Genomic DNA, 72,089 nt, shown 5'->3' with positions numbered 1-72,089 from the left:
TTCTCATCTGATCTGCACAGCTCAAATGCTAATTGGCTTATGACTGTTCAGTTTTGTTGGTCAATTTGCTTCTTCCTTTGTTGGCTCACCTGCTCATAGGCCATGAACTTGATGGCGGTCTCAGGGGCGATCTTGAGGACGTTGACCCCGTTGCCCCTCCACAGTGATGTCACGCCCCCCTCCTTAATCATCTGCTTGAAGCCTCCTGCCAGGCTGATCTTGTTGGTCTTAGAGGAGTGCACCTGAACAACAACAACAGTGGTGTGTGATGCCAGGGCTCTAGTAGCAGGCTGTTTTACCTCCCGATAAGGAGCTATTCAGACAGAAAGCATTTTCTGTCCTGCACCCTCTTTTCAGAGACAACAAATCATATAAGATGGCGCCGCAGTGAGGTAACCATAGGAACAGCTAAGATAATCAAACAATCAATCAATGAAACAAACGATTAAATTAAGAAAGGCAACATTCAGAAGTCATGCACTAGTGAACAAGAACAACCCAACAAATCTACAGCTAAAACAAAGACAAACAAATAAAAAATATACAGTATGAAATATAAAAAATATATATAAATCTGTCATCAGCCTATTTGTAATTTTACCATTGTGAATGCATAAACTATGTTCAAATATGTGGCAAAAGAGAGCATATGGCATCCTGTTAACTTCTTTGACATGCATTTCACAGGTCTAACCACAAAAATGTCCTCAATTTTGTTACTCAACTAAAGTTTTGTTACATAACTTTGTGTGTGTGTGTGTGTGTGTGTGTGTGTGTGTGTGTGTGTGTGTTGTAGGGCTTACCTGCATGAACACTTTCATTCTGTCCAGTGGTGCCGTGCCGGTACGAGAGACGGCCCCTGCCACCGCCCCGGCGGCCAGCTGTCTCCACCACACGCCCGTCGTCTTTTCCTCCTCTGTGAACTCATCTGGGATGGTGAGGCTGTCTCCTATGTCCAGAACCTTACACACCGCACACACACACGCACACACACACACACACGCACACGCGCACACACACACACACACACACACACACACACACACACGCCACACGCACGCACACACACACACACACACACACACGCACACACGCATACACACGCATACACACGCGCACACACGCGCACGTACGCACACACACACACACACACACACGCGCACACACGCGCACACACGCGCACACACACGCACACACGCGCACACACACCATTTAGCATGTGATAAAATAGAATCCATCCAAACTTCATACATCTGCAGCAGAGGTGCAACATGGATGTCAGTCACCATCATTCCCATATTCCCATAGTTCCCGTTGTTTTATATCACTAATAAAGGACACTGTTTACCTCATCAGTTATAATTTCCAGTCACATATTATGTCTTCTTACTATACTATTCACATTTACCAACAATGGTCATTGATGACCAAATAAGCAACTAAAGGCAATCACAAAGTGAACAAACCTCATCTCTGTTACAAAGTTTGAGTTCATCAGTGTGGTGTGTTCAACATAGTCTCTAAGCAGTCATTAGGGCTGCTCTTTTGCCATGGCTACTTACTTACACAACTAGATGTACCGCAGATTGGTAAAAAATATGACCGCTGCCCAGTCCTATACATTATCTCTGCAAAATATGACCGCCGCCCAGTCCTATACATTATCTCTGCAAAAAAAAATCACTCTTTTTAATTTGTCTCCATCTCCTATTCAATCCTCTACTCTTGCATGTGTGTGCATGTGTGTTTGCTTTTGTGTACATGTGTGCATGCCTCTGTGTGTGTGTGTGTGTGCATGCCTGTCACTAAATGTACACATAAATTTATTCATAGTATGGCCCCTAATGAACTGAATTCCACGAAATGCATTCTGTCACAGGCTGTCATAGTGATCTTACCCGTCCAATTTTGTGCAGTTCTGAACACGTCAGCCAAAGATACCTGCGATTACAACGCCTCATTTTTGCTTTTTCATTTTTAACTAGGTAGTGCTATACCGCAAATGAGTGGTTATGGGATGTGTTAAGATGGCCCCTTGAGACCAATATACAAAAACAATTGGTCCTCCTAGGCCCTACGGTTCTCGAGATATTCACAGAGAACTGTGTCCGGCCTACCCTCCTTTTGGGGAGCCCAATTTGACGGATTAAAATGAAAATCAATGGTTTTGTGCCACTTCACTTGCACGGCGGTCATAACTAACAGAGACCATCGGATTGTTACATGCTAAAAGAGCACTCTGCTCTAAACCTACTAAAGTAGCATATTTAATAGCATACAGTAACATACAGGACAGATGCTCCCATACATTTTGTAAAAATGAAGACAAAGATTCATTGAAATGCATGCTATCTTGAGGCTTATATTTATAATACATAATATATTGATTCACAAAAAACTAGTAGGTCATGTGGGGTCAAACAGTCTTTCACATGAGAGCACACCAATCTCAGTCTTTCACATGAGAGCACCATACTGACCCTGAACTGCTCATCCCTACAGTATATCCATACGAACTCTGACCTCACACCAACCTTGAACTTAATCCCGACCATCTATTCTTTTACGTAAGGGGTACCTTACATAAGGCAGCATGGTCACAGAGCCCTAATGATACATTACTCAACACATTCACACGGGCCAGCTGGAAGCATCGTGAGGAGTCTAATTTCCTTCAGATCATGACCACAGATAGCACCTGCTAAAGAACATTCATGATGTCCCATATCAACTCCATCGTCACCTGAAAGTCATGAATGTCAATAAAGTTTGACCCTTTTGCTGGTGCAGTAATTACTCCTGAGCTCTGGCTTCAATGGACTCCTTAAGGGCGTACTCACACTGGGCACGGTTCACTTGTACCGTGCCGGAGTACGGTTCTCTCCTGTTCTTGTACCGTGCCGGAGTACGGTTCTCTCCTGTTCTTGGTCCGCACTCGCACTGCATACTATCAAACTGTACCCAGGCGCGGTTGAGCTTCTGTGCTCTAGAATCTTTGCATAGGCGCGATCATAAGCCCAACTGTGCCGTGCCCGAGTCCACCTCCTCAAATGGACCTGGGCACGGATAAGCATACCTTGCCAAGGTACGGTACGGAGCGATCACACTGGTCAAACAAACCAGACTTTGGGGGTCAAACGTACTCAGATACGGTACGGATGGCATAGTGTGGGTACGCCCAAAGTAAATCAGATTCTTTCAAATATAACAAAAAAAGTTCTAGAGGATATAATGATGAAAGTGCTGTCTAACAATGGTAAGTTGTATAATCACCCATGTGCTCATAAGAAAACCTGTTTGATAGCAAAAGTACTCTTCAAATATCCCTCCAACCAGACAATAAACATTCTGCATGGGAGTGAAGCCATCAGCACCTACCACTTCCACCTCCACCTCATAAATGGCTCCATCTTCCTCAAAGTCGATGAAGAACCACTCTCCCTTTGGCTGCTGCTGCAGCAGTACCATGGTGCGCCAGTCCTACCACCGATGCCAGAGCAAATGGCCTCCCGTGCCAGCTCAAATACCACCAGGATTTTTTTTTTTAGATATGACTTTAAACCGCTCCAAAAGCAAGTTTCTTCGGTTCAAGGGTTCGTTTCAAGGGTTAACTCAAGATGCTTCTTGACTTTATGATGAAGGTTTTAAAGGTTATTTGTCTCCCCTGTTTGAGTGGCTTCCTCCTACTCCTGATTCTGTTTTGGATGCAGACCCTGAAGAAATGTGATGGAATCCCTGCAAAGTTCTGCACCACTGACAAGTGTTCTAAGCCAGACCGCAAGCATTCCAGTATGACAGTATGAACACAGCCTCCTGCACCAAGACTACCTGCAATCTGGTCCCGCCCAACTCAGCGGTCATTGGACCTCACTTCGTAAGCGACCCTCCTTTATCCAATAATTGCTCTAATCTGTCCACTGATGCACAGTCCTTCAATTAGCTGTTCTGCCCAGAGTACAAAACAGGCTTGAATAAGCTTCAACAAAGAGAGAGAGAGAGGGGGGGAGAGAGAGAGAGGCATGGAAGGTTTCCCAGTTACAGTTTAGGCTGGTTGGGCCAACAGTACTTTATAAAGGTATCAAGAGGTTTCTAGTGATATCTTATTTTTGGGTCTCATCTAAAGTGTGCCTGAGTGTCTATCTGGAAACAGATATTTCTGTAAAAAAGCCCATATACAATGCCTCAAGGTTATTTTTTATATGGTTGGTATTAGCATAGGGCTCGTGGTGTTGTAAGATAAGCTCAATATCACTAACAGTACTTTGTTTCAGAGAATCATACATGTAAAGCTTTTAAAGAGAGACTTATGTGAGAATGTTGAAAATTATTTGAGATAGACAAACCATTGACTGGACAAGCACAAGTCCATTCACTGTGAGAGGGATAAATATCGCAGCCAAGCTGATTACTGTGTACTTGTGTGTATATTAGCGAGTGTGTGCATGTGTCTGTGTCTGAGCTCTTTGACGTAGTGACGTAGCCTTGTGCAGTTACAGTGTGATTACAGATCACAGGGAGAGTGCCAAACTCAGCAGGATGGCAGTTCATTCATTAGTCTCTATGTGTATGTGTATGTGTGTGTGTGTGTGTGTGTGTGTGTGTGTGTGTGTGTGTGTGCAAAAGGGTATAGGCTAGAATATAACATATAGATGCATTAGAGTGGAGCTGTAGGTGTACGCAAAACACCAATTCTATGCGCACACACACACACACACACACACACACACACACACACACACACATACAGTACACTCACTCACTCACCGTGGAGTGCTTCCAGTAGCGTAGGATCTCTTGTAAGTTTGAAGCAGCACTAAATAGGAAATGTTCTCTCCATTCACTCCAGTCCACTGTCATGGTGCCATCAACATCAATACTGTACCAGTGCGAGAGAGAGAGACAGAGAGAGAGAGAGAGAGAGAGAGAGAGAGAGAGGGAGAGACAGAGAGAGACATGTTTAGTATTTTTTAGCAACACATCTCAGCTCAATATGTTTATATATGCATGGGTGTGTGTATTCTGTTGGGAGGCGGCTGGGCAAACAGTGAAAGTTGGACAGCTCCTTTGCCTGCATGAGTCCTTGGGTCAAATCCCAACCTAGTTTACATCACGGATACAGATAAAGCACACCATGGGAGCACTTCCAGTCCCGCTAGGCCCAGAGAGGAGTCAACACCTTAATTGGATTACTGCACATTATGTGTCCATCCCTCACACACATACTGTATATCTGCCCCTGTCATTCACTAACTGTGTCCAGTGAGATGTAGAATGACACTTCATCACCCGTCTACACATCTTTTTTGTTGTATTATAAGCCTTCAATAATATCTACTCACATCATGCACTTAATAAAAACAAACAAATGTTAGCTTTTGTGATAGCATTAGTTAGCATTGGTCTCCAAGAACACCATGAGTTCCCAAGAACTGAAGTCTGAGTTACCATGCTGCTAACCTTGAGTTAACTAAACTTTTGATTCATCTCAATAAATGATTAAAATTTGTTTGTTCACAGTTCAATTTGAACTTAAACCAACTTTGGTGCATATATTCAGAAATCTACATTAATGTAGGCATTGGTGCAGGCCCAGAGTAGCCTACTAAACTTGAAGTAATTACCTGCATAGCCTCCATACTTGTCTAGTGAGTTTTCCGGTTTTACTGGCAAAACCACTATCACCACTACTATCACCAACCATTTATAAATGAACTACATAACAGGCCATGTCTATGTCTATAGTAAAACGACGGGTACATTTTTTCTTAGCGTCGTTTTCACACCTTTAACAACACTGATGAAAAACTTGCGTCCGCACAAAGAGGTAAAAACGAGCGAAAACGCTGTAGCGCATATGCCAGGCACTGTAGATGTCGCAGTAGCAGTGCAGATGTTTCACGCAAATTTCATATTTTATAGAATACGCCTATATAAATTAACTATATTATAGTCTACTCCGAAGCAGTGGAGTGAGTTAAGCATTCCTGAGCACAATTTTTTTTTAATTCAACTGTAAAACTAATAAAGTTCATTTTAAGATTTGTAAAAGGTGCAGTTTAGTCCTTTATTTGGAGAATGGAGGTGCACATAATCTCCTTTAGTTTCTTTGGTTATAGTCCGCGCAGGGGTCATTTTTTCAAAACCATGACAGAAAACCATGCTGCTGAATAATTTTCTTTTTCATTTTATAAGCTGGTTAGCTATAGTTTCCTTAATAAAAATATGTGAATAAATGATCACAGAGAAATTGAATTAGGCCTAAATTTGTGAGAGATATGCCTAGACATATTACAATTAGAATCTTTTGCAGTAATCACAGCTTTCCCTCATATTTTCCCAGATGAGACCTATATTTACTGAATTATTTTCAGATTGAGTGAATAATATTATTATATATCTAGCAGATTCGTAATATCTGCTTGTGGAGTATTTGTTACAGCACTTCAAAGATTAGCTACAGTATTAGCTACTTGTATCAAATCTATAACAAACTGACTACACAACTTTCATGAGTATTCCCACCATGTCTGATAGCCTTGGTGTTATTAAGGTTCATCATGTAATCGTCCATCACAGGTTTGCTGTCCATTCTCTTCTCTTCAAGTAAATACTGTCCAGCTACTCAGAAGCTCAGCATCAAGGTCTTGCAGGCAATTTTGCCTTCACCTTACTGAAAGTGTTATCTATGTCTGTCTGTCTTTTACATACACACATACACAGAGAGAGGCCCTGGGCGTTATCAGTCATTAAACAGCACTCTCCACCCAGAGCACATGATCCACTTTTTTCTTCCCAACCATGCTCTCAGCTAGTTTAAAACTGGCCCTGGCTGATAAATGTATATTTACAACCTGTCAGCACCAATTTATTTAATCAAATACAGGACAGGATGTCTGTTAAAAACCTCAAATGCGGTATTCTTTGCCAATCTCTTCAGAAACTGCAGTAAACTACAACACTGGAAACCTGAGCCTTTCAATGATTTCAATGATGTAATGAAATGTACATTTATTTTACTTAGTGCTATTCAGCATGCTAGCCTTTAGTGTGCCATTTTATTGCGTATTACACTTAGACACAGTGCAATGACATGGTCCTAATATGAGGAGGGCCACTGTTGTAATCCATTATATTTAGATAAAGAAACTGGAAATATACTTAAATACTACTTTAAACTATGCAATTTATCAGAAACTCATGTAGCTCAACACATTTGTCCACAGAGTCTATTAGAAATGTAAACAGATATAATAAAGATACATGACACATGTTAATAGGCAACCTGTTTGGCTAGTCTCTCATGTTGGTGTTCAAAATATATTGGCAATAATATGATCTATAACATATAGACTATAACAAACATCAGTTAATCAAGCCAGGATGCTATCTCCACATTTTGTGAAGTGAGGTTTACAATCTCTATGCTTCATTACAATAGTCCCACAACAATGACTTATCATTAATCTGCCCTCTGGTGGAAAACAATGGTAATTGCATGATACAGAAAAAGGAAAAGGGTTGGTAATATGATTCCTCAGTTACTATAATGCTACTTGTTGGGTGTGTTGTTGCAGAATACCCAAAGCTCATTCTCGCTGTGTGACAGACTGATTCCTGCAACATTGTTGAGGTAGACAGTGAACTGTCTTTCAGAATGAGAATGAAGATTTGACAGAGAACAAGATTGACAAGATTTGAAAAAACTCATGTAGCTCAACACATTTGTCCACAGAGTCTATTAGAAATGTAAACAGATATAATAAAGATACATGACACATGTTAATAGCCAACCTGTTTGGCTAGTCTCTCATGTTGGTGTTCAAAATATATTGGCAATAATATGATCTATAACATATAGACTATAACAAACATCAGTTAATCAAGCCAGGATGCCATCTCCACATTTTGTGAAGTGAGGTTTACAATCTCTATGCTTCATTACAATAGTCCCACAACAATGACTTATCATTAATCTGCCCTCTGGTGGAAAACAATGGTAATTGCATGATACAGAAAAAGGAAAAGGGTTGGTAATATGATTCCTCAGTTACTATAATGCTACTTGTTGGGTGTGTTGTTGCAGAATACCCAAAGCTCATTCTCGCTGTGTGACAGACTGATTCCTGCAACATTGTTGAGGTAGACAGTGAACTGTCTTTCAGAATGAGAATGAAGATTTGACAGAGAGATAGTGTAAATCAGCTTGTCTAACGTTACCTCTCTAGAATCTTCTGGGCCTGCTCCTCTGTCACATCCACGCCCATGTCTGTCAGAGACTGCCTGATCTCCTTGTAATCAATGCAGCCTGTGATGAGAAAAGTGTCAGTGAAGACACATCATGTGCTGCCATTTTCTTATAAGGTAATTGAGACAATCAGCAGTCATGTTGTAGTTCTAGCAGGTGGAGAACACTGTCTAGATGTTTAGATAGATGCCAGACCAATGCCAACTGGCCCGCTGTTTATAGCTACAGTATACTAGCTCTACACGAGTCTCTCACTGTAAAAACTGTTGTACTGAAACTATTCCCATCACTGACAGCATATCACAGCCCACTGCTATTTGAGCAACAAATGAGCACTGTGTCCTATGGGGCATTATATTCAAGCAACTCAGTCATACAAAGAAACTCAGTTGTGGCAGGTTTAGTGTATGCGCTGTGTTGTTAGATGGATTTATGGAGGATAAACTTGGTTAAAAAAAAATAAGCTACAGTAGCTCTCACCATCATTGTTTTTATCCAAACTCTTAAAGGTCAGCTTGAGTTTTTTTTCGTGTTCCCTCAGGTACTTGGAAAACTCGTTTAGGTCCAGCCCAGCATTTCCATCAGAGTCTCCAGATGTCATTATTTTCTGTTCAGAATGAAGGAAATGATAAAACATCCATAAAACTATCAAGAGTTAGAGTGAAATTGTATTTAGTAGTAAAATTGTATTTAATTGTATTGTATTTATCTTTTTTATGCATTTTTGCATTTTGAAAGGTACACATGATGCATTATTCAGTTGGAACACTATCCTTGTTTTTGGACCCCTTATCAGATTTGTGTACATATGTCTTACATGTATGATATATGTTGACAGTTATAGGCTTTGACTCCAGTTACTATGTGTCCAGTAGATTCCAGGGTCTAAGTGCATTGCCACAAATGTGTGTGTGTGTGTGTGTGAGAGAGAGAGAGAGAGAGAGTGAGTGTGAGAGAAAGAATGTGGGTGTGTGAGTAGAACAGGAGTTAATGTCAAGGAGTTACCTGCCGTAAAACCCCACCTGTAGGCTAATGTCCTAACATGAACACTTTTTATTTACAGATATCAAAGGTTTAACCAATAGGGTAATTATAACACTGGTGACTTCACTTGTGCCAGCTCAGTCCCACATGCACAGTTACATAGAACAATCGCTGCAAATATTTTGTTGAAGTAGGTCTATGTATGCAGGTAAGTGGAAGGAAGTTGACCAGATTGATAGCATTTGAGGTTACTCCTCTGGCACTAGAGATTCAGTTAACCTGTTCTTCACAATATATTGTACTGAGCAACCAACCATTTAACAGCACAACATGGATCTAGCATTCATATAGGCCTATAACTCACACTAAAGTCATATGTTCAGTTTGAGTCTATTGTAAAAAAATAATTGATTTCGGCAAAGAATTTTTTTAAAAATGTGCACAGATGCAGATCTCTATGGGACAAGCATAGACTGTAGGGGGCCAAGACTAACCGCAGCTGATGCAGCGACCACTTGAGCAGAGAGGAAGAGGGTAGTTTTCCAACGTGCCTAAATTAATATCGGCGATGTGGGCCCCATAAAATGTGCAAGTGTGCTTTGTCATTCTAGCTGCCATAAAACATAATCTGATGCCGATTACTACATGCCTAAGATTAGCAGGGAGTGAACACGGCTGCCAATTGGCATGGGGAGAAGTTTTTTCTTACCTGTACTGTGCCTTTTCCGATAGCTATGCCCATAGAGGAAAGGCCTGCCTTCATCTCCGACACATCTACTATACCATCTTTGTTGGTATCCAGCTTCGCGAAGAGTTCTTCAAACGACTTTGCCGTCGAGTCGCTTAGGCAGAGAGCATCCGAGAAAAAAACTTTCCGTACAGCTTGATACATGTTGCCAGTGGAAAACGAACCCTTGGACAAATACAAAATCAAAGGATCCGCAGGAAAGAAAATATTTTCAGAATCAGGAAATGTACGAGGAGGAGGCGGCGCACCGTAAACTGCTCTAAAATGCCAATAACTCTAGCGCGTCACTGCCCACTGCTCTTCCGAAAAAGGCTACCTAGAAACGCCATAAAACGCTGTAACGGTTGCCCACTATATAAATCCAAGTAGCCTACGCTTAAAGTCTACTGTAAACTGACAAGAACGTGTTGGTGGAGAGAGATGAAGGTGGGATCATTGGAATGATTTCTCCCTAGGCCACTGCCTCTTCTACTGTCATGAGGGCACACCCTTCTGCGTAAACAAGCTCATGTCAGAACTGCCTTTACTCGACTACAGTTTGTTGAAATCATCTCGCTCACGCGCTGACATAGGCTCTTTGGCCTATTTGTGTGGTGGACTCCTTTTCAGTAGCTAAACTATGCCAACACAATGCTAGTTTGGCTGCTGCTTAGGCTACTTGTTTTTCTGCATGAGACATGTTGCAGTTTTTCTCTCGGCACTGACTTATTCTGCACTGATAAACTGCTTTTGTCCTTTCTCAACAGACACACGCTCACACAAACGTTCATATTAACGCCACACCATACGGTGCATGCACACCATATAAAGTAACAGCTGACAGATACTAAACAAAAGCACTCTGCCTACTCTTCAACAAATGCAGGGTTATTTATAACTCAACCCCCAAAGGGACAGATTGGACAAGTAATCTTATGCCATTTTTCTGTTATTAGACTACTGCGCTCATTGGGTCACACGATGGCGCCATAGACATTTACATCACGAGCTCAGGAAGTTAATGAGCTGCAGCTTTGCTTTGCTATGCATCTCATTTCAAAAAATGTTTCATTTATATATTTTCTTAACGTTGCTTGCACTCCCCACATCCCTTCACTAGCTCACACACAGTCAGTCAGTCAGTCAGTCAATTACCAGGATCAAGGATGTCAGCAAACTCCACCATGGTTAATTGGGATGGGAGTTGGAAAAGTTGGGATGCTTTGTCAAATGTGAATAAAAAGACAATGTTATGATTTACAAATCATGTCAACCCTATATTTAATTGAGAATAGTTCAAAGAAAACATCTTCTGAAAGAAAACAAAGAAAACATCATCTGCCGTATAGAAATTGTGTTGTTTCATTGTGAATTTAATACCAGCAACACATCTCAAAAAAGTTGGGGCAGGGGCAGTTTTACCACTGTGTTGCTTCACCTCTTCATTTAACAACATTGTGTAAATCAGTGGTCCCCAAACTTTTTCTTCCGAGGGCCAGCTCACTATGCCTGGTTTATAAGAGAGGGCCAGAGACTCGGAGTATATCAGTAACCATACATAGCTTAGCGCTGTGAACAAAGGCAGTCTACCTTAGTTAAATATTCCATTACATTTAATGTGAAATGACCACCATTCTAACTTTCACTCACCTGATGAGAACTTTGTGAACTCTGTATGAATATTTGAACGAGTGAATAAAAAATATAAATAATTATACCAGAAAGTTCCAGAATTATGACTTGAATAGAAGTTAGTTAGTTATTAACAATTAATTGATAAACTTTTAGAATACTTTGAGCACTGATGCAGTCAGCAGAGGCCTCTTACATTGCTTGCAGGTACAGTAGGCCTACTATACATTTCATTCCGTTTACGATGGCAAACGCGAAACAGAGCCAAAACAACCACCAGTGGACAAAAAGAGTATTACATAGAGAGAGACCCGCCATAGAGAATGAATGGGGGAAATTACGGAGGTTATAGTTTGACGATGTCGTACTCCCGTGCGGGCCGGATCCTATATAGGCCCACCACGGACATGTTTTGGGGGGCCACCTAAAATGAGGTGGCGGGCCGTAGTTTGGGGATCACTGGTGTAAATGTTTAGGAACTAAGGATACCATAGAGTTTTGAGAATAAAATATATAAATTCCTGCCCGATAGAGGATTTCAGCTGCTCAACAGTCTAGGGCAGGGGTGTCAAACATAAGGCCCGGGGGCCAGATCAGGCCCGCCAGCAGGTTTCATACGGCCCTCCAGATGTTTAAGTTAGGAAGGGAAAATTAGAAACAAAGATATTCACCTCCAGTTGTCTTCAACAATGAGCAACATCTCTATGATATGATACGTTGATTAAACCTAGCACTACAAACCACCCCTTTAGGAAGGAAGAAGCTGAGAAACTAACACACTCTGATACTCATGCAGAAAAATGATAATGACCATGGCAATGACGGGCCCCCACAAGGTCTCATTCCAACAAATCCGGCCCACTACCTAATATGAGTTTGACACCCCTGGTCTAGGGTCTTCTTAATCATGTTTTTCATTCCATGATGCACCCATTTTGACAGGTCTGGACTGCAGACAGGCCATTTTAGCACCTTGATATGGAGAAATACTGTTTAAATATGTGCAGATTGCAGAATTAATTTTAGCAGTATTTATGGTACATGTATTTGAAATAGTATTTCAAATACAACATAATTCATTTATATTTGAATTTTATTGGGTTGAAGAAAATGGCTTCGTATTTTGTATCAAAATACTTTATTGTGTATTTTTTTTTTAGTTGGAACCATGTATGTGGTTGCCCTGCAACATTGCTCAAAAAGTTGCCCCATGTATCACCTTAAGCAACACAATGAAAAATTCATATTTATGCCCTTTGGCGTTAATATAACACAATTTCACTAGTAATTTGCATAAAGACATAAAAGCATAATAAGAGCATGTTTGGCGAAGTCTCTGGCCAGGGTCCTGAAGTGCTTCACGGAATCGGGCCGGAGTCGACTGTGCAGGCAGGAGTCGGGCAGAATTCCTGGTTATGGAGTTGGTAGCAGATTATGTTTTTTTTTTTTACTTTCTGTGCTGGATCTTTTGATACATGTTGTGTTATGTTTTCTATGACACCCCACTTGTGAAATTCTATGGTGGAAAATGGCCTTTTTGCCCTTTGAAAATATAGTATGTATTTTGTGAAATTGCAGAATTTCAGCACTAGAACAGCCACACTCATCTCGGGAAGGATTTTGCAAGGGATCTTTCACCACATTCTGAAACTACACTATCTCCTCTTTCCAATGACACCCCACTTGTGAAATTCTATCGTGGAAAATGGCATATTTAGCCCCTCTGAAAATATAGTATGTATTTGTGAAATTGCAGAATTTCAGCACTAGAACAGCCACACTCATCTCAGAAAGAATTTTGCAAGGGATCTTTCACCACATTCTGAAACTACACTCTCTCCTCTTTCCAATGACACCCCACTTGTGAAATTCTATGGTGGAAAATGGCATATTTTGAATTTATACTATGTATTTGGGAAATTGCAAAAATTCAGCACTTGAACAGCGACAGACATCCCATAATGACACCTCACTTGTGAAATTCTATCGTGGAAATGTGACATTTCCACCTCTTAGAACATATAATATGTATTTGTGAAATTGCAGAATTTCAGCACTTGAACAGCTACACACATTCCAATGACAACCCCAATGTGAAACCCCCATCGCATAAAATGGCTTTTTTTTTTTTTTTTCGATTATGGCCTATTTCTCTCATTGCAGTTTTTATACACTAAAGTTGGTCCCTATTGGTCAAGACTGATTTGTTGCAAACAATTCCACCCTATATGAATAGTTGAGTGTGTCCTCTTCCAATGACATCCCCCATGAGCAATTCCATCCAAGAAAATAGGCTTTTTTAATTTCAAAATCCACAAGCTATTATTCTGATTGGGGGCCAAGCAGTGAAGCTGCGAAGCATCATTACTGTTTCTACCTTTTTTTATTTTGGCCAGTAGCAAAGCCCAATTGTATATTTACGCTTTCCTATTATTCGGGACCAAGCAGTGTAGGCACCCATTGTGTTTGTACATTTTCCTATTATTGGGGGCCAAGCATCAAAGCTGCAAGGCACCCACTGTGTTTATATGTTTTCCCACACTAAGAACACACAATAAATGTGGAGTCTTTTTACCTCTGTGGGGGCGCTATAATCACAGGATGTAGGCTCATATATCAGCAATGCTTTTGCGTACCGAAACCAAACTTGGTATATGGACTTAGGACCCCATCCCGAGGACACACAATATATTTGGTGACCACTAGGAGGTACTAAAGTTACAGGAAAGGAGCTCATATCTTGGCAATGCTTTCTCGTGCCGAAACCAGACTTGGTTCATGGATTCGCCACACAATAATGTTGGTGATGTTTGGCCACTAGGGATAGATTAGATTAGACTCAACTTTTTTGTCATTGTGCAGAGTACAAAGTCAACTAAATGCAGACACTGCTCTTGCTTGCTTGCCTGCCGGTTCACACCTCACCCCTCACTCAGTGCAACGTGCACCTCCACCATCAAAGGCTGATGCACCCCTCCCCCACAATGTGATCATGAACAATGCGACTACACTAACGCTGTTCACCAGCCACCAGTCTACAGCCACCAAATACCCCTCATCCCCCCTCCTCTGGACAAGGGGAAGAGTGCTGTGAGTATTATGTTCCTTGTCTTCTCCAGTGCTTTTAACACCATCCAACCCCTCAGACTGGGTGAAAAACTCCTGCAGATGATTGTGGATGCTCACCTGGTATCCTGGATTGCAGACTACCTGATAGAGCGGCCACAATTCGTCAGACTGAACAACTGCCTCTCCGACACTGTGATCAACAGCACTGGAGCTCCACAGGGAGCAGTGCTCTCTCCAGTCCTGTTCAACCTGTACATGTCTGACTTCTGCTACAACACAGAGTCATGCCACATGCAGAAATTTTCAGACGATACTGCAATTGTGGGGTGTATCAGGGATGGGCAGGAGGAGGAATACAGGAGCCTGGTGGAGGACTTTGTGCAATGTCTGGAGGTTTAAGCCCGCTCTGCTCCCAGTTACCATTGAGGGTGTCAATGTGGAGGTGGTAAGCACTTACAAGTATCTGGGGATACAGTACATCTGGACAATACACTGGACTAGTCAGTCAACACTGAAACACTCTACAAGAAAAGGCAGAGCAGGCTGTACTTCCTGAGGAGGCTGTGGTCCTTCAACGTCTGCAGCAAGCTCCTCTGGATGTTTTACCAGTCTATTGTTGCCAGTGTCCTCTTCTCTGCTGTGGTATGCTGGGGAGGAAGCACTATGAAGAGGGATGCTGGGCGACTAGACAGGCTGGTAAGGGAAGCTGGCTCTGTTGTGGGAGCTGAACTGGAGTGCATCACTTCAATATCAGACAACAGGACCCTGAACAAACTAATGAACATTTTGGACAATGACTGTCATCCACTCCACAGTACTATCATACAGCAGAAGAGCTTGACCAGTTGGAGACTACACTCACTGCCATGCACAACTGACAGACTGAGAAAGTCATTTGTCCCCAGGGCCATACAACTCTTCAATGCTTCACTTAAAGGAAGAGGAAAGTTAGACTTCTCTGCAGTCTATCTGCATCCACACCTCCCTCTACACTTACACTTCTGTGACCTCTGACTGTACTGACTGTCCACTAGCCCACTGTGTTACTGATTACTGTTTATATTAGCCCATATGTACAACCCCTCCCTCCATCTCCCAGTCTGGACTGTGGTCTAACATCACATACTTCACCAATGGCTGATACCCTATTACTGCAAAGCTATCCTTGCACTGCTGCTATAATTCTTATGTTACTATTTTTACATTTTTTCCTCCATTTTGTCCATATAATTATACTATAACTGTTATATTACTATGTTTACTTTTTTCTATTATATTGTCCATATTTAATACTGGTCTCTTATTTTGTCCATATTTATTGCTGGTCGCTAGACTTTAACCCTGCACTGTTGCACTCTTGCACTTATTTGCACTACCACCATGACACACACCTTACTGAGCACCTTACCATGACTTGTGTCTTTGAACTGTATTCAGAGTATCCTTTGTTATCCTGGGATTAGTAGAATTTAATGTGAGAAGCAGACCTCCCATTGTCACATCTGCTGCCATATTGGAGTTGGGGTGCTAAAACAGTATAGGGCAAGGGCTCTGAAAAATATCCCATGCAAGGGGGAGAAGCTTAGGTATAATAAAGACTGACCAGACCTCATGGCACCACAACAAGTGTCACTGTCAGGATCTGGCCCGGACTGTTGGAGTTTGTGCCACCCTGGAGGCCATTTTGTGTATTGTCCTATGTTTGTTTTTGCCTGTTCCCCTTGTGCTTTGTGTTACCTGCCTGTCACCTGTCTTTGTCTCCACCCATCTCCTTATTTGGTCTGTGCTTCCTGTCTTGTTTGTTTTCCCTCCATTTCTGCCTCTTCACCTGTTCCCTGTTATTGTCTCGTTGGTTTCGCCCAGTCCTCTGTCTTTCTGTTAATTGGTATGTGTATTTCTACCCTCCTGTTTCTCTGTTCCTTGTCGGATCGCCTCTCTGTTTGTCTAGTCAAAGTCCCATATGTAAGTAAGAAAGTCTTTAAATGTAAAGTTTGTGTTAAAAATAAATTCTGTTTTGTCTGTAATTCTGCCTGGTTGAGTCTTGCACTTGGGTCCTCCTGCACAACCCTGACAGTCACGGTCGGCATTAGAGAGAGATGGACCAAGGCGCAGGGCAAGTCGAGGCAAGGCGAGTTTGAGGAAAACTGGAATCTTTTAATACGACATGAAATCACAGCAAACTGAGGGTTTAAATACACAGGGGTTAACAGGGCACGGGTAAACAAGGAACAAGACTCAGGTGGAAACCATAATTAAACTAACAAGGATCAGGTGAGGGGTGGAGACACAGGCACATGGAACAGAGACACGTGGCAAACAAACAAAGGAGCACATGGCACAAGACACAGGAGGTAAACAAAGCAAACAGGAAGACACAAGAGGAGCAGACATAACGGGAAAACAAAACAAGACAGGATCCTTACAAGAGCCTCCCCCCTCTTGCCTGCAGCAAATAGGTAAGGGATGTGGCCCTGTTTTTTTAATGCTGGTGAAACCCTTGCTAGGATGACACAAACATGTGTCTCTCCTTTGATGTTCTTGTGCATCATTGAAAGAATAAAATCTGAAACATTTCCTGACATCATACTCCAAATATCATATTATATTGCTTTCTTATGTAGAGTATTAACGGAATATATTATAAAAACATTTCAATAAATATGGAGAGTCAGAATGAACCATATAGACAGATATTGTGACAACCTTGCCTGGCTCTTCCTCCTGTCTGTGTTGCGTCTCTCTCTCCTAAAGGTGAGCTGGGTGCAGATGTTTGGAGGCACGCTAATTATTTCCTAGTCTGGGCTTTTAAAAGCGCTTCAATGGAGACCGGGTTGTCAACCACTTCCGCTCCGTTTCTACAGCACCGTTTTGGATTTTTTTTTTAGCTTATTGTGTCACCTAGTCTTGATCCTTACAAGCTGGCTAACGATAGGCCTATATCTAATCTCCCTTTCATGTGAAAATACTTGAAAAAATAGAGTCCAAACTAATCTGTGCCTTCTTACATATGAACAAAATCCAGGAACTATACCAGTCTGCCTTTCGAGCTCACCATAGTACTGAATCAGCCTTAATTAAAGTTTTTAATGACCTCCTCATTGCTGCTGATAATGGATATGTATCAATACTGATCCTCCTGGACCTCAGCGCTGCCTTTGACACCATAGACCATCACATACTACTTCATAGGCTCGAACATTCCATAGGCATCAAAGACTCAGCACTTGCTTGGTTTATACCATACCTTTTTAACCATTAATAATTTGTACAGGTCCATAATGAACCATATACCCAGACTATGGTGAAATATTGAGTGCCTCAAGGCTCATTGGATCCCAGTTATTTTCCCATTATATGCTTCTCCTAGGTTCTGAAATTTGGAAACATGGCATTAATTTCCATTGTTATGCAGATGATACACAATTATACCTTTCCATAAAGCCTGATTAATTAACCCTGTTTAACCCTAAACTTGTATGTATGTTACATGTTACATGTATAAGAGATATAAAAACATGGAGAGAATATATATATATATATATATATATCCTGCTTTTGAACTCAGATGGTTTTAGGTCCTAAAAAGATGAGGCATATCCTATCCTCATCACAGGCTACATATAGTGATCTTCCACTGACCTCATCCACAAGTGCTAAAAATCTAGCAGTTATAATTGACCAGGACCTATCAATAAATAATCACCAAAACGTCATTTTACCACTTAAGGAACATTTCAAAGATAAGGAAGTCCTTATCCTTACCAGACACTGAAAAATGAATCCACAGTTTTGTCACTTCAAGGATAGACTATTGCAATGCTCTATACAGTGGCTGCAATAATACCGGTCTAAGGAACGTACAGCCTTTACAAAATGCAGCTGCTCGCACACTCACTAGGACCAAAAAATATGAACACATTTCCCCCATCCTAGCATCTTTACACTGGCTACCTGTTAAAAGTCTCATTGACTTAAAAATATTACTTGTAACATACAAAGCCATAAATGGCTGGGCACCTATATTAAAGATCTTTTAGTACCATATTACCCACCTAGACTGCTACGATCACAGAATACTGGACTTCTTGTAATCCCAACAGTAGAGGCAGAGCTTTCTGCTACAGCGCACCCCTCCTCTGGAATTAACTGGATTAGCAGACACCCTCCCTATTTTCAAGTCTAGACTTAACACGTACAAGTCAAGTCAGTTTTATTTTTAAAGATGGATTACTTCATACATCTTTAGTGCCTCCCATAGTTACAGTAGGTATGGTGTAGTGTGCCCACCTCAGGGTTTTTATTGGAATGGACCACCTCTGCTGTGTCCTCATGTGACTGGCGCCCTAGTCATGCGTGTCATGGTGGCAACTGACCATACCTGCGCTGGTGCTGACTACCCTTCACCATGCCTTAGGTATGCTGCCATAGCATAGCGCTGTCATGGACTTTTCATGCGTCACGCCGTACAACTCTCTCTCAACTCCCCCTCTTACCTTAGTAATACCTGCTATTTATATATCTTTCTTCCCTTTTACCTCACTTGTGAGACTATTACCAGTCATCAGCCATCCTTGTGTTTGGCCCTCATCGCACCTGAAGTCCCATCCCTATGACTGCCCTATGTGATGACCCTGTGCCCCTTCAGGCCTTCTCCTGTCAGTGCATGGGAAGGGCTGGGCCTGGTTGGGCTAATACCCTCATTGATTACACCTATGATTAGGGTGGGGCTATAAGGGGTTCCCTATCTTTCTGATTAGGCATTTTTCTTACTTCTTGCAGGCACTCACTTTGATTCTCTCACACTTGCACTTTGCTCTCTCCCCTCATTTCTAACTCTACCTCTCTGTTTCTTTGTCTTTAGGCCCACTTCACTAGCTTCTTTGCATCCATACACTCATACACGCACGCCACCACTCCATTCATTTCCCCCTGGACATTTCGCTATTGGTAACCTTGTGCTTTACTTCAATAAATTAATATATTTGGTTTGAACCTTGTTGTCCGTGTCCCTCTTTATGTTTCGGTCTGGGAACGAGCTGGCCATAACACCTACCATTGCCTATTGCAGTCCCCTTGTGTGGATTCCTGGCCCGTGCAGCCTAGATACCCAGTACTGGACATATGACAGTTCCTAATCCCTATGGACAATACATGCCCTACATTGGACTATTTGAATTTTCTGACACTAAATAGGATTTATGCATACATCATACTGGTTATATAACCATCTTACCTCTTTGTAACATACCTCAGGTTGTTGTGTTCTATTCTGTACACCTAACTAACCTATTCATTTATTATGTATACAGTACAGACCTTACTGCCCTGTAACTGACCCTAGGCAGATGGGTCAGGCCCTTGAGTCTTGTATCCACTCGAGGTTTCTTCCTATATGTATCTCCAATTCTAGGGAGTTTTTCCTCGTCCCTGTTACTCATGGACACTCTCTGAATGTTTAACACTCTGTTAAGTGCCATGAGACATGAGTAATGTTTTGGCGCTCTATAAGTGACATTAAATATAAATTGAAATTATTCACTGCACCACATTATACTGATTGCTTACAATTTTTATTTTCCAACTCCACTCCATTTTGTTAAGTTCTATTCATTTATTAAAAATCTAATATATGTATTGCTACTCCATGTGTGGTCTTTCCATACTCTGTTACTTTGCTGAAACCCCCCAGCTATAAACCAGCTTATTCTGATTTTAGCTGGTCTTTGCTGAAACCCCCCCCAGCTATAAACCAGCTTATTCTGATTTTAGCTGGTCTTTGCTGGCTTAGTTGGTTGGTTGTCACCGGGATGCTGTTGGTAAAATATTACATACCAAAGTGAAACATGAAATCCATGAGAATCATACAGGGTTTAAGTACAGCAAAGCATAGATATTCATACAGTAACAGTGGCAAAGTCAGGAATCATCCAGGCTACCTTAATCAATGACACAAATGGCTGTTGACGCAAAACAGACAACAACAAGTGATATCAACACTGGCGCCTTACATTATCCATGTTCAGAAGAACAGCACAGATGTTATACAGGGTCATGACGCAGACATAGAATCATACTCGAAGTTGGTTTAACGTATCAAAACTAAACTAGGTATGAGAGGTTATGTGGTGTAAGGGGGAGGGGGTTTATCAGTGTGAGTGTGTGTGTGGGGTGGGGGGGTAAGTGTGATGAGAGGGGTAGCAGGTAATAGGGTGTGTGCAAGTGCAAATGCCAAAAGGAAGGAAGAGTTTGACAGTTCACTGTCCTGATGGTGGAAAGATGTGTATGCATCTAATGTAACAAAACTGAGTTGCCATGACAGCTCCTGCTCAACTGCTTGGCCCCCAAATATAGCTGCAGAGCTGCAAATCTAGAGAGAAATGGACAAAATTCAAGAGCTTTGAAGCTTTCGGAAAGTTTTCACCTTGGTCTGTTGGTGGCGCTAGTGCACATGATAAAGTATTGTAAATTGTTGGGTGGGGCCTTATCTTTTGCCTTAATCCACTGATCAAGTTTGAGCTTGATGGATCAAAGCATTGCAGAGCTATTTGCATTAATGCTGTTAAAAGATTGATGGATTTTGACCAGTTGGTGGTCCTAGATATTTAAGGTTTTGGGGGCAGTAACTTGGTGAAATTAGTCAGTGGCCTGAGTAGAATAAGTGTGTAAAGTTTGAGCATTTTACTATGTACATTTGTATGTGCTGCCATGGACTCCCATGGCACTAGACAGAAGCATAATAACAAATCCTACTAGCCCTATAGGGTCCCTACGCAGCTTCAATGCTTGGCCCCCAATAAGACAAGGTAGAAACACTAATGGCCCCAAAAATGACAGAAATGTGGGAAATGATAGGGACCAAATGTAGTGCTGAAAATGTATAATCAGAAAAATAGGCCAAAATAAATTTCCTATGACATGCATTATGGGAAGTCTAGAGCAAATCTAGTGCTGAAAATCTTCAATTTCCCAAATACATTTTATTTTCAAGGGCCATTTTTCACGATATAATTTCACATAGGGGGTGTCATTGGAAAGAGGAGAGGGTGTAGTTACAGAATGTGGTGAAACATCTGTTGCAAAATGCATTATGGGATGTCTGTCGCTGTTCAAGTGCTGAAATTCTGCAATTTCACAATTACATACTATATTTTCAAAGGGCAATAAAGGCCATTTTTCACGATAGAATTTCACAAGTGGGGTGTCATTGGAAAGAGGAGAGAGTGTAGTTTCATAATGTGGTGAAAGATCCCTTGCAAAATTCTTCCTGAGATGAGTGTGGCTGTTCAAGTGCTGAAATTCCGCAATTTCACAAATACATACTATATTTTCAAAGGGCAAAAAAGGCCGTTTTCCACAATAGAATTTCACAAGTGGGGTGCCATTGGAAAGAGGAGAGAGTGTAGTTTTAGAATGTGTTGAAAAATCTGATGCAAAATGACATGTAGGCCGTAGGGAATACATTTACTGTAGAAAAACTTCAAAATCTGCTACCAACTACATAACTCCACCCCCAGTGCAAAATGAACAAAGTTATTTAATAGAAAACATAACACAACATGTATCAAAAGATCCAGCACAGAAAATAAAGAAAAAGAAAAAACGACATAATCTGCCACCCCATACCCCATTTACAGGCTTTTGAACGTCTGTGAACATGCCTGTGTTATCGCGGATTTGCGGTCAACACTGGCCCCTTGTGGTAGAAAATTGCAATATATTAAGGTGGAATCGAAACTTAACTCCCCCGCGATCTGGAAAGTGGTGCTAACTTCAGCCTCGTTGTTGCCCTTCCAATAGGGAAAATAAATAAATACATCGTACAATGGATGCTGAATTTCGTGTAGGCCTAGATAAAAAAAAATCGCAAAGCCTAATTCAATTCCATTCGGGCACCGAAAGTGAAAGTCAGTAGGGGAAGGCCCAACTCTGTGGCTGCAGCGCTGCACGCGACCGGCACCTGAGCTGAGCCTGCATAAGCGGCCCTAAGGAGATTGTCGCGGTTGTCATATGAGACGAGTCGACTCAACGTTGTCGGAAAAGGTGAGTTTGTGATGTATAGGCTAACAAACGAACGATCATCGTCATCAAGTTTTATGAAATGAATTAAAATCTTCATAAATCCAGGCTTTGGAGTTTGCCAGTATTGAGTCACATACTGTAGCATATAGGCTACTATTTTTTTGGTAGGCATCAGGCGAACTAAGCTACATGTCTGCTGATAGTTAGTTTCTCACATTTCGTTTTAGCAAGAAGAATGAATGATGGAAGTAATGCATCACATTAATTATTTTATTCAAAATGGTTAAATGCCTAAATCCTAAAAGTATTTTGGGTATTGTTTGAAGCCAAGATGCCCACTGAAAAGGGTCAGATTCAGGAGAGGGAGAGACAATTCAGGGAGGCAGCAATCACTGCAGGGGTTGGCTGCGAAAAAGCCAACCAGCAGGTGAGACAGAGACTTTGCACTGTGATAAAGATGACATGACACTGTGTAGACGAATTGATTAATTAATCAGACTCATATTTTAGCCAAGCCTACTAATGGCAATGTTTCATAATTACATTACATTTAAGATGAGGAGCAGTCATCAGCCTCCAGACTACTGTATGTGAGAAAAATGTGGACCAGGAGGAGGCACAGTGGACAGTAAGGCCTAAGTGATGATCACGAGATGAGATGAGAGGACCATGCTAGAAAGTACAGGATTAAAGAGCTGCATGCTAAATAATTGTAATCTAAAAAAACATAGGCTATTTTAAAGGTAATTTCAAAGATCTTGCCTGAGCAGAACATAAATACCACTAGTGGGCATGAAAATAATAATAAGTTAAGGTGATTGAGTGCTGTATCTCAGTGTTTTACTTCTTATGTGTATATATTTTAAAAAAGACGCTGTTATTCTCAGTCCTGCATATAGCCCGTGAGTTTTTTATTTGGGGGGTGCCCTTTTTCAGGTCAGAGCAATTGCCCCTCAAAATTCCTGTGCACGTCCCTGCTACGAACACTTTGTGGTGACACTGGCAGAAAAGTGACCGAGTGTTTCGGTATTCATTTATCAGGGATGTCTACCAATACATAACCCTATAAGGCCAGTGTGAAAGATTTGTAATATTCCCTTTGCCCTTCAGCATGCACATTTTGCCCCTTTTGGTGCTTTGTAGATCAGCTATGCCACCAAAGAAGAAAAGGAACATTCAAAGCTTTTTCATTATGCAGAGTCTAATAGGCAAAGTAACTAGCCATACAAACTGGCAACTGGTGACCAGGCTTTCAAATGCGGATTTTACTGTGGAAAATAGCATTAACTGTTAGGATATTACCCAGGATATTGTCACAGCTAAACCTAGCTTCTGTAATCGTTCAACCAAGGTTAGGAGTCATGTTGAATAAGGGTGTGCTGCAGGACAGTCGCATAAAGCACAGAATAAAAGTTACCATGTCATTGACTGTTAATTGGGCTACCAATTTTGCAGTCGCAATAAACAATGGATCCGAGACATTTTCCTGTTCCTATTCTGTTTATGTAGGCTAATGTATTTGTGAATGTAGCTTGCACAATGCAAATAAATAAAACATAAACTATGGTACATTTCCATACTCATAGAAATGAACATTGCGAGACACTTATCTATAATCTCATCCCAGAAAGATTTTCTTTAACTTTGACTTATTTGAACATTAATTTTATCTAATGACATAGCAAACATGATGAATTGAATCTACATATCCTTGCACTATGCGAAACTATTTTCCACTAGCCTAAAACCGTGAGACTGAATTGCGTTACGTTCCTCTTAAAGTGACAGGCACTCAATTAGACCACAAATGTGATGATATTAAAGAAAAGTTATCATTTAAATATCAATATGATGTATTCAAATTACTAAATATGTTTAGCTATTAGTAATAACAATAAAAAGTTCATATGAATTCCAAAATATGAAAACCTATGACAACCATCACTTTCTGTGTGTGTGTGAGGGTCAATCAAATTCTATGATTGCCACTGATGTAAATGATCACATAATATTCAATATTAGGCTACTGATGGCGTCAAGGTGGTGGGGGCCCCCAAACCAAATAATTTTTTTAAAAATCGCAAAAGGACGACAAAAGTATCGAAAAGACGGCCAAAAGTATCGAGATCGAGATTTTTCACTTGCTATTGGTATTGAAACAATATTGACATGGTGACAACAGGAGTTGGGGATGTGTCCCCACTAAAGCTGAGACCAGACCTACACCCTTGCCCTATGGCCAGGACCACGCGGAGCAAATTCAACGGGAGAGTGAGGTGCGCTTTCCTCAGATCAGAAAGATTTGATCTGATTTAAGAGTGATAAGGCTGATAGCTGTCGGAGGACCACCGGGCGAGAGTTTTGAGGGCTTGATCGGACAGACCGTTATTTGCCGCAGTGGTGGCTGCACTAATCCTAAAAGAATGAGTTGAGTAACGGTCTGCTGGGATTCCGACTTGCGTTAGAACAGCTTTGAGCTGCGTTTGAAACTAAAAGCGAGTGACGGAACGTCCATCGTCTGTAGCAAAGAGGGGATCTAATGCATGGGATGGAGGAACGACTTGAGTTAAGACAACTATGAGCCGCCTGTCGTCTATGGCAGAACGGGATCTAATATTGATGCAAATGCCAATGAGTTGACATTCCAAACAAGCAAACCTGTCTGGCAAGATAGCCAGGGTCAAGAAGTGCTGTGCAGATTGTTCAGACCATCATTTGCTGCGGTGGTGGCTGTACCAATCCTAAAATAATGGGTTGTCTCAAGGGTTAACTTTACATGACATGCAGGGCAATGAGCTTGCAGTTGCAGAGCTTGGGGTCAGTGCAGGGAGTACAGCTTGCAGTTGCAGAACTCTGGTCAGTGCAGGGGAGTACAACTAGCCGTTGCTGAGCTTGGGGTCAGTGCAGTGGGCATAGAGGACTGATGCAGCTGCAGATGCTCATGGCATGTGATATGAAGATTTATGAGTGATTCATGAGTACACATGCCAAATTTACAATTCTGCTTGTTTGGCAAGATCCCTATAGCCAGGGTCATGGAGTGCTTTGCAGGGATCGGGCAGGAGTGTACTGCGCTGGCAGAAGTCAAGCAGGATCCATGCGATCACCACAAAAAAATGCAACCCAATTGAAAAGACCCTGGCTAGGATGACAGGCTATAGATAAGGTGACATGAAAAGTATCTAAGGACCCTGGTATCTAAGGCCCCTGAAGTATTTAAGCAAGTGCTTTGGTAGATGTCATTTGCCGCAATGAAATCTAAAACGGTCTGTGTCAATACTAATATGCATAGATCAAAGTCCATAGGTGTCCCTGTGCACAAACCTTCAGTTGAACAGGTGCAGGTGAGGCAGGTAAGTAATCCAAGAGTGAAAGATCAAGAATCACCGCACACTGATCACTATTAACTTAATATTTATTTTTTTTGAAACAAGCGGCGTTTAGCCTAGCACTTTATCAGGTTAGGCTCTGTACCATCCACCCTTCTTTTCCACAGGTGAATAAATCAGGTGATTTATTCCTGATTTATCCACCTGTGGAAAAGAAAAGGGGGATGGTACAGAGCTAACCTGATGAAGTGCTAGGCGAAACGCGTTGTTCGTTCAAAAAATAAATATTAAGTTAATAGTGATCAGTGTGCTTGATGATTCTGATCTTTCACTATCAAATGAAATAGATATTCGAGTTGCCCTTGAAACCAATGAGGGTTACAGAAAATGTGCATTTACAGATAAGAATCAAATAAATGCTATAAGGGAAAACTTAGACATTACATAGCATGTACACATGGTCTGAATATAAGGATAGATAGTGAAAAGTGATAAATGGGTGTTACAGGTTTCTTCTTTGCAGTATTAAGTTTCTAGAAAACACTGAGCTACTTAGCATTATGGTAGCCTATCTAGATATGAACCTGCAGCAAACACTTTAATAGTGGCAGTTTTGCATTCAAGAGCATGAGGAGAAATTTAGAGAATGAGAGCAAGAGTCTAGGCTGGAGTAGGTTATAGGCATTGACATGAAGATCAGTACAAGTGAAGAACATGAAACGCCATCTTGAAGCTAAAACTGATACAAGGATACAAGGATACAAGGAAGTTTATTGTCACATGCATATAGTTACTGGAAGTAAGAAATGCAGTGAAATTATGTCTGGTGTCAGCCTATTTGTGCATTAATGGGGGTTAGTAGATTAAGTGGCAAGGGCTGCATAAAAAGGTGGGGAGGATTGGGATTGGGTGGGGGCACCAACAAGGAGCACCCAAGAGCAACAGGGGCAAGGAAAAACTCCCTTACCAAGGAAGAAACCTTGGGCAGATCCACGGCTCAAGGGGCTAACCCAACTGCCAGGGGTCTTGGTGTGTGTGTTGGGGGGATGACAGGGGAGATGGGATAGTGTGCTGTGTATGTGGGGAGAGGGCAGTGTGCAATATGTGTGTTGGAGAAGCTTCCTCATGAGACAATGTGCTGTGTATTGGGGGCAGGGACTTACTATTGCAAGCAGAGTACTGTATGTAATGTATGTGAGTGATGACAGTGAAGATGTGTGTGTGTGATTAATGGATGTTTAAAAAGACCATGCTTGGCAGAGTCTATGGCTCAGCCAAAGTGCTCTGTGGGGATCGTGCAGGAGTCACTGTGCAGGCAGGAGTCAGCGGGATCCGTGTATGCAGCCTAAGGATGAGGGCAACTAAGGCACCTTAAAGATGAAGCAAGAGGGGTTTGTAAAGAGCAGAACATGAAAAGCAGAAAGAGAAACTAAAGAAACTAAAGATTCAATAATGTTCATAGATTGACCTGGGTGTCCAATTGCGTCTGGTCCAGGTGCATGATGCGGTCAACAACACCACAAAGAACAGATAGTCTGAACATCATGCAAAGTTGGTCCAGCTGCAGAGTGCATTCTAGTTTCTACCAGAGAAAAACACCACATATTACCTTCTTTGAGGCTAAGAGTTGGGTGAGGGAGACGAAGTACCAAGTTCAACCACAAGCGCCCCACTTCCTCTGATAACTTCTGTCATTATTCTCCTTTCTCCCTGGTGTTTTATTAACTTTTGGAAGTCGATAATACTCCAGATGTTTTTCTCAGTCTGACCTATTGGTACAACCTAAAACACGGCAATAATTAACCATTTTCCTTGATGACATTAGGGATTTACTTCAGTGCCTAATGCTTTCTTATGATGCGAGTATCTCCAATATGGCGACGTCCCGATCTGATGACACGCTGTGCAAACCCCTTATATGATTTGTTAGTATCTCTGTATTACATTTTTACTTTATTCATAAATACTAGTTTGGAGGATTAGAGCCAGCTCATACTGTGTTGACATCCATGCTGCTGCCTTGCTACGGAATCCCTAAGAGTTATCTTTTATGCCAGGTCAATAAATGACGAACTGTTCCCACGTCTCATTGCCATTTCTTGGGAAAACACAACACAGACAAGTAAAAGAGGTTACACACGCATTTGGATAACACTATGACCAATGTTTACTGACTGAATCCGGACTGCGACACAATTGGATAACACTACGACCAATGTTCACTGACTGATTCGTTGCAGCGCTGTCGTCATCTGTTTAGCTCGCCTCTGGCCCGCCTTTATCCGATACACCGATGTGATTTGGTACCCCACGATACAAGGGAAATAAGTAATGAGCATCATTACTCATTGCCAGAGTGACTTGCTTAGCAAATTCAAATTGTGCTCCTGCGAGAACTCTGGATTTCCAGGGTATGTTTTAAAAGTTTTTACATTTTTTGCAACAAAAGTTTTTAAAAACAGAATAAAAATAGAATCACACTTTAATCAATGCAATACTGTAAATGAATGTACTCTAAACAAATCAAAAATGTAGCAACAAAACAAAAGTAAAAGAAATAAATTACTGGTGGGGGTCCTCTCGGGCTAGGCAACGTGGAAAATATCACCTTGTGTGCCATATCCACCCTTGAACTAACCCCACCTCAATGTCTCTGCATGCCTCTTCCATTGCTTGCCAAAGAGGCATGTAGGTATGTGGTTGGTGGTCATAGGCTATACTTTTCATTGGCACACTGAAAATAGTTCTTCGATAATAACTAGAAATGGGAAATAAAGGGGCAAGAACTGTACGAGGGTACTCAATGTAAAAGTACACACTTGGTCTAAGCCAGTGGTTCCCAATGGTGGGCCGCAAGAGCCTCATAAATAGAGAGAAAAAATTGTATGAGATGACATGAAAACACAATTTTTTGTTTTTATTCAGTATTTGATTCTCTATTTCAGAGAAAATGTTGTAATTTTGTGCTGAAAGCTGCTTCTGCTGACCAGATTCTAAGGCTCTTTTACTGCATAAAATATCCAATTTTGTTTACAGTGCATGCTGGGAGTTTGGTACTGGGCTGGTGGGTGCCCTATTTCCGCCCACTCACTCGGCACTTCAACGGTTATGCCGGTCTCAAACTAGGCTACAGGGTTTTAAAATCTTTTACGGTACATACCATAGCATTTCGGGGGGACCCAGTGCAGGGGGAGAGGGAGGGGGGCAGGCAAACGCTTATTTTCCATTAAAGTCAGTATATGTACAGTAGTGGGGCTACATGCCCACCAAGTTCCATGTGCCCTGGTGTTTCGGTGTCCCAGGAAACGTGTAATAATTTACGAAAGAAAAAAACCCAACAACTTAACAACTCCTACATGACCGCTACGCTAGCGGTGGTCATAATAAATGTGTTCAGGCAACTGAGTATTTGGTTCACAGAATGGTGTTTTGTGTTTTAGCAATTTAGAAAAAATTTAATATGAAATCAGGACACCTGTGATTATAACCCTAACCCTGAAATAAATATTATGAGGCATCTACTGTAGGAATGGTATAGCAAAGACCTGCAAAACAAATCAGTAAAAAAATCCATTCTTTCTGTTACCAGATGATGGTACTGTGGCAGACTACCATTTTGCACATGTGGATATCATATTCATCACATCTAATAACCTGTGAAGTTTGGTGAAATATTTAAATGCTCATTTGGTGAAATGTTTCAATTCAAAATCATATCTCCTTTTCAACATACAGAATTACATATCAAAAATCCCTTTGAAACACAAAATCCGGCATAAAAGTAAAATTGATTATCTGATCATATGGTATAGTAAAACATGGGATTTCCAAATCCGGATCATTCTGATCCAGATTAATCTTTTTGAATAACTGGGCTCTGGGCGAAACCGATCTTAGCGAACATTGCCAGTCGTACTTGCGTTTCTCCTTGTGTCCACTAGGTTCGAAATGCTGAACAGACTCGTGTCACACCCGTATGGTACACACACACAGTGCGTGCGTCGCTGTGCAGTGCAGAGTGGGAGGAAAGGCTTTTGCCCTTAAGTCGTCGTAGCAACATCGCTGAATTCGTGACAAGGACAGGTTTACATTTTTAAGGTTAAAGCGGCTTTTTGGTCGCCAGGGGTAACATGTTATGTACTGTTTTAAGTGTTTGCCAGCAATGAGGGGGGACTTGTGTGAGATTTCAGCAGTCGCTAGCTAACTGGGCTAGTGGACTAGCCACGCAACATCATCCGTCGCTATCACAATGTAGCAGCGATGATTTGGTGAAGATTTTTGGCGCCGTACCACCGAATTGCAGTCAGAAGGATCCGTATCGACAGCGGGTGAACAGTGAGGCCGAAATCATGATGAAGAAAAAGAAGTTTAAGTTTAAAGTGGACTTTGAGCTGGATGAGCTGTCCTCCGTTCCCTTCGTCAACGGTGTGCTTTTCTGTAAAGTCCGACTGCTGGACGGTGGCTTCTCCGAAGAATCCTCGCGGTGAGATTGGACTTTCTGTGCTGTAACGTTAGCTTTCGGTTGTAGGCAATACAACATGTTTTCACATCACAATAGTCTTTAATCAATAAGAGGTCATTTAAAGAGTTTTTTGAGCAATCCAGTCTATCGAAAAAAATGAGTCACAGCTGGGAGGAGTTGAAAATCTGCTGCTGCTTGAACAGCTGATAACGTTTTCAGATCTCTTTAGGGCAGACGGCAGTAAAATTTGTGTGCTGATTAGGTGCTAGCTGGGATTACACACACGCACACCCAAAGATGATTTGTCTGGTCTGTTATTCAATTTCGTGTTATGAGGGAATGGTAGACAGGCATAGGAGTATTGCATGCGGTTACGCCCCCTCACGGAGCATATTAGCCCGTAGGGTCTCTGCCTGCATGCTTTTACCAAAGATCCTTTACCATTACTAGCTCCGATTTAACCCTCTCTGCTTTTACTGTATGCGAGGGAGACTCAGCAATGCATGGCTGCGTGCAGTTGTGAAAGCATGAGAGTTATGTACGTAGTGTTGAACCTCTGCGGCATGTGGTTTGTTTATTGACAAGGTTTAGACATGAGGATTGTAAATACCCGAATACCTCTGTTCAATTAATATTTGTGGCGTCATGAACCTGTCCTTTGATTTTATTTGTACTGGTATAAAGTGCCTTGTGTGTTTCGAGTCACTCACCATCTGTTCCCAATATCAAACATGCTTATGATTTAATATTCCCCTAGCTTGCACTGTAGTGCTGTTATTGGTCAGCTGGACTTAATATGGCTCCAGTCAGAGTGAGTAAGCAGAAAACTCTGGAAAGGGAAAAAAGTTTGTCCAGAAAAAATGTTAAGTTAAAAGTCTCCTCCACTGCAGACCTGCATGCTGGCTAGTGCATGTTTTGGAGTTTTAACAGAGTAACTGAAGCAGTATCCACCAGAATGATCTCGTATATAGGCCTAGCTATCTGGAAGAATCTCAAACATTATTAATAAGACACACACACATTCACATTGAGTTGTACATCAAACACCTGTGCAAGAAGTAGGGTGTTGTTCAGTGAAACAGTAGGGGAAAGTGGTGAAAGCTCTCGCTTTGGGACATACATACACCCACATATATATGGACACTCAGACGCACATGTTCAATAGTTTAGTGATGAGTCAGTGGGATCCTCCTTGGGTTTTGCTGCCGGAGCTGGAGGCAGATGATGTCATAATTGGGCAGTTACTATGGTTGTGAAATGAGATTCCCAGATTCCTCTGATGGAGATGAAGTTATGTGCAAGTCTCTAAGTATAGTTGTAAACGCATCACAATAATTCTCTTTTTGACGGCATACGTTGACATGAATGAGTGTGAGATACAAATGTATGTGTGGTGTGAAAATGGGAGGATGAGCAAATGGAGGAAGAGTTTTTACTATCTATTTATTACTTATGTTATGATCTATTTTACTCTATACTGAGCCCAGTTCTTGAGTGCACCTGATTTTCTGGATGTGTGTACAGTGACAATAAAGATATATTATCTTAATCTCCCAATTTCTTTATTATTTTTTGATTGATTGAATGGGCTATCATTTTGAAGATGATTTTCATTAATTGGAAGGTGGAGCTCATTCAGGTTTGGCCTGGGCTGAGGAGGTGCTGAGGGACATGTGTTCTGTTTCACTTAATTTTCTTTTGTATTTTTTTTTTGCTGAGCTTCACTGATGGACGACCCATTATTCTTTTTTTATCACCCTGGGTAGTACTCAACTGGAGCCCTGCAGACAGTGAGAGTCCATGACCTTTAAAGGACACCCTGCTCTGGCGCTCCACCTTTGAGTGGCCCAGCTGGAGATTGCTCCTGACCTGTGGTCACTTCAGGGAGCACTGCGCATTGGTCCTCCGCATGCCGTCTGCTATTGATGCACACTGCGTGGGATATTTTCAGTTCACTTTTCTGGGGGCTGTGCGTGTGTGTGTGTGTGTGTGTGTGTGTGTGTGTGTGTGTGTGCGCACTTGCGTGTGTTATTTGTGCAGGCAACTCCACTTTCAAAGCTCTAAATATAGTGTTGCCGTGGAAACAGGATGCCTACTGTGTTGGGCCAGGGATGGTTGGGGACGTCCGTGCTCACCATTAGCTGAAGGCAGTGACATGAGGCTAGAGAGGCTTGCTTTAAGCCATTTATCTCACCCCAGATGTTGCACTTAAATGCACAAATATTGCTCTACACTCATTCGTTCACACACACATACACACGCAAACAGAGAGCGAGAGAGAGAGAGTCAACAGTGGTATTATTTGTCATATCTGCAGTGTGGCTGGTGATGGTTGTTTGGGCGTGTGGTTTAAAGGTGCTGGTCCAGAGCAGAATGCTGTAATTCATGTCGCCACCAGCTGGATGAAGTCTGTCTCAAGGTCCACCCACAATGGGCCACTTGTGGCAGAACCACAGAGAGAACTCTGTCTGTCACGGCTCCTTCTCTTTCTCTGCTCCCTTTCCCCAGCCTCTCAAGCTCGCCCCTTGTCGCTCAGCTCAGTGTAACTGGGTTTTCTTCAATGGAAAATAGCAGATGTTGTTTCCTGGTAAATGACCTGTAAAAGTAGACTGTGTGTGTGTGTGTGTGTGTGCGTGTGCGTCAGCTCTGTGCATGAGTGTACGGACGAGATGAGCGTAATCCACAGTTTTTTTTTACCCTGCTCGTTTCTCGCTCGAGGTCACCATGGCAACGGGTAGCCTACATAGTGCAAGCTCTCTTTTTTATTTTTATAGTCGCCCATCCTGGATGCTGATTATCTGTGACGGTTCAGGTTTTTTTTTTTTTTCCTTCCCTTGCTAGTGGTGTGGTGTGCTTGGGTGCTATAATGATCATTGCCCCTCACGCTGGAAGCCCTCACTAGTGCAGCGAAAAGGGTTGGCGGCTTGTCTCGGTATCAGGCCATGGAGAGGTCAGATGAGGACCAGCGGAGTGTGTAAAGGGCCCTCACTGTGAGTCACATGACCCAGTATGGGACGCAGGGAAGCAGAAATGCACAGATGCTTCGGCAGATAAGTGGAAGCCCCCAGCTCTCTATCAGAAGGTGCTGTCCAGGCCTCTAGTGGCCGACTGAAGTCTAGATCCTATATCATTGGCCAGCAGAGATATCCCACCAATCATTGCTAAAGACACCTTGCTGGGTTATAATGGTCCTCTGCGCTGATGATAAGGCTAGAAATGGAACATGTGCAGTTGCTTCTAACCATCTTCCACCACATATAGGCTTGGGGAAATCTCAACAATCAGTAATTGAGATCACACGACCACTGTGGTTTCTTCTGATTTAGTTCTCCGACAAGAAGGTCTTGCTCATTTCACATCATTTCCTACAGTGTTGTAGCCTGACGAGCCAGACCCACATCAAGATGTAGGGTCTGGGAACTTACCATTGGCAGTGCTCAATCCGATGGGCGGGATAAACGGTTGTCTTTCAAATTTCCTCTGCACGCAATAGGATAGCGCTACAACTCATGAGTCCCATGCATTTTCCCACCAGCAGAGCTAGTTGGATAGTTGATCAAACTTTTGCCAATTTAAAAAAAGCTTAAAGGATAATTACGGTATTTAGCACTTTGAGTCCCTTTTCTTGTTTGTTTTTGATGAACTAGTGGTGGACACCAACATTTTGACGATGGGTCCTGTCTCGACTTTTCTGACTCGTTTTGAATCGCCTTTGACTACTTCAGAGTGGCTGCCTACACTTAACGTTCGTTTTCAAAACTGTGCAACTCACCGAGTGGTTAGTGGTGTTCGTTGATGTTCCAAAACAAGTAGCGTAGCGAAATACAGTTTCTGTCGTGTTTTATTTGGCATTTTGTAAAATCCCATTGAATTCTGTTGGAAGACTCATTGCACGTTGATATTACTGTGCCACCAGAAACTGAAACGGAGGCTGTTTACATTTGGTTGTAGTCTTTCCGCAAGACCTTTTACTTCAGGCTCAAATATTTAGCGGAAGTTTATATGCGGTTGTGAGGTGTCTGAAAAAATAGTTCCACAATAGCAAATAACACGGCTGGAAATCATACATTGCGCCGATATATTTGTTTTTAATAATTAACGAACACCACTAACCACTTGGTGAGTTATCCCACCCTTATATCAGCCAGGTCCAGGTCCTCACACATGCAATTTTTCTCACCCACTCCACACACCCTTTCCCTGCATGACTGCCCGCGTTGCCCACGGTGCGTGATGGGTAGTCTGGTGCCCAGATGGGGCAGGGTACAGGGCTCCCCCCACCCCCCTCCCCCCCGCATGGGTCTGCCAATGGGTCGGCCGGCGTGGGAGGAGGGCGCTCAGTCACATGAAGCAAGAGCGAGGTTTGGAGTTTAATTTAAAAAGGTTTTACGACAATACCCTAGTCTGCTCCACCCTCTGAGTCATTTAGAATATCTGTGTGAGATGTTTGTGTCTCCGTAGGAAGAGCTGTTTTAGCAACCACAGTAGAATTTAATTAAAATAAAAACATGTTTGCGTCAGCCTTTATAAACATTTTGGAGATTTAATACTATGAGGAGGATGATTTGCATAGCAGAAAATGCACTATTGCAGGCTACTGATAAGGTCTGCCGTTCACTTACAGTTTTTTCTGATTGCTTAAGCACATTTTTTGTAACTATGGCTTTTTTTGCAAAACTCTTCACACAAATAGGAAAACATTTCACCCAATCAGCAAAACATTGTACAGTAGTTCTCTTGCAAAAGCCCACACACCTTAACTCTTCACACCTTCATAAAAATGGTGTTTTTGTATCAAACAGTAAACACAAGCCATAACAATAGTAAGCACACAATGTGCCAACTACACACTGATGGTATGAATAAAAAACACATCTGGCTTTTGCTTTCTTTGTGTACAAGGTAGATTATGTCAGTTTGAGGTCATACTTTTGTCATAGTTTTGTAAACATACAAATTGGTGTTTATTTACACACATCAAAACAAACACAAGTGTGTTTTTCCAAGTCAAAACACAAAATAGCAATTTCACTGAGACAAAACAAATCAGTCTACATCGGGTCGTCTCTCTCAAAATTTCGTCTACATCACATGCGATGTCCTAGTCCAAGGCACCGGGGAAAATATATTCTGGAATGCAGTATCCAGGCCTGACATGACAATATCCCCACATGTAGACTGATTTGTTTTGCCTCTAAAAGGGCTATTTCTTTCTCTTCTTACCCTTCCTCTTCCCCCTCCTCATGCCCCTCCTTGTCCTCTTCCTCTAACTTCACCTCCTTGTCCTTGTCATCCTCTCCCTCTCACTTCTTCACCTCCGCATCCTCTTCCTCCTCTTCCTCCTACTTCTTCACCTCCACGTCCTATTCTTCAGCCTCCTCTAATTCTTACTTTTCTCACTCTTCCAGCTCCCTCCATTGTACCCATTGTACATTACCTGTGGCTTATTTATAGTGCTTAGGCTGATTGCAAAGTGAACTAATTATCTAAAACAGTTTTCACATGAGAAAGTGTGCCAGAGAGTTGGCAAAATAGTGAAAATAATAGCCATACATTTGCTAGGAGTGTGTTGATCATTTGGAAATTGAGTGTAAAGCATTAGTTGTGTTTACAGTTCCGCAAAAAAAGAGTGTTGTGCAGTGAATTGTGCCTACAGTTGTGCAAAGTGTGTGTTACAAAATTGCAAACTGAGTGCAAAGCAGTGTTTGTGCTTTTAGTTTTGCGAACTCGGTGAGTGGTTTTGCTATAAGTATTAATAGTTTTAGAAATTGTGCTATAAGAATCACAGTTGTGTGTAAGCATTCAGGAAAAAACTGTAATGGAGGTGGTGCAGGTGTACTGTCAAATGGGGGCAACACAAATGACCTCACCGGGCTGCGTTAAAAGAGACTCCTGTCACAGACATGGGGAATACCGGGCTGCGTTAAAAGAGACTCCTGTCACAGACATGGGGAAGACCGGGCTGCGTTAAAAGAGACTCCTGTCACAGACATGGGGAAGACCGGGCTGCGTTAAAAGAGACTCCTGTCACAGACATGGGGAAGACCGGGCTACGTTAAAAGAGACTCCTGTCACAGACATGGGGAAGACCGGGCTGCGTTAAAAGAGACTCCTGTCACAGACATGGGGAAGACCGGGCTGCGTTAAAAGAGACTCCTGTCACAGACATGGGGAAGACCAGATGTATCCAAAAGTGAAGTGAGCAGAAAATACATTCCCCCTCAGTCACACCCACCCACTCAGATTCGCTCACACATCCTCTGCTCACTTCCCTCAACACCTTTCCACTCCTCACTTCCATCACCTCACAAGCACGCGATCACGTACCTGTTCATTCATTAAATCTATTCAAATAAACCACTCTATCTTTGTACGAGCTGAATCATATGAGTTCACCCTACATGTCTACAGCAGAATAGAGCACTTTGTGTACCTCTGCTGTTGACATGGATGATCTCACGTTCTTGCCTCTTGGAGTGGTTGATCTAAAGTGTGGTTCAGCACTAATGCCTATTATAAAGGCCTTCACAAGTGCACAGGTGACCTCTCTTACATGCAGTATACTTGTGACCTACTATTACCCAGAGCCCGCTGGGTTATATATACTTTGGATTTGTAGGTGCTGAAAGCTGATGATTGTTACGAGCCCATTAATAGAGACAGTTGTGTGTCAGATATGACACCTAAGCTTGTTAGCAGTCCAGTTCACAGACCCTATTTACTGTGAACACAAATAATATGCACACACACACATTCTCATATGAGTATGAATGTGTTTATAGATGGGTAGATAGAGAGCATATTGCCTGTATCCTGAAGGTTAAGAATTGTGGTAGAATAGAAACACACGAGTTAAATGGCCATCTGAGTTCCCTTGCTCTGTGCAACACCCATCATGTTCCAGTGAAATTTCAGATTAGCCTGTGGTGATGGTGTTTCCATGGAAACGGGAGTTCTTGGAACTTCTTCAGAAGTCAGTTGTGAGATGGTCCTCAGGCAGACCTTCTGGTGTGTATGGGTGTTGGAGTGAAATATGGTTTGTGTGTCTGTGTGTTTGCTTGTAGTTTGCTCTGGTTGTGTTACTCAGAAGGGTTGATTTGTGCATGAGACTTTAGTGGCGTGTTTCATTAATCTCATGACTGAGCCTCAGAGAAAATCCGATTTGATAAGACTTGTGTGTGTGTGTGTGTGTGTGTGTGAGTGAGTGTGAGTTTTTGATTCAGTGGGATCACCTGGTAGGATTTGATTTGCTGAAGGGGAATGGAATTAAAATGAGAAGTGTGTATTATGTCATTCATGGAACAGGAGTAGTGATTACTTGTGAATGGTTCTCTCCATGAGGTTGAGCAGTTTTTGCCACTAGAATGATTTGTGTGTCAGAGGCCAGTCTTTTGAATGGTCATAATGCACATGGGTCATTCCGTGTGAAATCACCCAATTTCAGCGCAATTTGGCAGGTGACCCTCTCCGAAAAAAATCTGAAAAAAATCACAGGTGTTTGTAGACCAAATCCATGCATAGATCTTAAATAGTATATCTGTATAACTAATCGTTGCAAAACTACAGCCCTTTGAAACTTCAAGTCATTTTAAGCATTGTGGTGAACAATCCTTTTTGTTCAACTTCCAGCATTATTGGCTCTTTTGGTATTTCACACACATTAGTGAAACTATTTGAATAGAAGTACATTTTCCTGTTGAATTAAAAAATCCAATCGGATCAGACGTAATTTGTATACTTTCCCCTCTGCAAAGCTCTGAAAATGGCTATAAATTCATAATGTGAAAAGACATCACCTTTGAGGGCTTCTCATTCAAAAAGTATGTGACACAAATTCATCAGATTTTTTTCCCACTCATGTATGGATTATAAGGTCATGTCCATGCATTAACTTTGGTTGTTATCATATTGTCAGAGCATTTTTATTAAATTGGGCTTGATTTTCAAAAAGCCTGTTTTCATCTTCTCATTTCACCACGTGGACAGTTAACAGGATTTTTTTTTAATTTTACCATGTATCATTCTGTATGTGAGGATCATCTGCCCAAAATTTGGGCTTGTTGCGGAGTTTCTTCATTGAGATAAGATTTTTTTTAAATATTGTCTATAAATCCACTGAATTTGTACTGGATCTGCAGTACCACTTTGCACCACATGTGGTGCTCTTTTAATACAATGGAAGTCAATAGAGGAGTAAGAGAGTCACTTGTTTGTTGCACATATCCAATCTAAACACACAGTTTATGGTTCATAGTTGAATTGGTCCAAATAATTATTGCAACATGAACAACATACTACTCATACATAAATCTTATTTAGAGAAAATAAACTGATCAAGTAAATTATACACACATAAGACTGACTGGTCATCATACATGCAGCAAGAGGATTTAGCATAATTACCATCTTTGTAATGAGTTTTCTACACCAGCTTCAACCTATCACTGCCTATGTGAGCACTTTAATAATTTTTAGCCAGCTGGTTAGGCAAAGTCTATATTCATCGTCATATGCTTGGGATGCAGTCCTCTGTGATACATAGACAAAGAGCATCAAGATGGAGATCAGTGCTTTAACAAACAATCAAACAATGGGTTTCTAAAATTCAGTTCATCAAGGTATTTCACTTGATGAAGATGACCATGTGTGTTTCCATCACAAGTATTCATAACAAGGTTTGAGGACTCGTGGATCCAAGAGGCATTTGTAAAAAGATGATAAATCTTTAGTATTGATTTTTCTGCATCTGACAATGCACTGAATTTTAGAAACCCCTTTTTACTTGAACCATATGAACCATAAACTGTGTGTTTAGATTGGATATGTGCAACAAACAAGTGACTCTTACTCTTCCATTGACTTCCATTGTATTAAAAGAGCACCACATGTGGTGCAAAGTGGTACTGCAGATAAAGTACAAATTCAGTGGATTTATAGACAATATTTGTAAAAAATCTCAATGAAGAAACTCAGCAACAAGCCCAAATTTTGGGCAGATGATCCTCAGATACAGAATGATATATGGTAAAATTAAAAAAAATCCTGTTAACTGTCCACGTGGTGAAATGAGAAGATGAAAACAGGCTTTTTGAAAATCAAGCCCAATTTAATAAAAATGCTCTGACAATATGATAATGATAACAACCCAAGTTAATGCATGGACATGACCTTATAATCCATACATGAGTGGGAAAAAAATCTGATGAATTTGTGTCACATACTTTTTGAATGACAAGCCCTCAAAGGTGGTGATGTTTTTTCACATAATGAATTTATAGCCATTTTCAGAGCTTTGCAGACGGGAAATTACACAAGATACACCTGATCCGATTGGATTGTTCAACAGGAAAATGTACTTCTATTCACATAGTTTCACTAATGTGTGTGAAATACCAAAAGAGCCAATAATGTTGGAAGTTGAACAAAAAGGATTGTTCACCACGATGCTTAAAATGACTTGAAACTTCAAAGGGCTGTAGTTTTGGAACCATTAGTGATACAGATTTATGCATAGGTTTGGTCTACAAACACCTGTGATTTTTTTTTTTATTATTATTTATTTATTTTTTATTTATTTTTTTTTTTCAGATTTTTTGGGAGAGGGTGACCTGCCAGCCACTGGGTGATTTGACACGGAATGACCCACATGCCATGCTTTCATCTCAAGATGGCTCTATATTTTTGCCCACCTGCACTGCACACTGTATAATATAGCACCTGGAGCACTGCACAGGAAATCGTGTGTGTGTGCCTGTCTGTCTCTGTGTGTACTTTGAAGACATGCCACTAACTTGTGCTTTGTTCTTTGTGTGTGTGTGTGTGTGTTTGTGTTTGTGTGTGTGTATTTCAGGGAAACGGTACATGCTAACTGTGTGCGCTGGAAGAAGAAGTTCACCTTCCCTTGTAAAATGAGCGCCAGTGCCAGCACTGGGATGTTGGACCCTTGTATCTGTCGTGTGTCTGTCAGGAAGGTGCGACACACAACCACACACACACACACACACACACACACACACACACACACATGTCATCCCTACTCTGTGCTTTATCACTGTTCATGAATGTCTGTCTGTTTTTCTCCCACAGGAGCTGAAAGGGGGGAAGACCTATGCAAAGGTACTAGCAGAAGTGTTTCCTCCTATTTCAGTTTGACAGTTGACAGTTTTCAGTCTCTGTGTTGTAAATGCTGTGTGGTAAATGGTCAGTTGCCTTCCTCTTTCATTTTCTGCTTCAGTTGGGGTTTGCGGACTTGAATCTGGCTGAGTTTGCCGGCTCTGGCAGCACGAAACGCAGGTGTCTGTTGGAAGGCTACGACACCAAAAACACACGGCAGGACAACTCCATCCTGAAGGTGTGCCTCAGAGTCTTAACAGTCAGTGCATTAATGCTTGATTAATTATCACATTGAATGAACTAGACTGTCTATGTGGGTGTGTTTCCTCTCTCAGGTGATCATCGGCACTCAGTTGATGTCTGGAGATCCCTGTTTTAAAACGTGAGTTGTGTCCCTGTCTGTCTTAGTGCGTTCATGTGGCGGGGAAGGGGAAGGGGGAAGGTCCCCACTTTGGAACTCCATACTGAGAGCGTTCGAACTCCGAACTGAGAGCGTTCACTTGACATCAACAAACGGGCAACGTTGCTAATGTTCATAGGCTAGCTAGTGTAAAGATTAACCGATATGTATCGGTATCCGTTTTTAACGTGTAAGATACGGCTACATCGATACGTGAAGCCCCGTATCGGAATAAAACTGAAATGAACCGGTCGTTATATCGATTTACTTGTTACAAATCGGTTCACAACCTTTTCTGCTCGCTCAGACTCTCATTTACGTTGCAAGCAGCGCGTTCATCCCACTTCCGGTTTTGAAACTACACGTGCCACGGATTTGTGGGTAATGCAATTAGTTTTGGGCTACATTCATTGCCCAAAGTTGTCAAAACTCTTCATTACCCATATATCTACTGCAACTTAAGCACGTGACAACTCGCACTCGGTCGTTTGTTTGACAGTTTTTACTCTTTTGTTTTTCAAAATCCAGCGCGAAATTAAACACTTACTATAGCATTCCTAAACAGCAAGGATAGTCTGTAGAGTAGCCTTACGTTTGATGAAGGGATTTCCTTAATGTTAAAGAATAATTTGGCCCTTGCTGTTAAAACAATGCACAAATTATTATTATTAGCCTATTTTGTTCATATTCACTCAGAATTGGAACAAAATAGGCCCAGTTCATTGATATGTAGGCCTATTTTATTCTTGTAGGCTATATGAGAAAAGGCCAAGATTGTCTTAAGCACTGTTTTATTTTATTTCGGTATTGTCTTACCTCAACAATAGGCTACAGCTCCTTGAAAACAATCAGATATAACTCTAGAAAATCTATAAATATATTTTATGTTGTATTTGGCTGCTGTGTTTGACTGAAATGTAGACTATTCTTTTTTTCATTTCAATACAGTATATGATACAAACCTCAGTTTAGATAATCATACATTTGTTTTTGCCTAATTGACATGACCATGATAATTGGTAATAAAATGAATGTGCACCTTGAGCAAATGATAAAAAATCTTTCAGAAGGCTTTCCATTCTTCAACTGCATTGAATTGCATCGAATCGCATCGCATTGAATCGTACTGAATCGTTTTTTATGAACATGTATCTTTTCTTGTATCGAATCGTGCCCATGTATCTAGATGTGAATCATATCGTCTTTTACATGAGGCCATCCTTAAAAATATTTTTGTTTGCAGTAACAGCCAAAAAAAATTAAAAATGGGTCGGTAGGTAGGTCAATATTTTTTTTTTTCAAGATTCAAAGTAAAAAAAAAGTACAATTTTGGTCATGGTGATTACGTAGGAATGCATTTACACAAATGTGCATATCGTGATGTAACTGACTGGGTCTTCAACCCGTACCTTCAGGCGCACCATTGCAAACCTCATTCTGATGCAGGTTATATAGACCAGCCTTTCTCAAACTTCTTTGACCTGAGGCCCGGTCATGGCAGACTTTGGGGGTCATAGGGCTCATCTACATGTACCCAGAAAGAAGGCTACAAGCTCTTGGCCACGCGATATTGAAAATTTGACTATAGGCCTACAATACTCAATGCTATACAGTGTATCATACAGTCTCTGCTCTGTTTCTAAGGAAGTTCCAAAAACAACGTCGTTCTATTAAGTTTCGTTAATTACATAAATAGCCTTCCAACAGGTTGAAGCGGAGCTTTGATACCATCGTTATCGATTAGTTTCAGTTTCTCTCACGCAGACGCGCATTGAATGAATGCTCATACCACTTAATTGTAGGGCTCCATGTTTAATGACATCGATAGCAGAAACGTTTGTTTTATTTTTTTCGTCGATCCAGCGGTTTCTTGATCAACTGCGCATAAATTATCAAATGAAGCACCGGGCAAATTTCACTCCACGACTCAGCGGACAAGCAGTCTCCATGTTCTGGACCCATATTTTGAGAAATGCTAAATAGACCACAACCAATTTCTATACTCCGACACGGTCACCGTTAGACTAGGGGGGGAGAAGGGATGAGAAAAGATCTGGCCACAGTTCTTCCAGAACTTCATGCCAAGTAAAAGCGTCATCAGTTTGTGTGAATGAAACGGCGTAGGCCATAGTGTGACATCGCGTAAAACCAATGGTGTAGAGATGACGCCACAGGGTTTTATTTAAGTGAGCGACGTTTGCATGTAGGCAATTTATATTCACAATACTTGGGCCTACTAAAAGAAATATTATTTTATTGCATTTGTATTGGTTGTTTAGAGTAAAAAAAACAATCGGTCGGTATTAACGCAAGTTTACAACCGGCAAGTCGGTCGGACTAAAAGGGGAAAAAAATAAATATTTGGGTCGGTTCTAAATTGACAGGGTCGGTCGGGTTACGGCAAACGAAAATATTTTTAAGGATGGCCTGAGAGATTCACACCCCTACTAGCTAGCCAGAAGGCTAACATCACGTAGTTACTCAAAGGTACTTTGGGAAGTACTGTTCAATATCACAATCACCTGCGCTTATGAGTATACCATAAACAAACAATGAAGTGACTTATTTGGGCATGGAACAAGTCCATTTTTTATCATCAAAACATTCTCCTGGAGGCTCTCGCAAAGCTCCCAATTCAAAGCCCGAAGTTCCCAGTTCAGGTGTCACACCTAAACTATAGAATTCTCCCACTTCCCAGGTGCTCATGAACGCACCATCTGTATGGCCCTCTGTAATGCGTCAGTGTTCAGTGCCCTTACTTTTCCACACATCTAAACCACAACAAGATGGATATGGCCTATTACAGCTAACCTGACCCTAGCCAGATGAATTTCGTTCCGCCTAGCTCCGCCTAGCTTCACTCACATCCATCTGGGACCTCTTCCATTGAGAGTGATTTCTGCAACCGATTTTATGGTACAGCCAATCAGGACGCAGGGCGGGAGTTTCATAGATGTGACATAGCGTAGAAGTGACTGTGAGACTGTTATCAGCGTTACGGGTTGGCTTCGATGTGAGTGGTTGAAGTAGCACGTCAATAGATGACGGACAAGTGGCTTATTCAATCATATGCAAGCATTTTTTGATTAGGCCCAGCCTTCTGAAGCAACACTTCAATGGATCGGTTCCAGATGGATGAGTGGAGCTAGGCGGAGCGAAATTCATCTGGCTAGGGTCAGGTTATATTACAGCAGGCGTTGTACTTAAAAGCCCAGGTGTATTAATCACAGGTGTGCAAATGGGTTTGTTGTTGTTTTGTGGTGTTGAACGCAAACTGCATCCTAGCCTCAGAACATGAGAGGAATCTGTGTTTTCTGCCAGGAAGCAGCTCAATGCAATTTGCATATTATATCTGTGAAGGTTCACACACCACCTGCACACACACATTTACTGACAAGCTGCTCGGTTGTGTGTATGTGTGCGTGTGGGTTTGACACAGCAGTGGTCTCCTACGCATGACTGATTGTAAGTGTGTCAGTGTACAGCTGCTTAACACTGCTAGAGAAGAGCCCTCTAAAATCTGGCGTCTCTGTGACCGTGAGGAGGAAGTGAAGAGGGAACTGAATTTCTGCATGAGCAGGACAAATCTGTTAGCATTGTGAGATATGTAGGACAGAAACATATCAGAGTGTCACGCAATCACCTTGAACCAGAAAATTCAAAGCTTGGGAATCTCTGAAACGGTTCTGTCAGCGTATGAAATTCAAGATGCTATTTCAGTTTGTCAATCTGTAAAATTAATATCTTCCTGCGGTTCCTCTCGTACTGAGCAGGATTACCATTGCAACAACACATCATCAGTATGGTAAAACTAACCTGTCTCACGATGGTCTAAACCCAGCTCACGTTCCCTATTAGTGGGTGAACAATCCAACACTTGGTGAATTCTGCTTCACAATGATAGGAAGAGCCGACATCGAAGTAAAATATTCTTTTTTTTTTTGTTTAAATTATATTTTGGGCTTTTTAGCCTTTCTTGACAGGATAGTGCAGCCTGGGTGAACCTAGACAAACCTGTTGGCAAATTTGAATTTGCTCTGCAGGTTGGTCTGGAAAGGAGTCTATTCAAATTTGCTAAAAGGTTCATCTGGGTTCATAGTGAAAATCAGACCGGAAATGAGTGGGCGAGCGATGAGCTGGAGTCAGGATGGACTCAAAACTCCCTGTGGGCACTAGACCCGAATGTGATGCGTTATGAATCGCTGCTGCTACACTACAGCTCCCCCTCAATCAGTACCAATGTAATATCACAAAAAAGCAGAACATGAAAAACACAAGTGGGCCCGTTCTGAATTGTTGAATGGTTTTGGTTATGCAGCTGTGGTCACAATTTCATTTATTATGGAGGCTGTTGGATTCCATTGGCACATTTCTTTGAATTTTATCACAATGCTCTACGTGTGAACAAAGGACTTATTTTATAAACTTAAGTACGGTAATAGTCTTTATTTTTTTATTAAACTAATAAACACTGAAAACATTGACGTAAATGATTAGCTATTGCTTAGTAATGAAATTGATACCAGTATCCACACAGTCCTTTATTCTGCAAAGTGAAAAATTCAGTATAATTTTAGAGGTTCCTCTTTTGACATTTTTCCTTGTTTCCATGCGTCATCATTCTAAAAAATGAGTAAGGAAATGTGTAACCACAGCAGGAAGAGGAAATGGGACTTCTGAGTCGTCTCGGCCAGCTGTTCAGTCAAACAGGGCCTTCTACCGGCTATCAGTGCAAAGCTAGGACGGTGACCCACTGCCAGTAGGACCCTCTTCTCTACCAACTTAGAGGAGCAGTTAAGGGCTAACCCCCTCTCTATTATAGGAGGATGTTGTCCTTTGTGATGATGAGGACATCGTCCAAAAGATACAATCCTGTTGCTGCAGCCTTCCTCGCCAAGAGGCAGAAGTTCCCTGCAACCAGGGATGTCTCGTGACCTCTATGCCCCGACAGAGATGCAGCACAGGGCAAAGTCACCTTCTCTGCTAAGGGTTGAAATTCTAGTCATCACTAGTGATGATCAAGTTTTTGAGTTGCCATCTACAGGCACCTAACCCCTCACTGCTCCCCGAGCGCCGCTGTAGCAGGCAGCTCACTGTGCCGGGATTAGTGTGAGACAAAATTTCCCTCACGGGATCAAAAGAGTATATATATACTTATACTTATGTACAGCAAGGGTAGGAACACGTGCAGTTATCATTTAGTGATGATGAGGTTATTGGTGAAGCAGATGATGTCATTTTCGTCTCCTCTTGCAGAACTTGTCTATTTTTGGGAATTTTGCCTTTATTTTGATAGCACAGTGAAGATTGACAGGAAGCAAGTGGGAGAGAGAGATGGTAGTAATGGGTTGAGATCAGGATATGATCACAGGTTGGATTCGAGCCATGCACTTGAACATAGTATGGCCGCAGTACATACATGACCTTGGAAAAGTCATCTGCCTTTGTTTTTCAACTCCCCTGGAAGTCAGCACCATTTTCAGTGTTACACAGTATACTTACACATATTTTCTAAATTATTTCCTTGTAGGAAATGTAGGTACACATTTCTAGGACGGCATAGGAAAGCCTTAATTTTTTAGTCTTTATTGGATTTGAAAAGGTGGCTTTAAAAAACAGACATTTTGGTTCATGTTGGTATGATTGCATCACACCGTTGCTGCAGATTTGGGTCATTCCAACTCCATATGAAGCTCCATAATATGAATTTTATTCTTCATAATGCACCATTTTGGACATTGTTTCCAGAAGTCTGGAATGTAGATCAGGGAGAATTTAATGATAAAGTATGAAAATAGTGGAAGTATTATGCTCAGTGATTGCAAACAATTAAATACTGAGACTGTCACGGATTAACCCCTTATCCCCCATGAAAGAGACCCTCCATCAAACTTCAACATTGATATAAAGCAATGATGCGATCGTGTTCCACTGATCATTTTGGCAGAGGCGTAACGTCTCTCCAGTTTGTACGTTTCCTCGTGTTTTTTTTTTATATCTTCAGCACTAACAAAGAAGAATGTAATGTTCTTAATGTTTTCTGCAAGTCGCTTTTTTGTAACTTTGCATGGGAAAAGCCCATGTGATGGAATCGGCGGAACTCTCAAGCGTCTTGCAGCACGAGCAAGTCCGCAGGCCACTGATACAAACCATATTCTGACACCAATGGATAGGTTTCAATGGGCAAAAGAAAACATTAAGAACATTACATTCTTTGTAAGTGCAGAAGATATTAAAAAACACGAGGAAACATATGAATTGGAGAGACGTTACGCCTCGGCCAAAACGATCAGTGGAACACGATCGCATCATTGCTTTATACCAATTTCCAAAAATAAGATACGGATAAAAATAATATCACAGGATACAATATTCACAGATGTCGATGCAGGACAACAATCGGATTCAGAACACTTGGATACAGAACACCCGGAGGCAGAACACTCGCAGTCAGATCAGCCACAAAACTCAATTTTCCAGCCAGGAAAATACCTTGCCTATGACTGGTTCATTGGAAACATTGTTGAACGTTCAGATGAACATGGTGACGTTTTTGTGAAATTCATGAAGTGTGTCAACAACATCCTCACATGGCCATCGGACCAAAGACAGATCCCCTGTTGGGTGCCATTCCAACATATCATCAGAGCGAACCTGATGAAGCGCTAGGCGAAACGCGTTGTTCGTTCTACAATAAATATTAAGTTACAGTGATCAGTGTGCGGTGATTTTTGATCTTTCACTCTTGGATTATACTTACCTGCCTCACCTGCACCTGTTCAACTGAAGGTTTGTGCACAGGGACACCTATGGACTTTGATATCATTTGTTGTGTCAGTGTGCCAGACATCAATGGACGCAGTGCTCAACAATACAAACTTGACCAAAAGGACCATGACACAATTATGCCACTGCTTCCACAATTTCTGGATAATAGTTAAAGACACTATTCAATTTAATTTTCAATTTTATTTGGAGAGTGACAGGGGCAAGGAAAAACTCCCTTGTATTTGTAGTGTTCTTACACTATGTAACATTCTTGTTATTTAGTTTTTTTAAAAGTTTGATGGCGGGTCTCTTTCATGGGGGATAAGGGGATAATCCGTGACAGTCTCAGTATTTAATTGTTTGCCATCACTGAGGATAATACTAAGTTATTTCCACTATTTCCATGCTTTATCATCACTAAATTCTCCCTGATCTACATTCCAGACTTCTGGAAACAATGTCCAAAATGGTGCATTATGAAGAATAAAATTCATATTATGGAGCTTCATAGTCAAAAAATGTATTTCATTAAAAGAAAGAACAAATATGTATCTTTATCTGGTATACATGCCATTAGGATCATCAAGTGCCCACATGGTCATTTGGGGATCCAAATATGGGGTTCCAAGAGTCACCTCTGCCGGAGAGGGTTTTTTGACCCCCATAAAACCCCCACCAGTGGTACCATACCCTTCAAATACATTTAGGCAAGAGCAAGGTTCCCACATATAACAAATAATCCTGTTTAGAATAAATATGATCATTAATTGTGGTGCTAGGGCCACCCAAAAAGTGAAAAATCACACATGCCGTCAACATTTTTTAGGACTTTGGTGACCCACCTCTCACCCAAACAGTAAGCAATGTTGATTCTGCCTCCAGAATTTTGTAGTACAGGCTACAATGAACTACCACACCAGTTTCCAGCCCTCTACCATTATTATAACAGACGTTATGGGCTTCCAAAAATGGCAAAAGATGAAATGTGTGAATTAGGGCCGTGGCACCCGAAGTTCAAATGGACGCCACAGGCAAACCGTTTGAAATATTGACCTGAAACTTCAGATTCCTTTGTTTGGTAACATAAGGCATATATTCACTGCTTTTCAGCAAAATCTGAGAGGTGTCATGTACATGATACCCCGATATTGGCTGTTTTCACATGGAATGACCCATTTGTTATTTCAACTCATGCTGTTCATCTCCCTTTCTGCTACCTCTTTAAAATGGGCTGGACTAATGGGCTGGATTGACATCTAGTGATGGCCTTTGGACCACATTGACCACATTGTCAAAGTTCATGGAACTAGCAGTTAGTTAGAACAGTTAGTATCATGGCTTGGAATGGGTCCAACCTGGGCTCAATACTTGACCATTATAGATCTATATAAGGTGCTTTGGGTAAAAGCATCGGCTAAGGTCCAGGACCCTCTTATCAATCACCAGGAGCAATTCGAAGAGCTGACCTCCTTTCTGTTGAGGGATGATGTTCTCCTTAGCGATGACGAGAACTCCGCTTCATCAAAGACACCCTAGCCTGTTGCTATATCTTTCCTGTCAAGCAACAATGAGAACTACACATGCCTTCTATGACCCCACAGAGGTATAGCACAGAGCTAGGTCATCCCTGCCAAGGGTAGAAATGGCAGTCATTTTTACTAATGAAAGGCTTTTTGCCTTTGAAGAGTGAAGAGTGAGACAGGAAGTAAGTGGGAGAGACAGATGGGGTGGGATTGGGAAATGACCGCAGGTCATTTCCATTGGGGGTTTTGTGTTCAAATGTTCTAAATTGGCATCAGACTTGGCTGGACACCTGGCTTATGACGGGGATTTATATTATGCAGCTCTAACTGAGAAGCACTAAAGCCATCTCATTTCACCTTACATCACCTTATGTCTTGACCAGGAGATATCCTAGAATTTAGAAAGAAGAAGCTGAGATTTGAATGATGTAATTATTATACATTGAGCAAATGTAAAAAGGCTAAATTAAATGAAAGGACAGCAGCCCTCAGAAAAGCTTGGAATCATGCAGTTGGGTGTCATTTGAATGTGTGTCTTGAATTTCCCCTTGGAGATCAATAAAGTATCTATCTATTTATCTATCTATCTATTTAAAATGGCTGATGTTTATTTTTTCACATGATGTTTTTAAGTCTCTCATCAACTACAAACAACTTAACTCCTTGCATAATACTGCAGACAGATTATCCCTTGGTGGCTATAGTTCAATATAACAATGTTTATCCCTTGCAGGCCGCCATCCACCGCCACAGTAGTAGGTATCCAAGGAGACGGAGAGCGCCTCCTGGAGGAAAGAAGAGGAGGCGACAATCAGAAGCCTTACTTGGCCATCACAGGTAAGACTTGAAAGTCTGTCTGTTCCCCTTATGGCTGTGACTCACCACCCTAATCCAGTTTGTCTGTCGCTGCATCTCTCTCTCTCTCTCTCTCTCTCTCTGTCTCTCTCTCTCATGTCTTTTTTTCCTAAGGGCTCTGAGACATCTTGCTGCAATATATAATTCAACTAGGCAGTTCGCTGCTATAGCAACCTTTGATTACAGCATGCATTGTATTTCCTTCACTACACTAAGATTGACCCACAAAATAGACCTAACATAGACACAGACACACGTATAATACACTGATGGGTTGATGTGACATTCCCTCGGCACAAGGAGCCTAAAGATTCACAGTTATAACAAAAATAATTGTTTGAACGATTGAATGATGGTCTTGGGTACATGACAGAGATAACAAAAAAAAACATGACAGCTTTAAAACTTTACGGTGCAGTCAGCAATAGCGCATGACGTTACATTTGTCTATGCTTATATTTATATTTAAATTTCTTTGCAGATGCCAAAACATTACATTGACAATACATTATTGTCCAAAACAACATACATTATTTGTCCAAAACAACATACATTAGATTTTAATCAAGGACTAAACAAAACACACCAGAGAGGTAGCTCATCCCTTACGATGCGTACGATCGCTGTACTGCTGACTCTACCTTTAACTAAAACAAGCTGTGTACCCCAAGATACTTAGAAACATAGCTGTGTATGTTTATGGTTGAGTTACATTAAGTACAGAGTTCAGTTTTAAGTAGATGTACAAAGCATGGTCATTTGTATAGTGTGTGGAGATGTGATGTGGGTGTGTAGATCCGTATGGATGTAATGCCCTTAGATTCACACATGACACGCAGTTGCAGCAGTCGCAGTGGCTGACAGTAGCTCTCCCCTCCCTTGTCTCAGAGGCTGCAGGCAGGTGTGCCTCTCTCCCAGAGGAACTGGGGGCCTGTGGCCACTCCCGGACTTCCAGCTACGCCAGTCAGCAGTCCAGAGTATCAGGTAGAGGTCCCACTCACACTCACACACACACACACACACAGGGAGAGAGAGAGAGAGAGAGAGAGAGAGACATACATGCTCATACAACCACCGAATCAGTTGCCTGGTCTAATACCTCTTTGCCTAACACTGATGTAATGTCTGTGCAAGTGTTCTTGTTTTCCGCCTCGGTAGCTGCATTGCTGAGCTGTGTGCTTGTCTGCTTAGCTGTGCTGCACTGCTCTTTGCTACACTGTGCAATTCTATACTGTGCGTAAGCACAGTTCCCTTGGGGATCAATAAAGTATCTATCTTTCTATCTATCTATCCATCTATCTCTCCATCTATCTCTCCATCTAGCACAAATACGTAGCTGCGTGTGTCTAGCTCCTGCTGCAACTCCGGCAGTCTGCCGTGTAGGGCTTACAAAGAAACATTTTCTCGCAGATCAAATATCAGAGAGATCTGACTGAATGTTTGGCTGCACTCCTAACTGAAACTCTCTGTTGCCTGCTCACTACTTAATATGGTTTTCAGCATCATTGAAAGCTCTCGGCCATGTCCAGATTTGATTAGGAAGAGTTACTTTTATGAAAGGGCTTAGCAGTGAGGATGTGAGATCATTCTAGCATGACTGGGCCAACAGTTGAGAAGAACTTCACCGTTATGCCTCAATCAGTTATGCTCTTGAGAATGAAAAGCTCTGCACCATTTTGTCTGTGTTAGTGTTTATATGTCTATGGAAGGTGCTGTTTTTCTGTAATATTAGTTTTTTATTTTGTGTGTGTGTGTGTTAATTTGGGTGGAGGGATGTTTGTTTTTAATAGGGTAGTTGGTTGGTGACCTCATTTGACTATAAAGTAATTTATCACGCTCTAAATCTCAAATGTAGGTCACAGTCATTTAAAATCACCGAAATGATGGAAAAGGGCCTGTATCCTTCTGCCTCTCTCACTGTCCGTGCTCACATGATGTTTATTCACATTGTGTATTGTATACTAAACATCTCTCGCCTCCCGTGCTCATAGCCTGGAGATTTTACACTCTGTAGAGCAGTGTGAAGTGTGTATGTCTTTGTATGGTGGAATGTGAAGGGTTGACTAGTGCTCAGCCTCTATGTGTGAAAGGAGTGCAAGTCTGTGTAGTATACAAACGTAATAATAATATTAATACGTTTTATTTATATAGCGCCTTTCTCAGACTCCAAAGTCAACACAAACAAGCAAGACGACACAAAAAACAAAGTAAAAAAAAAGAAGGCCATTTTAAAAGGCCATATTACAGTGGTTTTATCTGTGTGTAGGGTACAGCACAGGACACTCGCGCTCCTCGTCCGTGTCCGAGACGTCCCACCGCAGGAACACCTCCGTGGGCAGCGCTTCCACAGGGATCGCCAGCATCCCCGAGCCCAGCGAACCAGCCCAGCAGCCAGGCACGCCAGACCGCGGTGCCAACAGGTCTGTCTGCTCTGTTCCTGTGTGTGTGTGTGTAAATAACCTGATACTTTGTATTCCATGAAGTACTATCTTGCTTGGTCTTAGCTGAAGAGAAATGGATGCAGAATTATATTTGTATAAGTCTTTGTGTGTCATGTATGTTCATATGCATTAACTTTTGTGTTTTTGTGTGTGTGTGCGTGCGCAGGCATCCACTGAAGCAGGATTCCATGGAGTCTCAGCTGAAGAGGATGGATGCCACGCGAGTAGATGCTGACGACGTGGTAGAAAAGATCCTCCAGAGTCAGGACTTCACTCCCAGCATGCTCGACTCCAGCACAGAGGGTAACTATGGCAAACACAAGTCCACCAGACATCTGACAATTACTGCTGCCTCTATATCTGTAGCATCATGAATTCTCAAGTCTCAAGTGTTTGCATCATTAGTCATTTGTTAAACAGAATGTAGATATTATAACTAGAGAAAAAAAATCTAATTATTCTAGTCTTGAGACCATTTATATGTGTAATAAATCTAGATAGATAGATAGATAGATAGATAGATAGATTGATAGATCGATAGATCGATAGATAGATAGATACTTTATTGATCCTCAAGGGGAAATTCAAGATCTATGTGTGTATGTGTGTTTTTCAGAGGAGGGACTGCGCTTGTTTGTGGGACCTGGTGGAAGCACAGCACTTGGCAGCCATCACTTACCCACCAGGTGAGAATTGTTGTGAAAATATGATGTGTGTGCAGGGTGGCAGTGTTCTCATAATCCAGCCTCAGGTGTGTGTCCCCTTGAGATGTCTGTGTAGGTTATTCAAGGGTCGGTCAACGTGGCGTGTATTGTGGTGTGTGTGTGTGTGTGTGTGTGTGTGTGTATTAGTGTGGTTAACCCTGGCAAACTCGTATGTTTTTCTCGCAGGGTCGGAGCCGGAGCTTATGAACAGGTGGTTATGAAGCGTTAGCGCTGAGCTGTACCAGGCAGAGAAGTGGCACCTACCAGAATCTGGACGGGGGAGGGGAGAGGAGGCGGGACATCAACACTGGTTTAACGGGACTAACCATCTCTTTGCATTCCAGCTGCACAACACCACCCAATATTATCATTACTAATGATCAAATTAGTTGAGGTTTTTGGAGACAAGAATGGTGCGAATGCACTGGCCAGTGCGATGGTTTGGGAGGAATAACACTAATGAACAGACCGATAGAGCTGGAAAAGAATGTCTGCGTGATGACAAACGAAAAGCTGTAGCTTGAAGCCTAGGAATCTTCTGTCTATTCACTAAAGCCATAAGTGATGTGTTTAGTAGGACATTGTGTGTGTGTGTGTGTGTGTGTGTGTGTCATGCGTGTATGGTTCTCAGGAACGTTGAGCGCAACATGACTGGGGCTACCACAGCTGGCCTGTGGGAAGCCAGATTAAAAATGTGAGGGACTTTCTAGATAAACCCATAGTGATAGTAGGAAGTAGGTTCTCTAAGAGGACATGATGTTCCAGAATATACTTTGTCTGGGAACTGGACTCCCCTCTTGGGATAGAGCATAATGCTGTCCTGTTCTCAGGGTTGGCGATTGCATTTCTGTGTAGCTGGTTATAATATGTATTCTGATACTGTGATATCTTTGAATGGGTGCCAGGTATCGATCAGGTTTTGGACAGGTCTGTGTGTCCTTTTCTCTTCTTCGAACAACATGGTTGTGCACAGTGGACGGGTGGAAAGCTTTGACCATACTGGAAGTATATTCCAGCAGTTAACCTCTTTGTGGATTTTAAAAGACAAATTACAAATTACAACTGACACTATACACAATATATCACACACTACTAAAAAGTACAATGTCTGTACCAGTGATTTTTACTTGTGATGTTATGCTTGGTGTTAATATCTCAATGAAAGAGAAAAAAAAAAAACAAGATTCCTGTGTATTTTGAAGTTAGTAAAAAGTAAACATCTCAAGGTTGTCAGTTAATATCTGCACATGTATCACCGGTGTTGTGTTTTATAACCTTAACTGTGAACTCATCCATGGCGTGTGTGTGTGTGTGTACTGTCTAGTGTGTATGTGCTATACATGTATGCTCTCCTCGTAAGCCACGGCCTAAGCGATGAAGTATTCATTCGCTTTGAAAGCCTGTTTAGCCAGACTCTTGTGCTGCTGTTGTCTGCTCGTGATTCTTACTTCTGTCGAGCCGTACTACCCTCTGTGGTGAATGAGTCATGGTGGTAGAAGCATCCTCCTCAGCCCTGACAGCTGAGCAGGCATTTATACGGCTGTGAAGTGCTGACACGCCAGCCCACTTCAGAGCTCTGAAGAGAAGCATCATATTGACACTCAGACACTCGGTACCACACATTGTTAAAGCAGATGTTTTAAGTTGTATTGTTCCTTGAAGTTTGGTTATTCATCTAGGGGGGGAAAAATGAACATGGTAAGGCTGAGTGTACCATAACAAATTTCCATGAGTTTGTGTTGCTATATATGCAGAGATTTTCACTGAATCTAATTTTATATGTTTACTTTTTCGTTTACATTTTAAAACTATACTGTTGATGTAGCCATAGCAATGCCTATAGAAAAGCTGAGACAGAAAAAAATATACTTATGAGACAGTTAAAAATCTCCCCACAGGTTCTCTGGCCTGAAGTCTTGCCTTGTCTAATCTGTATGGATGTGCTTTACAGATGGACTGACAATGCAAAGCAAGTGCCCTCTAGTGTCATCATGTGGAATTGTTTCTGGAAGGGATTAGAAAAACCTGGCGATAGACAGAAAGATGGTGAAGGCATTACTAGTGCACATGTTTTCTGTATTACTTCTGTGAAGCGTTGTGCCAATGTCGGTGTGTCGTCCCTCCTGTGGTGTGGCTTCTGACCGCTGAGCCCTGCTCTTTTGACTGGACCCCACCGCTGCAACCCCAAATGTACTGTATGTCTGAGTGCAACCACATATTGTCCATTAAAACGTGTGCATCCTCAAACCAACGTCCACTGTAATTTGTAGCACATTATGGAGAATTTCTGAGAGGGTTGAACTTCATAAACTGTTCTTTGGTCTCGTTTGCACGTCATTAAGGGATGGAGATGAACAATGGAGTCTAGAAAGAGGCGTCGAAGTGAAATCATGGCCATGTAATTAGTTGAATTAAAATAAAAACTAGATCTAGTCAGTGGCATAGAAGGGCATCAGAGAATGCGTAGGACCCACTTTACTACTTTCAAAACTATGCAGTTATGTTTGGCCTAATATCTTCGTATGACATTGTAGCTTTCTTGGATATGAGTCTCCAAACCAGTCAGAGAAGAATAAATTACACTTGAACACACACTGTAAAAAATAATTTGCCCTTTTAACTTAAAAAGGTTTGTTACCCCGCTGCCTTACGTTTTTGAGTGAACTTGACATAAAATTAAATTTGATTTAACTTATCTTTCTTAGTTAAGTCAACTACAAATTTTACATAGACTCTTGTGTCAAAAAAGCCATGTAAGTTAACTTGATTAATTTATAAGTTGTTTCAAAATAGGATCATTAGTTGAAATAAATTTGTTCAGACATGTATTTTCCTTGTTTTTATTAACTAAGTTTTTAAGTTTTTATTAACTTTTAAAAACTTTTGATACTTATTTTTTTCAAAGAGAGGATGCATATCATAATAGTGAAGAAAAAAACAAAAACTAAGAATGCACAGGTGGATGTACAGCACATCAAAACTGAGGACCAAGTCCAAGTTCTACGGAAGGTTGTTGTACTACTCTTTACCAAGCAGCCTGTTTTGGAGAAAGCAGCTGCAATGTTCAAGAACAGCTTTTGTAGTACTTCAAACCTGAATTTTAGATGCTTCGGGTAGTCCATATTGAGACCCATCAGTCCAAAGAGTTCAAAGGCCTTTGGAATATTGGAAATGTCCATGACGATAAACTGTTCCTCCAAAAGACATATGTCATTGATTTTGTAGAACCACGCATTTGCTGCAGTCCTCATACACGATCAGGATCCCCACACTGGTTTCTTTTAAAGACATCTTCAACTGGACCAGTTGGCTGAAAAACAAATCACCAGAAAGGTGAATATTTAACTCATTACCAGGGACATGCTTTTATTCTATTACAGTTTAGAACAGTTAAAATAATCTGCTTAGTTCAAATACAATGTTCCATGCTTTATAAAATGATGAGTTTCCATCTGTAGAGCATGCCCTTGTATTTCAACCAGTGCTTCCAAATCACATTTGAAGTCATTTGTTAAACCGACCTCACAGGTCTTTAGAATGCTGGAAGTATCTTGACGAAGAAAGTGGGGCATGCCAAGCAGGACTGTTGTTCGCTTATTCTGTTGGAATCCTGAAATGCAAAAGGAAACACACAAACACAAACACAATGTTAAACAAAAACAAAATAGAAAAAACTCTGAGCTCATTAATATTCACATCATAGAATGCAGGAGTCATATGTTCAATACTTACATGAGCATCAAGCCTATCTAAGAATGTCTTGGAGCTTGTGATGGCAGGGTCCCTTTTTCTGAAAAGGACAAGAAACATGGGCAGATATTCATCAAGTTCACTGAGGAAGGTTCTCAAGAGATCAGCAGACATCAGACAGTTGAATTCCGTGAGGATGCAGAATGCAGAATATGACAACAAAAAAGAAAAGATAAGACATTAAATCAATATTTGTGTGTTCATTCTACAGGCAATTCTGTTAATACCTGGTGACACTATAAAATAAAAAAAGAAGTCAATTGTGTGTACAGAAATGTCCGTTCAGGTCAACTTGCCTTCTGAAGGTGATAAAACAAGCAGAGCAAGGGGCAAAAGTGGCTGTGCTGTCCGTGCTTCAGAGTATGTCTTCTGATGACCCTCTGATTCCACGTTGAAAATGGGCTCAGTTTACAGGTCCACTTCATTAACACTCTTCTGTAACAGAGATAAATTACAAGCATCTGAGATTTCAATGCACAAAAATGTGTTTGTAGAAGCATTATTGAGATATCTGTTAAACATTGATACTACATGGCCTACATTATGATACACAATATTATTCAGATTTGATTGAGGACTTTCTATGAACACTGTAGAAATGCTTAGGTAACTTTTATCACCAATACTAAACATAATGAAGTCATGCTTAATAAAGATATGCTTAATGGGTTCATAATTATAATCTACATGTATGTCCACTGTGCTAAATAGCATCGGAGATGGTTGATATAGGATGTAGGCTACTAAAGGATCTTTGATAGCATCAAGTAACCAGCAGTGTAAAATCCTTCAGTTATTGACTCATTTCTTGCCACACACTCTCAGTGCTGTTTTTAAAGTAATAGCCTATGTGTCAAATACAAATACTCACAATGTAGGTTTGAAAAATGATGTGACCTCCCCTAATGACTTCAACAAAAGTGTTAACTGGAGTAGCCTATGGACTTAGTATATAGCCTACCGGGAGTCCTATGAATGAAATGTCCACATGAAACATCTACTGAATCTTCAGTGAGGTAAGAACCCAGGGATACCAGCAAAGGATTTGAAGGAATCATTGGAATTGGCCAATGCCTCTGTTCATGAATCTACTTGCCTATTGAACAAGTAGGGTTTTCATGGTAGGAGGAAGGTTTGTGAATCTTGTTTTGTTTATTTTGTTGTTTATGAATTTGTCCGTCTATTTTCCTTTATGTTTGCCACTGATAGTTGGTCATTTGTCCAGCGCTACTGATCCCCAGCGAGACAGCGTTTGGCCCATTTTCGGCCCTGCGTTTGGCTCATCTGAGACCCAGTCTGGGGAAGCTCTCGCTTTCTTCAAGCCACAACATCTTCAGGCCTCTGTAGCTATGACAACCCTCCTCTCCCAGACTGGAGGGAGGAGGAGAAGGACCTCGGCTGGGGTGTTCATTCGTGCGCTTGGCCTTGGAGTGCAGGATGAGGCTGGAAGGAAGGGGTGGAAAGACACCACATTCCCACAGCTGAAAATCTTGACAGGCAGATCAGACAGGTGTCCTCACCTGCCTGTGAAAATGGATTGTTCCTTGGGCTATACACCAGTCAAGGTATACATTTCTAAAAGGTAAGATGAGATGAGCATCAGAGATTTGGTCTCAGAAGCCCAATGACCAAACCCATCCTTCCCAATCATCATTCTTACTGTTGTAATCTCTTTTGTTGGTGTATAACTGATGGAATTTATTAGTTAATAGGATATTATACACATACTGTACACACACACACACACATATACTGTACACACAACAATGGACTACAAACAAAGTGTTTACCTTTACAAGTAATTAGAAGGCCAGATACCTGTATTGATCTCCAGTAGGGAAAATGAAGACAGACACTTTGGTACAAGGAAATGTAATGAACATCACACAAGGAATTAGGATAATGAGGATAACAAGAATGAGTTTAAGCAAGTATGTGTCTCAAAAAAATGTGAAAGCAAATTTGATTAATTAGATAGGTATATAAATAGATAGATAGGTAGATAGATACTTTATTGACATGCACTGTCAACATGCACTTACAGCAGAAAAAGTAATATACAAAAACTCCACTGTACAATAGAGACAGTAGAAGATAAACATGATACTAAAATACTAAATATACTATATGAACTAAGTCAAATATCAACATAGTGTGCTTAAAGATGAGCACGCATGACAGGGCAGGGACTGAGCCTGTAATACAGTGTGAATTCTAAGGTGCTCTATGAGTGTCACGGTGATGGTGCAAGGATAACGTCTAGAGACCAGCATAAAATAAATATGGCCATAAGAGAATAATGTATAATGTAGACAAGGTAATATAAAAAAAACTATATCAGTGCAAGAATAGGTTGAGGTAATAGGGTTACAGCCATTGGTCAAGTATTGAGTATAAGGTATTAAGCATCAAGTAGGCTAAGGCCACAGTCCAGGAGGGAGGAAGGGTTGTGCATATGTGCTAATAGCATGTAAACAGAGTAGCAGTAAAACAGTAGGCTAGTGGACAGTACATACACAAACATGAAGAAGGTGAAGAGGCAATGTCGTGGAAAAAATCACTAACTTTTAACTCTAACTCAGCACTTCGAACAAAAACCAGCGGAGAACGGTCTGAGATGAGAAGTGGCCGCTTGTGGCCTTTTATTCACAAGTCCTCCTGGTACAGCTCTGAATGCACAGAGGCAAGTGTCGCCAGGCAGGAGTTGCGAATGATCAGGCCCGCTAGAAGGCAAGCAAACCAAGCAATTGCTTGGGGCCCCGAGCTGGCCAGGGGCCCCAAGACAACGACTGGTTAAGAATAAAATGCAACGACAAACTGTGAGCGCCCCTTTGATAGTCAATGCAGTAAAGTGCAACGACACTGTTACCGGCAATACCGGGATCTCCCTCAAGGGGGCCCCTCTCAGTAGTCGCTGACAGCAGCCAGCCAGCCAGGTTTGTGGTCTCTGCTGCTGCCGCGAAAATATAAAACCTCGGCAGTCATAATGAAGCGGAGTTATGCGTCCGGAAGCCAGAAGAGAAAGGTGACAAGAAAAAACAAGATAATGGTAAGTGATAAATTACACTGGATAAAATAGCTCTACTTGTCTTGTACAAATGGTGTAATGTCGCAGCAGGAAGGCTAGACTAGCAAAAAATGTTTATGTTAACTACCTGCCTGACGACCCATGCTGCTTGTAACAAACTAGTTAGCTCAACTTTTTTTTTCCGAATGGAAGGAATATGGTTACATACTGTAATATGTTTATTAACGGGATAAGGAAGACGCAGATCTGTCCCAGAATCACTGTTTATCGTATTTAATGACATAACATTGCTATAGCTTTGTAATAGGTTTTGATGAAAGTGGCATAGCTTCTCTGCTATGCTAACTATTCGACCATGATAATCTATTTACCAAATGGGGGTTAGGAAAACCACACGATAAATTCCGTGCGTCAAAGCAGACTGGAACATTCATGTCTAGTAGTATACATGCATGCCAGCTGTTTACTGTCTTTAAAGCACCAGGTGCGTCTGTCTAATTCTCAAACAGCAGAATGCTTAAATGCTATGTTAAGCTACAAGTAGGCCTAAGTCAATGTATAACATTAGCTTGGGATGTTTTTACAGTAAGCATTGGTAGTTGTGAAAGCAGCTGCATCCCTTCTAAATATCAAAATATGGAAATGCTAACATATCTTTTCTTTCTCCCTCAAGGTGCTTTGCTTAAATTTCTCAGCCCTCAGGCTCTTCCTAAGGATACCTCCACTGATGAAGATGGCCTGAAAGGTTAATCTTATGTGTGTGTGTCTGTGTACTTGTATTTATGTTGGATTTTTAAATTGCTATACAACCTGTGCTATACAATGCATCCTTTTTCTGCATAAGATGGCAGTGTTTTATTTTCTCACTTTGTGAGAACTGAAAAATGTTAATGTGAGTGTGTGTGTGTGTTTAAGTATGTTGGATTTAGTTGTTGTGCACTTTTTTACATTTATATTGGATTTTATGGTACGTTGGTGTTTTTGCAAATGTTCAAAATGTTCAAAACTAATGCACAGTATATATATGCAACTGCAGTATTTGCACTGTCAAAATGTTGTACTTATATAAAGTGTGGGTGAACTTAAACTGTATGGCTATGCGGTGGTTCCTGTAGGCTTTGCGTGCGGTGGGGGGGGGCTCCATGTCCATTTTGCTTGGGGCCCCCCAATTCCTTGAAACAGCCCTGCGAATGATGGATGTCCTCTGCAGCGGAGACTCCATCCAGGCCTTGGGGAGAAGGTGCGCACATTCTGAGGATTTTCCTCTTGGGGGAAAGTTTTTGTATGTGGTCAAAAACACCTCCTTTTTTACTTATGGCCAACCCTGGCCCGGTGTCTGCCCTCTACGAAATCGGCAGACCCTTTTTCATCCAATCAATGTAAATTCAATAAATCATATAGGTGGATGAGCTCACTGAGCTGCCACAAAAAATTATTAAATAATCCCCAGTAGGCCTGTGTCACGTTCGCGCACGTGCATGACATCCTGCCCCAGCTTCTGCCTGGCCACCTGGCTGCACATGAACTCTTCATGAACTTTACTACATACTGTATACCTCTCGGCTGCTGCCTGGCAACACATGACATCTTCAAAAAAAATCTGCCACAGCAATTAGTGCAATGGTAATTAGTGCACTGCACAAATAAAAGTGATGTTCAGACTATGTTTGCAGGGCATACAGTGGTGACCAAATATTTTGAGACAAAAGTGAGATTCATTCTCAATTTAATCTGACTAAATTTCCAATTGAGGGAGGTGATTTACTCCGTTCTGATAATCCGATCAATTGAAAAATCCACCCATGTAAACAAGTACTCTGATTGATGGAGTAGCCTACATTTCTTCTTTCTGTGCAGGTGCTCCCTATGTAAAGGATAATGTAACGGCGGTCAGTATCGGAAATTATTACACGGCTCTTTAGAGTGCTGCAGAAAGTTCCATTCACATGAATGGGCCTTCCCAACGTTCGGGCCTATGTTAAATCTACATAAATCACCGGCAAAGTATATAATCACCGCTGTCAATGGCAACGGGTTGATTAACGTCTTTCATATCCCTCCGCAAGACGTCTGTTCGCTTATTGCAATGGAATTTCATTGAAAGGGAAAGTAGGCTAAGCTAGTAAGACGTTGCCACGCAACACCTGTAACTGTCAAGTTCTATCTGTGTGGCGAACTATTTATTTTGTCAGCAGAAGACACGAAACGGTAGCAAAATAATTTTAAAGACCCATTGGGTTAGGTTTTTTTCTCGCTTTGGCAAGTAGTCCGTGTAATAAAGCGGGATAATGTATTGTCCGCCGGAAATTATCAGAAAATAAGTCCCTTCAGGTCTCCCTGTCGGGACTTATTTTCAGATAATTACCAGCGGACAATACATTATCCCTTACATAAGTCCCGACAGGGCGAACAGGTCCTGCTTCGTCCTGAAGGGACTTACTTCCGACTTACTCCACATGACATGACTCTTTACACCATGTCAAAAGATGTGTCATGGCCAACTTACAACAGCGACGAAAGAATAGATAGGGGAGTCAAACATGGAGAGGAGCCACAGGATGACTGACAGACACATGATGTCAGAATCATCAAATCATCTGATATGCCAAATCTCAAAGTTGTTTCTAGGGAATATAATTTTTAACACATTCTACACCTTCAAATCCACTACCACCACTCCATGTTTACCTTTTAGTTGTTGTTGAAATACAGGGCAGCCCCAAGATGACTGGCAGCCATACATTGTCAAAATTATCACATCAAATATCATTAAACGGATTATCCGGAGTGAATCAACCCGTAGCTCTGTTGTTTCACGTTGCCAAGTACTGTCGGTATAGCCTAGAAATCTAGACACACCCAAGCAAATTACATTTGCTGCCAGGGCTGGTCTAGCAACTCTCCATTGGCTTGTGAGCTGGAAAAATTAAACTTCTATCAGGCCAATCAAATCGTGTAAAGAGTCGTTAGGCGGGCTTAACATAATGATTGATGGCAGAGTTGCAACGGTTTGGCTTGAATTCTCTGCTACTTGAAACCAAAGAAGATGGATGTTGCTGTTGGCCAACAGTGTGACACGAGTTAAGCTTGTTTTAAGTTGGCAAAAGTTTGAACTAGCCAACTAGCTCCGCTGGTGGGAAAATGCATGGGACTCAGCTGTCCCATTAAGTGCAGGGGAATTTGAAAGACAACCGATTATCCCGCCCCTCAGACCGGAGCACTGCGAACGGTGAGTGCCCAGACTGGCTCGTCAGGCTAGTTCGCGTTAGCTGGCAGTTCGCAAAATTCGGTTTACGTTGTACCAAATGCTGTCATTCTTATACAGTATCTACCGGCAGCACTCGGTAGCTTCAAAGAACAGGGATATGGGCTGATTGACTCCAAATTACATGAAGCAGCGTTTAAAAATCTGGTTGTTTAACCCCTCACTGGTTGCTTTTTGAAATGTTTCTTTAGAGGAAATGAACAGAAAGACTGTGCCAGTTTCCAGCTCCACCATAAGACGAAGGGCCCGTGTAGATGTAGAAAAACGACTTTAACAAATTAGGGATGACTATCTCAGTCTGACTGACATGGACACAGAGACAGGGCTTAATGACAGGCATGAGAATAACAATGACAGTGTAGGATTGTTAGAAGATTGTCCCAGTTGTGCAAATGATACCTCAGGTATTGCAGCAGGAGCAGTCTTTCCTGAAGAGGATGGTGGCATGGAGTTTGAGTCAGACTATACTGATGGTCTCTTAGCTAGTGGCAGTGATAGTTCCTAGAACCTGAAGATGAGGTCAATGAGATGTCCTTATCTGACAATAGTGTTAATTTTGTCACCTATTTTTAATTTAGTCTTAGTCTTGTGACGAAATGTCCTTTTTAGTCTTTGTCATATTTAGTCATTGAAATATCATTTTTGTTTGTCAAGTTTTAGTCGACTAAAAGTCTCGTCATTTTAGTCTAGTTTTAGTCAAAAGAAAACTAAAGGTATGTTAGTCTTAGTCAGTTTTAGTCAACACATTTTAGTCTTTTTTTTTATAACAAATTATTTCTGATTACCATTTGAGTCAAATAGTGTTTCACACATCTCAATTTTCCAACAATATTGTGTGTCCACAGGGCTACTTGTCTGTTATAATGACTCATTCTGATTTTTTGTCAGTCAGTATGTTTACATGCACAGGTAAGTCGAGCTACAGTTATAGCTCGGCTGGGATTTGACCATAGACAGTAAAAGATTTGACTGGACCACTGTCATATTCGTAGACCAGTGTTTCTCAAAGTGTGGTCCGGGGATCACTGGTGGTCCGCAAGCTATCCCAAGTAGTCCGCGAGCAGATGTAGTAAAATATAATATAGATGAGTTGTTTGCAATATTGAACCAACTTGTCTGTAAAAACAGTTCTGCAACACTATCTATGTAAGATTAGTCCAGTTATGTATAAACAGTGAAGGTAACAAACTCTTAAACATGTGAAAAACGTGAACTTGAAGAAGTGAAAATTAAACAATATTAACTATGAATATTGAACAACTTGAAGCTACATCTAGCAAGTGTGAACATGTTTAACACAATATGGGAACAAAACGTGCATTACGAATATAATCAGTGGGAGCCCTGTGCTTGTTTCCCTGCAACAAGAAGGTTCCATCTGGGGTGATGGAAGATAGTGACACCCTCAGTGTGTTTGACATGTCCTGTCGACATGCAATTTGGTCTTAGTTGCAGTCATTGCCGAAAACCCGCCCTCGCATAGATAGGCCTCACGTGGTGGGAAATGGTAACGTTTTCAGCTTTTACGGCTATCTCGATATTCTGCTTTGGTTTTGATCCAAAACCCCGCCAGAGAGGTTTCCTCATACACACTCTTAAGACCACCGGCCATTGGCAATTTCGATCAATTGCTCTTCCTCCCCTCGCTGACAAGTTAGGACTATTCGATATTGACAAATTGGTTATGGACCCACTCATTGGTTTGCAGTGGATCTTTGAGGATGGGAAGTAACGCTCAAACTCATTTGAAAGCAGCAACAAGGTGATCGCACCAGCTGCGAGAGAAAGGGCCCTGCCTCAGTCTCTCCCAAAACCCCCACTACTGTTTGGAACATATCAAATACACCCCGGTCCACTTGTCGTCTCCACAAATCAAGCTAGGCTTTAAATGCAGTCGTCATTCTCCCCTGGAGTGACAGGTTTAGGTCATAAGCAACCCGAATATGTCACACAGGTAAGCGAGTTTTGACACCCAGTCCTCATCACTAAAATGTGCAGCTAACGGTGACTTTTTTCTGTAAGAAATCTCTGCAGCTCTCGCAACTCAAACACTCTGGCCAGTGACCTGCTAAAGATGCTTGTTTTTGTTGCTCATTCTAGCAGTTTAGCTAACTTCGTGGTGACACTACCGTTCGCCAAGAACTGATCAAGTGAAGTGAGCTGACCTGAGGCTGCGCAGCGCTCAGACCCGGCGGCAGACACAAATTCACGGACGGGCATTACACCTTTCCAGGGGGGGCACGGAACTTAAATTGATCACGGTAGTTTGCTTACACTTGACAAAACATTCTAATATGAAAATATAGATGCAATTGTTGTAAAATGGTGCAGCTCATTTAAGAGAGCCCCGTGCACAGGGATGGAGAGAGAAAGCGAGAGGGGATATGTGTGTTAAAACTGAGATGCGTGTGGAAAAAGTAGACATGCTGTTGAGACTGGAGCTAGTCATATTCAAAATAATGCAAAAATCAATCCGCAGATAAAACCAAAATCCTCGTTCATTTGCTAACCACTTTCAGATAGAGTGTTAGGGAGTTAGCCCCGAAGTTACGGATAACTTCGGCCCTGGAGTGGTACCAAGCTCCCTGTTCTCCGACTAGGTCAGAAGAAAAAACAGTAAAGGTTAACGCTATCCCAGAAACCCAGAAACTACTAGGCCTACTTCTACTAACTACGATATGAGATATAGCCTACCTGCGAGTCGATAAGCCATATTTGTCATCGGATGACAGGGGTTAGTGCAGAAGTGAAGTAAACTGCGCCACGTAACCTCATCTCCATTTAGGTGATAGGCTTACTTAATGTTCCTGATTGATTAGCTACAGAATAATACAGATTTTACAAGTTTTATTTGCTACTTGCTAGATTGACAAACGTATAATATAGAATTAAGTGTTCAAAATCAATCTATGGGATTGGGGTTGGTTGGTGCAGCCAAGCTCGTCCAGGACGGGCCTGGCCCCCCAAAGCCCCCCCATGACGCCGGGACTGGCAGCGCTGAAGGCAATATGTAAAGGGTTGAAGGCGGGACAGACAGACGTAAGAAAATAGACCTTGCAAAATGCAAACATGCGTGCAATCAAACAACTGCATATAGGCCTATGTCATGTAAAAACGTGACATCATTGTGAATTAAATCGAGTTTAGTTTGCATGCATTTTTTTTAAAACTCATGTCGTAGGCTACGGCCCGGTTAGGAATGTCCCGGTGGTTTGGGACCGCTACCCTAGATTACATGCACCTTGTGTGCTTAGGTGTCATTAGCGCTTGCTCAATATGTGGCTTCGTGGTCCTCTGACTGTCCGTGTCCCTGCAACTATAGTTGAACAAATGTCCGCTAAATTGGTATCCATGAGACCCTATATTCCGGTGGAATTTGCCAGAAAACTCTTAGAGAATTGGATCGGTGGAAGGCCACGGAGCTAAGGCAGTTTCTTTTGTACACTGGACCTGTAATGCTGGCGAGTTTTCAGAAGTTAATCATCTTTCAGGTGTCAACTGTCAGTATCAGTGTTGTGCAAGTTGACACTTCACATGAGCCCCTATATTATCAGAATCGATGAAAACAATGTCAAAGCTTTTTCCACTAGAACTTCTTACGGTCGGTTTCCACACGGCGAAATTTCGCTTCGCTCTCATTGAGGTTAAATGGAGACGAAATTCGCCCTAGTTGGACGAAATGAGAGCGAATCGCCGAGGCAGGCGAAACAAAGTTGGCGAAAGTTTAACTTTATTCAAACCATTCGAGAACCAATCAGGTTCGTGTGCTTGTGTTCGGAGGCGGGAGTTACAAAAAAGTCTGACCAAGATGGCGGAGACAAGCTGTAACACGAAAATTTGTATGTGATTAAAATGTTTCTACACTAACATTGGCACTTGCATCAACACAAATTGCGGTTTATATGCCACACAAACTTAGTCAGGGCACATACACCACTAAATAGACTATACATGTTAGTTTAAACTCTCAAACTTTTCAGCTAGCCGACAGGCCAACTGCTAGTATGTTCGCAAATTGGATTGCATTGTAAACATAGCTAGACAGGTATGAAATATATTATGTCTTGTTGTTTCTATGAACATGAATTGTTGTTGCAACATCAACTTAGTCGAGGCATAAATAACCCTGGATATCTTCATTAAGTACTTAAACTAGCTGATTAGCCTAATTAGCTCTCTTGCCACCACTGGCTAGACACTGCAATCACAAGGTTAGCAGTTTGCACGCCCCCACCCCAAATTCGAGAGGTGTTTCGCTGTGTGGAAACCCACCGTACTGTAACTCTGACTCACAATAGCGTTCACACTGTTTATTTTCTTGTCTTGCACTAACCAGTAGGCCATAAACATGCTCATAAAATGGTGGCATGTTCCTTTAAAGGATAATTCCGGTATTAAGCACTTTGAGTCCCTTTTCTGGTTTGTTTTAGATGAACTAGAGTGGTGGACTCGACTTTTCTGACTCGTTTTGAATCGCTATAATGCTTCAGAGTGGCTGCCTATGGGCATGCACAAACATGTCTTTAAAACAACCCTTAACGTTCGTTTTCAAAACTGCAACTCACCGAGTGGTTAGTTGTGTTCGTTGATTATTTAAAACAATATCGGCGCAATATATGATTTCCAGCTTTTTTGTTATTTGCTATTGTGGAACTATTTTTTCAGATACCTCACAACCGCATATAAACTTCCACTCAATATTTGAGCCTGAAGCATAGACAGTAAAACAAAGATTGTAGGCGGAGGAAGATATTTCATCAGGAGCCACTTCCGGGAACCCGGATCGCATTGGGGGTCAAAATCCCCCTTTATGCAGAGCAGAGGCAGCGACTGCTCCATTAAAGGCTATGGCCATAGCTCAGAATTTCACCACATATGCTAAGATCTTGGTTCTATAGAGTTAGGAATGTGAATTTTGGGCATGTTTTCATGATCCTCAAACCCTTCTGAACATTTCAGGTACATTAGCATTTTTGAGCATTCCAGTCTGGAGAAAATCGACCTTATATCAGGTGTGCGCCGGTTATTTATGGTGCTGCTGTTGGCCGGTTGCAGCGTACACTCATCAATAAGTCATCGACACGCCTCTTTATGCAGAAAGGATTCGATCCCCATTTCGCGCCCATAGACATGAACTACAACGAAGTATCTTGCTCCGCCTTAACAATTTTGAGTAAAAGAAGGTCTCGCGGAAAGACCATAGACGGTAAAATATATAGACAGCGGCATCGCGTAGACGTCAGTTGAGACGACTGAAGTAAATTTCAACCGTTTCCTGTTGGTCGACGAGGCTTTCTGCGCAGGCTCAGGGGACGTAGATGTAACATATAGGCACGTACTGTAGTCCAACTCGTGTCTTGTGATAGCTGCACCGAGAGATTGGGTTAATGTAGCCCCTTACTTCATTACCACCACGTCTACATTTACTTTTCTTAAATGTCCTAGTTGTTCGTAGATAAATGTGATTTTCATATAAACAGCACTCGCCACATTCATAGCTTACTGTCAATCTATCAAAACTTCGCTGAAATGTTGTGGTCCGATGCTTTCGTTCTTATCCAGAGAATAGAGCTGCACAGTCCCGCCCACAGCCGATGCCGGATGTAAAAATTCAATGCAATTTCTCTATTGACAATTGCGGTATAAGCCATAAAAACTTAACTGCACGTGGTAGACTTAAAACCAGCTATGGCTGTACTAAGCGATTGTATATGCTCCTATAGACACCAAGAGTTCATGGGGCACTAACCTTGTTTTGAGATAAATGCCTTTCGCGATCTCTTGGATAAGTACTTTATTACCCACAATCCTGAACAATCCCACAGTGATGCCTCTGATTGGTGGAAAGGCCATTATGGTCATAGTTTGAAACTTTCTCCAGAGCCCGTCCCTTATTAGACATTCTCTGCTTTCTCAGCGAAAAATATTGACAAAGATGGCGGAGTCTTTTACTGCCTATGGTGAAAATCTTAATGTGATTAAAAACTTTCTTGACGAATATTGGTACTTGTATCAACAAGGATTGTGGTTTATACATCACACGAACTTAGTCAGGGCCAATACACTATCAAATAGACCACTGTAAATGTTAGTTTAAACACTCAAACTTTTCAGGTAGCCGACAGGCTAACCTTTAGCATTTCCAACATTGTATGTCATTACATAATGCAGCTAACATTAGCCTACATGCTGCAACACAGGTAAGAAATATATTATGTTTTAGTGAGTGTCCAAAGGGGTGAAAGCCACTTTAAATCGGGTCACATTATTGACTGTTGTGTGTCCGAGAGTCAGTTTGTGGGTTTTGTAAGGGCCAGCATGAGGGACAAAACCTAAAGTTGTGGTGAGTTAAGCAGGGAGGTTGGTAACGTTAATGCTGCTAGCATTGCTAGTTAACATTAGCTAGGCTACTGTAGCCAATGATTCATATCAATCATTAACCTAGGAATACTTCGCGTGCTGTCACCGGTTGGAAATGGCAAAATAAATCGCGCCGATTTTGCCTATATTATTCAGTGAGGCGCGGTGGTTTATGGGATGAGTAGTTCCTTAAACCGAAATGAAAATATGTACACAGTCTTGTACCTTTGACTTTTTTTGGATTTTCTCTTCGTTTTTTCACTCAAAATGATATGTTGTATGCTTATGAGTTATGCCGTAGCTGGTTAGCCTAAGACATGCTGTAAAACTCTTTAGATACGGACTTTTCCAAACGTCAATGGGACAAATGAATGGGAATCTTACATCCGGCACCTAACCGCATTTTGGCTGTGGGCGGGACTGTGCAGCTCTATACGGTTATTTTGCTCCTGTGCGACGCTTTAACCCTCTCTGGGGCTGGTGCTAGAAAGCGCCTAACCAAAATTTACGAAGTGGATGTTTATCTCGTAACTCCATGATTGATCTCCTGTAGCTTTATTTTGATTATTATTTGATTTATATTGATTATTTTGACTCCCCTACTTGGCTCATTCTTGCTATTTATGTTAGAGTATTGCCTTGCTTTTTAATAAGCTAGTATTATAATCTTCACAGACTCTTAAATCAGCACAGTGATAAATGGTGTAGTGGCTAAAGGAGGTGACTTGATATCCCAGTGTTGTAGGTTCGATTTTCTTATGATGTGAGATTTGCTTCTCGCTACCTGCAGGTGAACTAGTGTGACATGTAGATTCAATTGTTTTTGACTGATGTCTTGTACCTATGGTCTCTCGATGTAGAGTAACTATATACATAAATATGTATGGTCAAAACCTATTGTTGTGTCTCGTAGGCCTACTCTTACTCAGAGGTGAAAAGAAGAGATAGGATGCGAACTCCGGCCGAGCGAGTAGTGTACTGACGCGCTGCCGTTACGCGCCACAATTTATAACATTTGCGATACCCAGACATTTGTCCAGGCTATATATTTTTTCCAACATAGATATTTAACACAAATAATGGCACATATTGGTTTCAGTAAAATTATGGTTCTACAACACTTTTTCGGTCGTTTGGTGGGTGCTTCGTCTCCCTCTAGTCCTTCGCGGAAAAAACGAATATGCAACTTTCTGGTCGCGGTCCGAACACATCCAGATGTAACTCGGCAGAAGTATCCAATCGCGCCTCGAAAATGTAGTCAGATTGTAGTTTCTAAGAAGACTGCAAAACGGACTCCGACTTGGCTTTGTTGCTGTTAAAATTGTAAGTAGCCTACCCTTGGGTGAACTTCATTTTTATAATGTGATTTGATAGTCTCTTGAACAATGTGTTTGCTCGACCATTTTATTGTGAGCCCTATGTGTTTAGCTTGGTTTATTGATGGCTAGCTGGCTAGCTAGTGGGGGTTTAGCATAGCAGTCACTTGCTACCGAAGCTACAGGGGGAGCTATGTCGTGAAAAATGCGAGCCTAAATCAGGCAAAAACCCAGAAACAGCGAAGGAATAACCAGACCTGCATAGGGCTTCTTTAAAGGAGAACTTGGCAACTATTTCAATGTAATAAACCCGTTTCGAAATCATTTGGATGGTTAAATTACCTGTTCCGGTGAAAATGGACTTTCCCCACTGCCCCTAGAGTCCCCAGGTGGAAAACCAACCTTGAAACATTGAGACTACCGTCCCGGAAAGAGAAGTGAGAAACAAGAAACTTGTTTAAAATCGTGTTTCTTACTTTGTAACATGCACATTGCTCTGCCGAACTTATGCTAACCGTTTCACTAGCTTGTAAACAAATCCGTGTGCTTTATCCTTACCTTTTTCCACAGTTTGAAATAGCATAATGGCCAATTTCTCCAGCAGAGGGGGAAATATAGCTATATATCCTGCCAAGTTTCCCTTTAATGGTAAGCAAGCATTTATTTATCAAACGATAATGTTTCATTGTAAAAGTGTAACGTTACTACATTAAATTCGGTCATGTTTACAGTCTATGTACATCGTTAGTGTTAGGTTAACGTAATGTTAGGTTAACGTTACTCGGCAGTCTGATTTATAATTAGGGCCTAGTTGTCAGTAAGTTACAGTTTATTATACTCATATGATACATAAAATATGAATATAGTTCCGGTATAGTTTCTAGGCTACTGTCAAAATTATAGGCTGAAGATGTGCTGCTGGTTAACGTGGAGGTTTAGCTAACATTTATGTAACTCCTCGTAAAGCCAGATTTTTACCTGAATCGTTCAGTTTTTGCAGAAAGCACGAAACTTGGGACAGTTATAGTACTATAGGGCCTATAGTACCAGTTGCTGCTACTGGAAGAAACTGGAATCCATGCATTTCCACTGAATTATT

The 72,089-nt window shown here is 41.5% G+C and overlaps 2 protein-coding genes and 1 long non-coding RNA gene across 4 annotated transcripts in view; 1 reads left to right on the top strand and 2 right to left on the bottom strand.

Annotated features, from left to right (window-relative positions):
• The window catches only part of slc25a24 (solute carrier family 25 member 24), a 14,317-nt gene extending 3,859 nt beyond the window's left edge, over positions 1–10,458 (bottom strand). The window contains exons 1-6 of the mRNA XM_048252665.1: positions 9,939–10,458; positions 8,726–8,852; positions 8,218–8,305; positions 4,765–4,876; positions 804–962; positions 90–242 (exon numbers count right to left, since the gene is read on the bottom strand). Of these exons, the coding sequence (XP_048108622.1) occupies positions 90–242; positions 804–962; positions 4,765–4,876; positions 8,218–8,305; positions 8,726–8,852; positions 9,939–10,121 (822 nt within the window). The 5' untranslated portion in view covers positions 10,122–10,458. The remainder of the gene's footprint in view (positions 1–89; positions 243–803; positions 963–4,764; positions 4,877–8,217; positions 8,306–8,725; positions 8,853–9,938) is intronic.
• Positions 10,459–29,960: 19,502 nt separating this feature from the next.
• On the top strand, positions 29,961–55,518 carry fam102bb (family with sequence similarity 102 member Bb). 2 transcript variants are annotated; one of them, XM_048253258.1, is made up of 11 exons: positions 29,962–30,488; positions 40,318–40,438; positions 40,554–40,583; positions 40,702–40,818; positions 40,916–40,962; positions 50,005–50,108; positions 51,015–51,110; positions 52,393–52,546; positions 52,734–52,870; positions 53,184–53,253; positions 53,458–55,518. In XM_048253258.1, exons 1-11 carry the CDS (start codon positions 30,355–30,357, stop codon positions 53,498–53,500), a joined length of 1,053 nt encoding a protein of 350 aa, XP_048109215.1. In that variant the 5' UTR covers positions 29,962–30,354; the 3' UTR covers positions 53,501–55,518. The 2 variants fall into 2 exon arrangements, with proteins under 2 accessions (XP_048109216.1, XP_048109215.1); XM_048253259.1 differs by lacking the exon at positions 51,015–51,110 and having other exon boundaries at positions 29,961–30,488.
• A 712-nt stretch (positions 55,519–56,230) lies between these two features.
• On the bottom strand, positions 56,231–57,063 carry LOC125301172. The gene is made up of 3 exons (XR_007194681.1): positions 57,004–57,063; positions 56,793–56,881; positions 56,231–56,581 (listed from the first exon to the last, which is right to left on the bottom strand). It is a non-coding gene; the product is annotated as an uncharacterized LOC125301172 (long non-coding RNA).
• Between the last annotated feature and the right edge of the window lie 15,026 nt (positions 57,064–72,089).

This window comes from Alosa alosa, chromosome 9 (assembly GCF_017589495.1).
Source record: "Alosa alosa isolate M-15738 ecotype Scorff River chromosome 9, AALO_Geno_1.1, whole genome shotgun sequence".
Classification (NCBI taxonomy): domain Eukaryota; kingdom Metazoa; phylum Chordata; class Actinopteri; order Clupeiformes; family Clupeidae; genus Alosa; species Alosa alosa.
This window is presented reverse-complemented; position numbering and strand designations above follow the sequence as displayed.

Excerpts from the sequence above, each read along its gene's own strand:
- fam102bb (XM_048253258.1), top strand. The coding sequence starts at position 30,355 with ATGATGAAGAAAAAGAAGTTTAAGTTTAAAGTGGACTTTGAGCTGGAT. Across the intron at positions 40,584-40,701 it reads GGGGGAAGACCTATGCAAAG|TTGGGGTTTGCGGACTTGAA; the intron begins GTACTAGCAGAA and ends TTTCTGCTTCAG. Across the intron at positions 40,963-50,004 it reads GGAGATCCCTGTTTTAAAAC|GCCGCCATCCACCGCCACAG; the intron begins GTGAGTTGTGTC and ends TATCCCTTGCAG.